At 40.4% G+C, this 70621-nt stretch overlaps 3 protein-coding genes across 3 annotated transcripts; 1 reads left to right on the top strand and 2 right to left on the bottom strand.

The window, feature by feature from the left end:
- Positions 1–33461: 33461 nt before the first annotated feature.
- Positions 33462–37729, bottom strand: LOC109210710 (asparagine synthetase [glutamine-hydrolyzing]-like). The gene is made up of 13 exons (XM_019374164.1): positions 37475–37729; positions 36626–36764; positions 36332–36427; positions 36110–36251; positions 35820–36010; positions 35586–35747; positions 35387–35467; positions 35071–35292; positions 34860–34994; positions 34703–34783; positions 34521–34607; positions 34318–34425; positions 33462–34146 (listed from the first exon to the last, which is right to left on the bottom strand). The coding sequence occupies exons 1-13, from the start codon at positions 37552–37554 to the stop codon at positions 33898–33900; spliced, it is 1773 nt and encodes a 590-aa protein (XP_019229709.1). The 5' UTR covers positions 37555–37729; the 3' UTR covers positions 33462–33897.
- Positions 37730–43294: 5565 nt separating this feature from the next.
- On the top strand, positions 43295–44461 carry LOC109210707 (uncharacterized mitochondrial protein AtMg00810-like). Its single transcript, XM_019374162.1, has 3 exons — positions 43295–43671; positions 43717–44094; positions 44179–44461. Exons 1-3 carry the CDS (start codon positions 43295–43297, stop codon positions 44459–44461), a joined length of 1038 nt encoding a protein of 345 aa, XP_019229707.1.
- An 8964-nt stretch (positions 44462–53425) lies between these two features.
- Positions 53426–57747, bottom strand: LOC109210711 (RNA-directed DNA polymerase homolog). Its single transcript, XM_019374165.1, has 2 exons — positions 57168–57747; positions 53426–55199 (listed from the first exon to the last, which is right to left on the bottom strand). The coding sequence occupies exon 2, from the start codon at positions 54494–54496 to the stop codon at positions 53819–53821; it is 678 nt and encodes a 225-aa protein (XP_019229710.1). The 5' UTR covers positions 54497–55199; positions 57168–57747; the 3' UTR covers positions 53426–53818.
- Between the last annotated feature and the right edge of the window lie 12874 nt (positions 57748–70621).

Below are 70621 nucleotides of genomic sequence, written 5' to 3' on the forward strand. Positions count from 1 at the left end.
AAAATCAGGAGAGTATTGTAGACTTGAGATCAATTCTGGCAGTAGCGTGTATGCTCATATCAAGGACAATTTCAGGCCCAGTAAATATTTGTGGTAGTACAGCACTTTAGTATCTAAAATCAGTAATCTTAGGTGTAGTTACTCAGTACACCTTCGCTACACTAAGTCCTTGAATTTAGCAAGAGTAGTTAGTTCCATGTTAATTCGGTGAATCCTATATGAACACGCAGCAAAGTTTAAAACGTGACTTGAGCATGAAACTGGAGTCTGTTAACCAGTAGTTCGTTGATTTGAATGGGTGTACCTTGTTTCCTTTGTTTTAAAAATCATTGATTACCATTAAAACAATATGAAATAAGTTCAGAAGCTATTAGGATCCTAATGGGTTTTCTATTCTGATTTGGAATCTGTTGATGGATCGAGGCTCAACAGCCTGTGTTGATCGAGTTGGGCCTCAGTTCTGCTAAAGCCCGTCCTAGCTCTAGTCCTAATTCGTTTCTCATTTGGGCCTGTGCAAAGGCCCATAACTGGTCTACAGCCTTTTGAAAGTAAAGCTGGATTTTAACTCCACCTCTCTGGGCTAATATCGAAGCCCAGTGACCTGAATTTTGCAAGTAGGCTAATAACTAATTAAGTAGGGCCTTTCCTTTTATTTTTAGAGACAATACATGATAGAAAATTGTAGATCACTCCAGGTTTGCCTTTAACAAAAAATGAGACGAGCCTCGCCGCACAAAACATATAAAATTGCGGGGCCCTCAATAAATGCTATAAAATACTTAGAATTCGGGTGAACCGTTTAGCGAATTCCACGGTTTTCCCCAAAGATACTAAAAGCGTAGTTGCTTTAGGCGCGTATTTTAATAATATTACCTTCCTTAATGCGGGTGCACATTTATGTGACCCAAATCTAAATCTCAACGAAGTCGAAATGCGTCAAAAGCCACGGGTGCACTGGTGTGACGTGGTTCGAGATATATTTTCACGACGTTGCAATTCTTATTAAAAGACATAAAATAAAAAGCGGTTAAATTAAAAGGCACATAGGTTAGAATATGTTTCGAAATCAGATAAAAGCAAATACAACAGTTGAGCGACCGTGCTAGAACCACGGAATCCGGAAATGCCTAACACCTTCTCCCGGGTTAACAGAATTCCTTACTCGGAGTTCTGGTTCGCGGACTGTTAACAGAGTCACAATTTCCTCGGATCGGGATTTGACCGGTGACTTTGGACACCATTAATCTCCCAAGTGGCGACTCTGAATATTAATAATAAATCCCGTTCCGATTGTCCTTCAATTGGAAAAACTCCTTTGCACCCTCACCGGTGTAGCGAAAAAGGAGGTGTGACAGCTCTGGCGACTCTGCTGGGGATCGAACCCAGAATCTCTAGTTCAGGGTTCAGAATTCGAGCGTAGATATATTGTTGTATTTGGCTTTATCTGATTTTCCTACATGTTTCATGCTAAATGTGCAAAATGTTGCTTTTTACCGCTTTGATATTATCTGAACTGTATATAAACTGTGTCGAAACCCTTCTCTTCTCACCACCGGGGATGTGCTTACTGGTTGAGACTCCCTATTCTGTTAGTGTCAATAACCTGAAATAAGAAAGAGGCCGGACAAGTTACTAAGCCGGATGGCCTTTTGGTTCCCGGTACGTAGCCCCCTCCTCGACTCGAGTTGTCCGCTCGGGTACACAGTCTAGAACACATACCCAGGTTTTGAACCTAGAGGAACTTGACTTCATGCCGGATCCCTAGTAGGAACGCTTAGGGGACTTAGGGGACTCAACACAGGGGTTGGGTCCGTCTAGGACAGGTGTACCCGGAATAATGGACCATCCTGATGCATCCTACTTGTGCCTTTATCTGTCTCGGACTCGCATGCTGAGCGGCTTTGAATATCTGGAAAATTGAAAAACAAAAGAGGGAAAGAGAGAAAATAGCAGTGGAGAGAGTTAATTTCCTATATTAGAAAAACCAATGTCCAAGTAGTGCCGAAATGCTGCCGAATTTTTTGAGAAAATGAAAAAAAAAGGAAGAAAAGTTCTTTTTAGTTTGCCAATGGAAAAGAAAAACAAAAGAGTGTTATTTTCAAATTAGTTTATTTTATTTACCACTGAATAGAAAATATAAGAAAAGATTCTTGCTTTCAGAAATAGTGTATTTGCCAACAAAAAATAAAATAAAAAGAGTCTTGTTTTCAAATAGTTAGATTTATTTGCCCGAACTACGCTGGTTTGATTCTCACCGGATGTGAGATACGTAGGCAACCCTCATCGGGTCCAACCTCCCCTTTTCAAAAATAGCCAAAAAATGCCAAAATTTTTAATTTCATCATGAATAAGTCGGGTGCCGCCATTCTTGTTTAAAATAAGCCGAATGTCCCCAAAAGGGCGCCGCAAGGCTGTTTTTGCAAGAACAGCCACCCCGAGTCATTTTTAACAGTTGGCAGGTACAGCCTTAAAATCTTCTTTATGAAGTGTTGAAAGGTCGTATCCGCAATACTGGCTGGTTGTTTAAATTGGAAATTTGAACATAGATTGTGCCATTTTTCTCTTCTAGGTCAAAATAAGTGATTAAAATCACCTTAATAAATGTGCAGGATGAGCACGACTCAAAATGAATTATCTTCAATCATGCATAAAATCCCTTTGGAGTTAAGTCTGTGGTGGAACGATTTAGGCGGAGAAGGGCGAGATGCAGTCAAGAAACATTTGAAAGGGCTTACCGGTTTGCTCGATATTGTGCCTCGGGGAGATATTATTAGAGCACTGGTTACATGTTGGGACCCAGCACATAATGTGTTCCATTTTTCGGACTTTGAGCTTACCCCGACATTAGAAGAAATAGCTGGCTACATTGGAAAGGGTGAGGTTCCGTTGAGGCACAAATACTTGGTTGCCCCCAGAGTTGTAGTCGTGCACAGATTTCTAGACTCTTTTGAAGATAGTCAGAACCGTCCATAACACCGATCTGGCAAATGGCTTTTGTACTCTGAGCTTCATATATCATCGATATGGCCATATCGGGGGGTTCAACAACCCAGAAAGTAAGATATGTAGCAAAGGAAACCGCCAAAAGTGGGAGGGAGCATCGACGTTTCGCCTTTATGGTAGCTTTCCTGGGGCTTTTAGTATTTCCAAGGAAGGATGGGAACATTGACATAAAAATAGCTGGGGTCGTCAGCACGTTAATTACTCAAACCAAAAGTACACTTGCACCTATGATATTGGCCGACATCTTCCGTGCTCTTACAGCTTGCAAGGCCGGGGAAGCTTTCTTCGAGGGGTGCAGTCTATTGTTACAAATGTGGATGATCGAGCATCTGTGTCATCGTCCTCAGTTTTTGAGCTACGGTTCTCCAGAAAAAACATGCATAGAAGAGTTTTACACAAGGATTAAAGGGGCCGAATTGCCAGAAGGAGTCACGGGTTGGACAACATATTTTCGGTCTCTCATTGCAAGCCAAATAGAGTGGACACTGGGATGGTTACCCATTGATGAAATCGTATACATGCCGGCAGCCCGACCACATTTCCTTCTGATGGGGCTTAGAAGCATTCAGCCTTACGCCCCGTATCGAGTGTTGAGGCAGCTGGGGAGATGCCAAATAGTACCCAAGGATGATGATCTTAGTTTGCAAGTGGTTGAGATTGGCCCTGATGGCCAGTTTCCTGAAGTAATGGTCCGCCAGGTCTGGAGCGAATGTCAGTATTTGACGGCAAACACTTGTGTTCGAGATCGAGCCAAAGGAGAAGTGTCGCCTGATTATCAGGCTTGGTATAGAAGGGACGTTGCATTCGGAAGACCGGCCAAACGACCCCACATCCAGGAATTTGTTGAATCATCACGAGAACAGTGGGCTTGGTTAACTAAAGAAAATGAGTATAGGGCCCGCATAGGAGCATTGGAAAAACAGGTCCAAGACCTCCGATTTGAAAATAGCTTGCAAGCCGCGGCTGATGAAGGTGAGAAAAAACAATTGGCCAAAGAGAATGAAGCCCTGCGAGCCCAAATCCAAAAAATGAAGTTAGAGGCCGATAATCCTATCAGGAGTGCCAAAGATGCAAAGCTTATAGCAAATCTAAGGCAAAAGGTGAACGACTACAGTTTTGACCGCAACAAGGCATAAAAGGAATTAGCGGGGGTCCGGAAACAATTGGCTAAAAATGCAGAAGAACGAGCCCGCATGGTTAAACAGTTAAAAGAAGAATATGATAGTGAGGTCACGGGATTAAAGAAAAAGGTTATTGCCACAGAAAACCGTATGATCAAACAGGCAAAAGAATTCAAAGTCGAAAGAGAACATTGTTATATGGCATTGGCACAGTTAGAAATGGACCTGCAACAACTCCGGGAACAAAGCCAGACGGCTGAGCAGACTTTGGAGGCTAGGGCCCAACAGATAGGGCGGTTGCTTCAAGAGAAAGGAAGAATCCGAGAGAGAATCTTAACCGTTGCTCATTCCATTACTAGGAAATGTCAAATGTGCGAGAACATGACCCGTACCACCTTCTTGGCATCAGTGATGATATTTGTGAAGCAGATAATGAACGACCTGGACAGACTTCAAGGGGAACTTGCATATAAGCCCGCGGCGAGACCAAATGATGTCCCGCAGGCACCAGGAGCTTTAATGTATTCGTATTGTCTTTGAGTCTGCACTCTGTCTTCTACTAAAAAAAACAAAAGTTTGTCGTCCGAGTCCGTATTTCTTTTTGGGATTTAGGTCATTTGGATTTGTATTTCTTTCTACCAGAGTCTGTATCTCCTTTTCGTTAAAAGACAGTCAGTCGATTGAGTCTGTATTTTGTTTGAATATGATGGAGTTTATAGTTCTTAGAGTCTGTTAGTTGTTCTGAATCTTTGTAATAGACAAATTTGCTATCAATAAATTGAAATTGCCAAAAATATCCTGCTCCTACTTTGCATTTATTCTTCACGAACTACGCTTGGTCTGATTCACGCGGGGTCGTGATACGTAGGCAATCTCCATAGGATTCGACCGTAACTAATGCAAAATAAGAAAAACAAGAAAAGAAAAAAAAAGAAGGAAAAATAAGGGAGCAAAGGAAAGAAAAGAGCGGAAACCCAATCTTGAGGCAGGGAGAGAATAGGAACAAGACAAACAAAGGCAAGAGTGAAAAGAAAAAAAAATAGAAAAAGTGAACAATTGGAAGTAAGGAAAAGGCCTGGATGACGCATGCAATCCAAGGAACTGTCAATTGCCTAGGTGCGTTCATTCTCCAAATGTGTGGGTACCAATGTGTTAAATGCCCTAACGTGATGGTTTCATTTCGCCATATCATTTCAGACAGGTGGTTGGTTTGTGGTTTTAAAAGTAACTTTTCCCTGCAACACAAAGGCAAAAGGCAATGGCAGAGAACGACAGAACTGAGTTGCTTGATACCGATGTTCGACAACAGTTGGTGGAACGGGATAATGGGTTGGTTGAAGAGGTGCGGATGCTGAGACAACACATGACAAACATGTATCAAGCCTGGATGACCGGAAAGGCGCCACCCCCGCCACCACCAATTTTCCCGGACGCTACCCAAACTCCCAACACAATGCCGGATGATCCTCCATATTCTCCAGATACACCCCCTTATCACACTCGCCCCAACCGCCCTAGTAGCTCCATCGCTCATCCTTCAATCACTTCTCCCCAATATTGCCCTCCTGCCATATCCGTTACCCAGACAATGAACATCCACCCAACGCACGTAATGCCCGATTTCACCCTTCAGAGGTTGGCCACAAGGTCCTTGATCCATACAAGAAGAGCTCCCAGGATGAGCAAATTCATGGTAGAAATGAAAGGGTTACAGGAAAAACAGGGCGAGAAGAGGTACCCAGGAAATTGACAAGCTCAGAACTGTCCTTAAGGGACAAGCGAAGAGTGGAAGGCCAGGGTAGCATGACTTGCAAAGGATCGATTGTGCCACATGACACCCGCCTGCCCGCAGGATTTAAAGTACCAAACTTTAACTTGTACGATGGGCGTGGAGATCCGGTAGCCCACTTGAGGGTCTATTGCAATGAATTGAGGATTGTTGGAGAGAAAGAAGACGTAATGATGGCATATTTCAACGAAAGCCTAACCGAGGCAGCTTTGGACTGGCATGGTCGTCAAAATGTCGATGAGTGGCTTACATTGGGTGACATGGCTCAAGACTTTGTCCGATACTTCCAATGCGAATCAAGTGTTGCCCCAGACCGCACCTCGCTATATAAGATGGAAAAGAGGCCGGAGGAAAGCTTTAATGAGTTTGGGCTCAGATGGAGGGAGCAAGCTGCTCGAGTCAGTCCCCCGATCAGCGAAGAAGAAATGGTTAAGCTTTTTCTACAGGCCCAAGGACCCACCTACTACAGTCATTTGATACCAGCCATGGGTAAGCCTTTCAATGATGTGTTAAAAATGGGGGAGCTAGTGGAAGAAGGAATCAGGTCAGGCAAAAGCGTGAGACGTTCGGAAGCCATTCAGAACATACCAGTAAGCTTGGTTGGAAGAAAGAGGAACAGAAAAGACGATCCAATAGGTTTAGATGACCCTCCCCGATGCCACTTCTCTCCACAGAAATCCCAAAATCGCATATCATATTCTCAGTACCCAGCTCCTCAAAATGCCCATCTACCCCCGCAAGCTTACCAAAAACACCCCGGATCAGGTTTTCGGCCCAATCCAGTATTTAAGAATGAGAGGTTACGGAAGAAGAAGACCTTCACTCCTTTGGGAGAATCATATGCTAGTCTGTTCCAGAGGCTAAGAACACTGGACATGTTGAAGCCGATTCAGATAAAAGTGCCGAACCCTCCTCCAAAGAAGTTTGATCCTTTTCAACAGTGCGCATATTGCTCAGGTGCCCTGGGGCACGACATAGAGAAATGTTGGAATCTGAAGAATGCAATTCAAAAGCTTATTGATGCAGGCGACATCGTCGTGCAAAGTCCAGATGCAACAAACACTGGCCAAGATCCATCTCCTGTGCACAACGAAACGCATATGGTGGGTATGATTGATTGTGAGAATGAGCCGGCAGAAGAAACCCAGAAGCAGTTTACTCAGAACAACGTGATGAAGTCTTGTGAAAATTCCAGCAATCTTGGTGTGAAATTCAGTGGCTAAGACGCCGTACTTGGTAATTGGGAAGACGCTCCATCTCTTGGAGTTTTGGTGGTTTATTTCGTTGTCATTTTGTTGTCCGGGTTATTTCAGGGTTGTAATCCGGATATTGTCTTGTGACTCAAACCCTTCTATCCTTTCATTTTGTCTTGTTTGTCGCGTCCTAGCAGCTTGTGTAGGGTTGTTTAGGTTTGTTCAAGGGTTGTAACTCTAGTCTAGTTTGCCTGTTTCGTTGTTTAAACCCTTTTACCGTCAGTCTAATGTAATTCTCTATTTCCCGCCATTTCTAGTCATTTTATTTAATTCCTTTCTCCCTCTGAAATTCTTTTCATGCTAGTTCTAGTGACATGACATGCACGCATAATTTTCAGCCTGTTTTAAAAGTCAGTTTAGTAATGAAGCAATGAAACAATGTTGAAGACGTAAGGACATTCAAGGGAAATAAGTAAAGGCATTTTGAGATCACTTCGAGCCCAAGACAAGTGAAACTGGGGGCAGATAGAACATAAAGAAACACTGTTGAGATGCATCATGCCGCATCGGTTCCAAGCCAAAGGCAGGCTTACCCCAGGTCTACAGGGACCGTTCATGGTACCGAGATTGTTGTCCAATGGTGCTAGGTAATTGACAAATACAGAAAGCACATATGTGAACCAATCAAAAGGCGTTATGTGTGTTTCCTCAGCTTGTTTAACTGTGTAGTTGTACTTGGCATGTTTTGGAGATTGGAATGACGAAGGCATTTTATTCTGCTATCCAAACACTTTATCCTTCATCACCCCTTTGAGCCTCGGTTATGTTCTTGCATACCCCTCTTTCGGAATCAACAATAAAACTCGTAAGCCCGAGCAGGGAAAGTAAGTGGAGAAACAAGAGAAAAACAGTGAAAAAGAAAGAGAAAATGAAAAAAAAAGGAGAAAAGAACTGAAAGAAAAGAAAAGAAGAGCAAAGAAAAGAAAAGTAAAAAGAGAAAAGAGAAGAAAAGAAAAGAAAGGAGAAGGAAAACAAAAGAATGAAAAAAAAAGGGAAAAGAAAAGCGGAAGAAAGATCGCAACAATCAAAGTAGTCGCCTGAACTACGTTTGACTTGATTCCGAAAGGATACGTAGGCAGCCTCTCTCTGAGGTTCAGTCACACTAAAACAAAAATTCAAAAGTCCCCAAGAAAGAAACTGGGGCAGAAGTTGTGGTTGTTGTAAGAAATCTGATTCCGAAAGTTGTAATTTTGAATCCATGTTGAATTGTTTTGAGCCTTTGATACCCTTTCTTCCTAACCCTGTCCAAAAGCCTGCATTACGGTCCAAAGAAAGACCTTCTGATCAGTCTTCAAGAAATGCCGAGTCAAGTGAGCAGAGGTGAATCATATCAGGGGCAACACTCCGGTCCAAACGAAGGAAATGAAGAATGAGAAAGTCTTGTTGATGAGAACCCTCACGGGTACCCCCAAGGTGATGAAAGCTGAGAGAGATCAAAATGAGAGAGTCTTATTGGTGAAACCCTTCACGGGCACCATAAGGCGACGGTGAGTTGAGAGAAAAATCAAAATGAGAGAGGCTTGATGGTGAAAACCCTTCGGGCACTACAAGTCGAATAAGGATTGTGAATCGGATCGGGCAAACGGAGCATTGAAGCCCAGTTTCACGGCAAAAGGTACAACAAGAGCTGAACATCAGATCTGCTAAACAGAGTAGGCTGCAGGTGCATGTCAAGGTCGTTAGAGTCGGTATCCACATCTGATGGATTGCTACTCTGTAGGTTTCTTGTTAGGAATCGTCTCTCTCCATTACCCTTTACTCCAATCCTCCCACTTTGTTTTACTCCTTCGTCCTAGGTCGGTTGTTCAAAACAAGTGAGAAATGATATCAAAATCTGCCACCAAGCTTTCCAATTGCACAAAACGGGGTCTGGCTAACACATCAAAATGTCATAAGTCAGGAAAAAACAACAAGCGCATTGAGCTAGTAACAATCAACATGCTTTGGGATCCTTGTGAAATACAAAGGTTTGATACATATCAATTCATGAACAATGCAACAAGATGGAAGGTGCTTGGTGAACGGATCAGAGATATTTTCTGTGGTAAGATTAACAAAAGGTGGTTGAACAGTGACAAGCAGGGTCTTCAAGCGGAAATCAAAGTTATCAGGGCGAGTGAAGGAACAATAGACCTCGAGGCCAAGGCCAGTGATTTAAATCAGGAAAGAACAACATGCGCGATGAGTTGGTAACAATCAATATGCTTTGGAAGTTCATGTGAAACACAAAGGCTTGGTATATGTTAATTCATGAACAATGTAACAGATGAAGGGTTGGGTGAACAGCTCAAAGGTATTTCCTGTGATAAGATTGATAAAAGGGTGTTAAACCAGTGACGAGCAAGACTTTCCAAGCAGAAGTCAAAGTTATCAATGCAAATGAGGGAGCCGTAGACCTTAAGGACAGGACCAGTGGTTTAAGGAAAGAAAGAACAGCATACGCAATGAAGGGGCAACAAGTGTCGTGCTTTGGGGTTCATGTGAGACACAAAGGTTGGTAAATGTCAGTTTAGGAGCAATGCAACAGATAGAAGGTGTTGGGTTTGAGCGAGAAGAGGTATTTTCTGTGTTAAGGTTTACAAAGGAAGTAGTTAGTCAAGGAACAAGCGGGGTCTTCGAATGGAAATCAGTTGTCATGGCAAGTGAAGGAGCAACAGACCTCAAGGCCAAGGCCAGTGGTTTAAGTCAAGAAAGAACAGCATACACACGGAGTGGGGGCAATAGACGTGCTTTGGGGTTCATATGAGACACAAAGGTTGGGGAGGCACCAGTTCATGCAACGCAACAAATAGAAGATATTGGGTCCGAACGGAGAAAAGGAATTTTATGTGATGGGGACGACAGAGAAAAGGGTTAGTCCATAAACAAGCAAGGTCCTCGAGTGGAAGTCAGTCATCATGGGAAGCGAAGGAGCAATCCCTCTCAAAGTCAAGGCCACAAACCAACCACCACATTTTAAACTGACAAGATTTTTCTTTGATTAAAACAGGGGTAGAAATTTCGTTCGTTTCGAAAAACCCACCTCAAGGAAAGGCAGGCACCAGACATGTTTGACGGTAAGTTTTCAGGACCCTCCTGGAAAATGGGACTTAGTTTAAATTTTAAAGCAATCATGAGTAGCATAATTTAGCATAAATGTACCCCAAGGAACATAAGTTGGTTTCAAAGTTGCCATTTTAAGATAGGACTCAATTAGGAGTTGTCAGGACCCTCCTGAATAATGGGACACAGTTTTAAGATCCCCTTTAGATAACAAGATACTGTTGTAGGATAGTATAATTCAGCCGTAGAATTGGCACTCATAAGATAAGACTTGAATTTTGATTTTCAGGTCCCTCCTGGATAATGGGACGTAGTTTTAAGGTCTGCTTAGATAACAAGATATAGATAACAAGGTCTGCTTAGGTTAAAACTGTTTTTTTTAACTAGAAGTTGTCAGGACCCTCCTGGATAATGGGGAGTAGTTAAGACCTATTAGATAACAAATGTAGTAGGGGTAATACCTTTAGAAGATATAACTTAGGTTCGTAACTGTTAGGAGTTGTCAGGACCTCCCTGGATAATAGGACTTAGCTTTCAAATTCTTATAATAGCTGGTAGAATAATTCAGTTCAACACTCACATCTACGCCTAGCCACCAAACTGGGGCAGAAAATGTTTCTTTGTTTTGTCTATTTCTGTTGAAATCAGGCGCCCACCTGGAGAACAAGGGAATACATTTCAAGTTCAGCAATCAGGCGCCCACCTGGAGAACAAGGGAATACATTTCAAGTTCAGCAATCAGGCGCCCACCTGGAGAACAAGGGAATACATTTCAAGTTTAGCAGTCAGGCACCCACTTGGAGAACAAGGGAACACATTTCAAGTTCAGCAATCAGGCGCCCACCTGGAGAACAAGGGAATACATTTCAAATTTCAGCAATCAGGCGCCCACCTGGAGAACAAGGGAATACATTTCAAGATTTAGCAATCAGGCGCCCACCTGGAGAACAAGGGAATACATTTCAAGTTCAGCCGTCAGGCACCCACCTGGAGAACAAGGGAAGTATAATTCAGGTTTTAGCTTTCAAATTTTTAGTAATATTTGGTAACATGATGCGCCCAACCACCAAACTGGGGCAGAAAATGTTTCTTTGTTTTGTCTATTTCTGTTGAAATCAGGCGCCCACCTAGAGAACAAGGGAATACGTTTCAAGTTCAGCAATCAGGCGCCCACCTGGAGAACAAGGGAATACATTTCAAGTTCAGCAATCAAGCGCCCACATGGAGAACAAGGGAATACATTTCAAGTTCAGCAATCAGGCGCCCACCTGGAGAACAAGGGAAGTACAATTCAAGTTTTAGCTTTCAAATTTTTAGTAATATTTGGTAACATNTTTAGTCCAATTTCAACAATTAGGTTTATTCGTCGATTATTTTCTTGTGTCGATTGGTTTTCTTCTTCTGTGATCACTTTCTTGTCCCGTTCTTTGTTTCTGATTAGCCCCAATACTTTTCAATTGTAGTATGACCATAGCTTCATAACTCTGAGTTAGCAATTAGGATAATTTCAGCAAAATCTAGGAGCTTTTAAATTTTCCTTTGCTTCAACATCTTTAATCAATTTAGTCTGGATTTTGTTAGTCACTATCTTAATTTTAATTTGATTTTGTTAAATGGTAGATTAAGTGATAAATTTTCTGGTATTTGATTAAGTTTTAGCAATAATAACAATTTGTTAGATTTCAATTTGATAGTTTAAATTGTGTTTGTCTTGATAAAATAATTTTGTTTTCCCGATTAGAATTATAGGAGTCCATTAATTGTTTTGGTCTTTAGCTAAGTTTGGGGAACTGTTGGGTGTGGGTAGTAATTCCTAGATGTTTTAAGGGTAGTTTGGGTAATGGAAAAGGGTGTATTAATCTGATTTGGTAATTGTGGAATTGAGGTAAGGGTAGAATGGGGATTATAAAGGGTATAGAATCTTCTAGAATAGACTCTAGTATAGATTTTAGATAAATAGGTGCACTTACTTGTAGCACAAGTCATAAAATAAGGGGTCAAAAAGGAATAAGTTAGGGACTAATGTGTAAACATTAAAATCTGAATTTCCCTCCCAATTATATCTATAAATAGGCATTCACTTGCCTTGTATAAGAAGTTTTGGGGGAGCCTCTAAAAATTCCCTCTCATTGATCACAAGTTTCAGATCTGAAAATTGAAATCCAAACTCCAAATTTTTAAAAAAAAATCCAAAAAGAAAACAAGCAAAAACAACAGAACTTCCAGAAAAATACTGTTGCATTGAGTTCCTTAGATCAATTTTGAGTTTGAGCAACTATTTCGAGTCTCTAGCTTAGTTTAAAGAGAAGAATGGCTTGAAATTCCTTGTGTTTTTGCTGCTGAAGTTTCAGAGGGTATTTCTGGGTTTAATTTCGAGTCTGTGTGGTACTATTCAAGTTGTTTGGGTTGTTTGATTGGTTGACTTAGCGTTAAAACGTTTCCTGGTTTTGGAATTGGAATCTGCTGTGGCTTGCTGGTATACTTCTGCTGATTTGCTACTGTAGCTGACTCCTATTTCTCATCATCTTACTCAATTCCAGGTACACGATTGTAACTCTGATAATTGTGAGCTGAAAACGTGAAGCATGAATCTATGTGGAGAATTGAAGCACAAGTGTTGATTTAGTTTATGTCCTGATTCGTGTACTCAGACATTTAGTGCAATAATGTTATTTAAGTCATTGTTTATATTGTACTAATATGGACTGTACTGGACTGTTTAGACTATTAAGCTTGTGATTGTTCATTTAAAATATTAGCCTTGAACTAGCATAGTTTAATTAATTGTGTTAGTTTGACTTTTAAAATCAGGAGAATATTGTAGACTTGAGATCAATTCTGGCATTAGCGTGTATGCTCATATCAAGGACAATTTCAGGCCCAGTAAACATTTGTGGTAGTACAGTACTTTAGTATCTAAAATCAGTAATCGTAGGTGTAGTTACTCAGTACACCTTCGCTACACTAAGTCCTTGAATTTAGCAAGAGTAGTTAGTTCCATGTTAATTCGGTGAATCCTATATGAACACGCAGCAAAGTTTAAAACGTGACTTGAGCATGAAACTGGAGTCTGTTAACCAGTAGTTCGTTGATTTGAATGGGTGTACCTTGTTTCCTTTGTTTTAAAAATCATTGATTACCATTAAAACAATATGAAATAAGTTCAGAAGCTATTAGGATCCCATTGGGTTTTCTATTCTGATTTGGAATCTGTTGATGGATCAAGGCTCAACAGCCTGTGTTGATCGAGTTGGGCCTCAGTTCTGCTAAAGCCCGTCCCAGCTCTAGTCCTAATTCGTTTCTCATTTGGGCCTGTGCAAAGGCCCATAACTGGTCTACAGCCTTTTAAAAATAAAGCTGGATTTTAACTCCACCTCTCTGGGCTAATATCGAAGCCCAGTGACCTGAATTTTGCAAGTAGGCTAATAACTAATTAAGTAGGGCCTTTCCTTTTATTTTTAGAGACAATACATGATAGAAAATTGTAGATCACTCCAGGTTTGCCTTTAACAAAAAATGAGACGAGCCTCGCCGCACAAAACATATAAAATTGCGGGGCCCTCAATAAATGCTATAAAATACTTAGTATTCGGGTGAACCGTTTAGCGAATTCCACGGTTTTTCCCAAAGATACTAAAAGCGTAGTTGCTTTAGGCGCGTATTTTAATAATATTACCTTCCTTAATGCGGGTGCACATTTATGTGACCCAAATCTAAATCTCAACGAAGTCGAAATGCGTCAAAAGCCACGGGTGCACTGGTGTGACGTGGTTCGAGATATATTTTCACGACGTTGCAATTCTTATTAAAGACATAAATAAAAAGCGGTTAAAATAAAAGGCACATAGGTTAGAATATGTTTCGAAATCAGATAAAAGCAAATACAACAGTTGAGCGACCGTGCTAAAACCACGGAATCCGGGAATGCCTAACACCTTCTCCCGGGTTAATAGAATTCCTTACTCGGAGTTCTGGTTCGCGGACTGTTAACAGAGTCACAATTTCCTCGGATCGGGATTTGACCGGTGACTTGGGACACCATTAATCTCCCAAGTGGCGACTCTGAATATTAATAATAAATCCCGTTCCGATTGTCCTTCAATTGGAAAAACTCCTTTGCACCCTCACCGGTGTAGCGAAAAAGGAGGTGTGACATTTGCAACCACTAATTCAACATGGAAACACCCAAATTAGTCCAAATATCAAACACCCATAAACATTCAAGCCTTAAAACTCAAGACCCATCAAATACCCACACTAGGGTTGAGCCACAACCCTAGCTAATGGGTCTAGCTACTCATAATAATGGAAGAAAACAAAGAAATAGATGAATAATAACCCATATGATTTTATTACAAACTAATACTTGAAGATTCAATGATAAAACCACTATAAAATTACTCAAAATAGTCTAATACAACCGTTCACGTGCTCTGGTCTTTCGCAGATTACAAAAGTTAACCTAAAAATGGGAAAATAAAGTATTTATACTAGGCCAAATTTTCTGGACAAAAATACCTTTGCGGGGGTACTGCGGACCGCAAGAAATGGAGTGCGGCCGCAGTGAGGCTTTTTGGCTTCAAGTCTCTGCTCTCTGAACTTTGCCACCGCGGGCCGCATAAAATGCACCGCGGCCGTGGTGGCTTCATTTGCGGTCCGCACAAAAAAGGACCGCGGGCCGCATTGGCATTTAATCTCCAAATTCCCAACTCTCTGAACCCCATCTTTGCGGACCGCACAAACTAGATTGCGGCCGCGGTGAGGCCATTGCGGTCCGCACAAAATGCTTTGCAGCAGCAGTGCTTGAGTTTCCAAAATATGCACCTCTCTGAATCTCCTCCACTAAATGGAATGCGGCCGCAGTGGATCTATTGCACTGTGCTGGGACTTGTTCTTGGTACTTGTGCATGTTTCACTCCTTTTTGAGCTGGTTTTGACTAATTGTCACCTTTTTGACCAAACCCTGCAAACAAGTACAACATGTAAGCCTTTGGGACTATTTTGTATACATTTTTAATCAAAACTCAAGTAAGAAGGAGTGTAAAATGAACCATAATCCCTAGTTATCAAGAGCCGACGAGGACGGTCTTAACGGCCTGACCTAACGACTGACATCAGTTCAAACAGAGTTGAGAAAAGATCATCGTAACGACGGTCAAAGAGATCAGTCAGGCCCCCGTCTCAACCGAGAAAGACATCAGCCCTACGTTAGAAGAGCCGTCCCACCGTCTCCTCGATATGCGGAAGGGCCGCCCAAGCCGCACACAGGGACTCAGCGAAACGAAAGAGGTATGCCTCCACTCTTATACGCTCATAATTTCTGTGTTTCCCCTTTAAAAATAGTGTACGCACTAGAGAAGCTTGGCACGAAGGTGAAATGGCCACAAAAGATGAAGTCCGACCCAAGTACTCGAAAGTCGAACGTCCTCTATGAATTTCACCAGGAGCGGGGTCACAAAAATGAGGACTGCATAGCTCTGCGGCAAGAGGTAGTAAACCTGTTGTACCAAGGACACCTAAGGGAACTAATGAGCGACCATGGACGAGCCAACTTCGGCCGCGTACGTGAACAACACTATTGGACCTCCAAAGACACCCTCCCCCCACGCACTATCTAAATGATCATCAACGGAGGCGATGAAGCAGTGATCAACCATGTGAACTTCACCACCATACACAAACTGAAGTGGTCAATCACTCACGAACGGTACGACGACCTCAGAGACAGTATCATCTTTGATAAGTCATATACCGATATTTTGACTTTCCCTCATTTCGATGCTCTTGTTATTACTTTACGTATTTCAGATACTAATGTGAAAAGAATAATGGTAGACGATGGAAGCGGTGTGTGTATTATCCACCCTTGAGTCCTCACACAAATGAGACTCGAAGACAAGATAGTACCGCGTTGCATAACACTAACAGGTTTTAACAATGCAGTTGTGCGAACCTCTGGGGAGACAACGCACAGACTCTCGTCACCTCGTACGTACGTAGCCCTCACAAATAGGAGGAAATATTAATTATTCACCTATGGGGTTAATTATCTCTTACAAGGTTAAAAACGAGACTTACCTTGTCTCAAGCCTACTTTCCGGTCCAAGATTTGTGCTCAAACCCTCAATTCGGTGCCGAACAATCCAAAACTAATCAATACATGTTCAAAAGATCATATTCAGACTATTAAAGTGATTACCCAACCCTAACTGTAAGATTCCTAAAATTCACCCCCGGACCCACATGCCCGGATTCCGTAAATTTTCGAAGAAAGTTGTTACCCATAACCTCATGAACTCAAATATATGATTTTTACTAAATTCTATAACATATTTTGTGGTTAAATTCGATTTTTATCAAAATTCTAGGTTTTCCATCTAACCCATAAATTTCACAAATTTACATGTTAAAAACTACCCATAATCTATGTATTAAACTCACATTACGTAGAAATTACTTACCCTCAATAGCTACGTTGAAATCCCCTTTTTTGAAGCTCCTAAATCACCCAAGTGAGTGAAAAATGAGAGAAAAGGGTCTAAATCTCGTATTTAAAACAAGGTTTCAGCCTAGTTGAACGACCTTCTTAGCGAATGCGGAAGAAGCCTCACGTTCCCAAAGGTCTAAGTTGACTGGGCATCGTGAACGCGATAGCTCTTTCGCGAACGCGATAGCTCTTTCGCGATTGCGAAGAGCAAAGTCAACTGGCCCTCCTCGGCCCCATTTCCCCTACGCAAACGCGAGTGGGGTTCGCGAACGCGAAGGCCTAGGCTCACAAGGCTTCGCGAACGCATAAGCCTGACCACGAACGCGAAGGGAAATTTTCCCACTGCCCTAAATCTTCCTCCGCGAACGCGAAGGTCCTCCCGCATTCGCGAAGAAGGAAACTAGAACTGGAAAATCTAGTTTCCTAGATTTAGCTCCGGCCGGTCTGAAACACACCCCGAGCCCTTGGGACCTTGTCCAACTACACCAACAAGTCTGTAATCATTACACGGACCTGCTCAAGTTATCGAAATGCGTAAAACAACAACAAAACCAAGAATGTACCCCAAAACCAAATTGAATCAAAATATGAACTTCAAGTTTCCAAATTGCTCCGAACGCGCCGAATCATACTTAGACTACTCGGAATGACACCAAATTTTGCGTGAAAGTCTTAAATGACATTATGGAAATATTCCCGGTCTCAGAATTCCATTTGAACCTCAATATCACCAAAACATACTCCAAACCAAATTTAAAGAACTTCAAAACCTCCAAAGAATCAATTTTCACTATTAGGCGCCAAAACGCTCGGGTTATCCAAAACTCGATCCGAACATACGCCCAAGTCCAAAATCATCATACAAACCTATTGGAACCATCAAATCCTAATTCCGAGGTCGTTTGCTCAAAATGTTGACCGAAGTCAAACTTAGCCTTTTTAGCTAACCTTAAGGAACCAAGTGTTCCGATTTCAACCTGAACCCTTCCAAATCCGAACTAACCATTCTCGCAAGTCATAAAACAGTAAAAGCACATACGGGAAGTCTTATTTAGGGGAACGAGGTTCTAGAAAGCAAAACAACTGGTTGGGTCGTTACACCTTCTATATGTGTTGTATGGTTGATATCGATCTCGAACTAGTCATGGATCTTAATCAATGGATCTCTTATATCTATCATTGGCCTTGACGAGGTAAAGAGATCTATAAGGGGCCCCGAGTTGATTGTCCTCGACCCTGATCTTCGACTGATACCTGTTGTGGACGTCGACCCAAGTTACCGTCGGGTACTCCACCAAATTTTATTTTAGATGTTGAGAGGCCGGGGAACTTTGAGGGTTAATCCCCTGAGTGAATGCCTAAATGGCCTAATCGTCTACAACCGATAGTAGGTCTATTTGTTCCATCTGTAATCTTGAAACAAACTCCTGAGCATCTCGTTATCCCTTTGTTTGACCTTGAAAAGATTTGACTTTCGAGTCTCGACCTTCATGGCCCCGGCATGGGTCTTTACGAAAGTATGTGAAAGCATAGCAAACTAGTCAATGGAATTTGGGGGCAAGTTGGGTACCATATCATCGCTCCGGACAAAGTTTCCCCAAATTTTTTCAGCAACACCGACTCGATCTCATTTTCTTCCAAATTGTTCCCTTTGATTGCGCATGCATAGGAGGTCACATGATCATTTGGATCTATGGTCCCATTATATTTGGGGATGTCGGGCATATAAAACATCTTTGGGATCGGCTTTGGTTCCGCGCTCGGGGTAAAAGGGCTTCTGGTTAAATTTTTTGGAGTCTGTTCCCTTCAATATCAAGGGTGCTCCCAGGATATGATCGACCCTGGAGTTGTATGTTTCTACCTTCTTGTCATTAGCCTCAATATTTTTCTCGCTTGAATCTACCCATTTCGTTAACTCTTCGAGCATCTTCATTACCTAGGAATTTACCCCGGGCTCGGCTTCACCCGGTCTCTCGATAATCTGTTTGTCTCTTTGAGTGCTTTTGTGGGATTGTTCTGGCTTGACCTTGTTGGGGCGTGATTTTGATTCTACAGCTGTGCTATTGCCGGTTTCTGAGCCTGTAACATTTCAAAAATCAGCCATAAGATCACCCTATCACCTTCACCTTCTAACACTTCTCGAGCTGTTGGTCGGGGTCCCCCACAGACACTGTTTTTTGGATCATTTGGCAAATTGATGTTTATGGACACCTACGATTAAGCATCGACTGGGTCGGAGGCTGGGACACCGTTGGGATCGGCATGAAGCATATCGTTATTGGGAATCAGACTATTATTCTCGCCGTGATGGCCTGATTCAGCATCAATGTTCAAGTAAGTAGACTGAGAGTTTGACATTTTTAGGTTGATCTGAAATTAAGATTTTAAAGAACAAGGCATCCAATAGGGTGTGCTATGGAGACTCATACCAAATCACCACTATTATCCTTAGCCCCACGGTGGGCGCCAAACTATTGACCCCAAAATTGAGTAACAATTAAATTTGTAAGCAGTTTTGAGGATGTGTGGCTTAATTCAGCACGAATGATCTAGAATAACATATAAATGAATTAAATATGAAATAAACGACCAAACTAGTACCAATGTCATAACTAAGCCTGATTTTAGATTGAATAGTGACCTCGTCCTCGATTTGACCCCCGGTTTAGGCCTAGTCGCGCATGAAGAACAAAACAAATAAATAATGCCTTTGACAGTAGCTAGCAAACAAAAATGAATCTTTATTGCTTTGAATTGTGCATTACAATGTGTTAGATTAAAGAAAAAAATTTCCGTAGTAGGAGAATTTCAGTCCTAGTATAAGTCTAAAATAGGTAAAATTCTTCTTCTCCCGGTAATTGTTGATCCATAATCGATTCTGAACGAGATTCGCGACGTAATATCCGGTTGTGATGACCCAAAAGTTCATCACTTGTTTTTAAAATGAATTCTATGTTTCGAGGCCTTAAAAACCACTTTTAGCATCACCTCGATTTGCGTGCACAATCCGGGCGCATATTCGGAAAGCCTATATGTGAAAATCTGTGAAAAATGATAAATTTTGACTATAGAATGAATTAATTGACTTCGGTCAACATTTTGGGTAAACGGACCTGGATCCCTAATTTGACGGCCCGGAGGGTCCGTAGGAAAATATGAGACTTGGGTGTATGCCCGGAATCGAATTTCGAGGTCCCAAGCCCGAGAAATGAATTTTTGAAAGAAATTGTTTTCTGAAAAATATAAAGGTTTTTAAAAGTGAAATGTTATGTGAAACCTGTGGTATCGGGACCGTATTATGGTTTCGGAGCCCGGTACAGGTTCAATATGATTTATATGTGTTGTCGGTAAAGTTTTGTAAGAAACGGAATCCATTTGACATGATTCGGACCTTAAATGCAAATTTTGATGTTTAAGAAGTTTTGAGAAATTTCGTTGATCTTGAGGTTTAATTCGATGTTCATGACATTATTTTGGTGATTTGATTACACGAATAAGTCCGTAGGATGTTTTTGAGGTTGTGTGTATGTTTGGTTTGGAGCCCCGAGGGCTCGGGTGAGTTTTGGATACGCCACAGAGTGTATTTTTGACTTAGAAAATTGCAGATTTTTCAGCTGTGCATAGCAGGCCTGCAGGCTTCGCATTTGCGAAGCCTGGCTCGCAAATGCGATATTGCAAATGCGAGCGGTTTATCGCAATTGCGAAGGAAGCCCAGGCCAGCTCCATCTCGCAAATGCGAGGAAACCCATCGCAAATGCGATGCCCCTTTTCCCAGCCTATAATCGCAAATGCGACGCCCCTCTCGCAATTCCCAACTCGCAAATGCGAGAGTCCGTTCGCAATTCCCTAGATAGCAGAGGTCGGGGTTCGCAATTGCGAACCCATGTTCGCATTTCCCACATCTGCAACCTGCAACTTTTATACTTAGACGAATTTTAACCCATTTTCACATCTTTTCAAAACACAAACTCCATAGGGCGATTTTTCAAGAACAACTCTTCTTCCAAATCGATTGTATGTTAATTTTAACTCATTTCCTTCAATCATTAACATCTTTTAACATGATTTCAACTCAGAATCAATGATTTTCATGGAGGAAATTGGGTGTTTTGGGTAGAACCTAGGTTTTTCAAAAATTGGGGATTTGGACCTCGATTTGAGGTCCAATTTCAAAACATATTATATATTTGGGTTCGTAGGGGGATGGGTAATCGAGTATTGGTTCGAACCTCGGTTTTTGACCATGCGGGCCCGGGGGCGATTTTTGACTTTTTGGATAAAACTTTAGGAAACTCATTTTCATGCATTAGAATTGATTCATTTAGCGTTTATTGATGCAATTAAGTAACTTGTGGCTAGATACGAGTGGATTGGTGGTGGAATCAAGGGGTAATGCGATAATTGAGACGTGAATTGTGTTCGTGGCATCGAGGTAAGTGTTTGGTCCAACCTTAGCTTGAAGGATTAGGAGTTGAGTCCTATTTGCTATGTGATAATTGTTGAGTACGACGTATAGGCATGGTGACGAGTATCTATACGTTGGTGTCAAGCATGCCCGTGAGTCTTATATTGTGGTTATCATGACCTCGTTGTATTATTCATGCTTTGGTGATGATTTTCTATTTGTTGTGAAAAGTTTGTGGAAGGGATTGTGACCCTTGAACATTGAGGAGCGTTGGCTCGAGTCGTATAACGAATTGTGAAAGTATAAGAGGTAATTGAACCCTTTGGAGCATTGGCTCAAGTGGTAAAGTGAGTTGTGAAGTAAAAGTGGAAAAAGAGAAAAGAATCACTATATTGCCTCCCTTGCCGGGAATATTGTTGTTGTTTTGATATTGTCCCTTGTCGGGACTTGTTGTTGAAAATATTGTTCCCTTGCCGGGATTCTTGTTGTAATTTTGTTTATTTCCTTGCCCTATTTTTTGTGATTGTTGTTTGGGAGAGGAAGAGAGTTAAAGCACGAAGGGTGATACCGTGCATTGTTTTTGTGAGGAAAGAGTGTAAAGCACGAAGGGTGATGCCGTGTATGATTGTGAGGAAAGAGTGTAAAGCACGAAGGGGTATGCCGTGCCGCACGATGTACCATTCTGTGCCGATTATATTGATTATATGGTGAGGAAAGAGAGTAAAATCACGAAGGGTGATGCCGTGTACATATTTATTTTATGATTGCTTTGGTGAGGACGCGAGTAAAAGCACGAAGGGTGATGACGTGCATTTGTTGATTGCTGGTTCTTTGTTGACATCCGAGATATATTGGTTCTTTCATTTACTTGTTGTCTTTCTATTTGGAATTGATATCTCCCCCGTAGCATGCTACCCCTCCCATACTTGACTGTTTATTATTGTTCTTCTTTTCTGATGTATATAGTTGAATTGCACAGGTTTATTGGTAGTCTGGTCCTAGCCTCGTCACTACTTCGCCGAGGTTAGGCTAGGTACTTACCAGCATATGGGGTCGGTTGTGCTGATACTACACTCTACACTCTTTTGTGCAGATACCAGTGCTGTAGACTTTGGACCGTTGATTGGGTGGATACCTTCAGTCCACGCGGAGATCCAAGGTAGACCTGCAAGCGTCCACAGGCCCTGGCGTCTCCTTTATCACTTATTTCTTGTTTCATCTCTTTGATTCTGAGACAGTATATCTTTTATTTTCAGGCTTTGTATTTAAAACTCTTAGATCGTCTGTGACACTGTGACACCAGTTCTGGGTGGTTAAGGCATAATTGGTTGTAATAGTTACATGTTCAGATATTTTATTGCTTTCTTCTGCTTATTCCAAATTTTTCGCGGTTTACACATTATTGCTTTATAATTGTTAAAAGGAAATAATTGGATAATGAAGTAATTAGTGCAAAGGATTGGCTTGCCTAGCTCACATTAGTAGGCGCCATGACGACTCCCGAGGGTGGGAAATCAGGGTCGTGACAAGTTGGTATCAGAGCTCTAGGTTACATGGGTCTCACAGTTCACAGACAAGCTTAGTAGAGTCTGAGGGATCGGTACGGAGATGCCTGTATTTATCCCCTAGAGGCTACAGAGTTAGGAAAGACTTCACATTCATTCTTCCCTGTCGTGCGGTTTGGTTTCTCAATGCTAATTGTATTTCTACTCTGTTCTCTCGCAGATGGCGAGAACACGCGCTTCCTCATCTACTGACCAGCAACCCGAGCCCCCAGCAGCAGCTCCCACGAGGGGCAGAGGGCGAGGCTGAGGCCGTGCCAGAGGCTGAGGTAGGGGCAGAGCTCAGTCCAGGGCAGCAGCACCAACAGCGGAGCCTCTAGTTGACTTTGATGATGAGGTTCCGGACCCAGCAGTTCAGGTAGGCCCAGCTCAGGTTCCAGAGGAGTTTATTGCTACCCCAGTACTCCAGGATGCTCTGGTCCGTTTAGTGGGCCTTATGGAGAGTGTCACTCGGGCAGGCTTGCTTACTGTAGCACCAGCCGTCTCCCAGGCTGGAGGAGGAGCCCTGACTCCTGCTACTCGTACTCTGGAGCAGGTAGCTCCCCAGTTTCAGACTCCAGCAGTTCAGCTAGTTGGAGCAGTTCAGGCGGGTGTGGTAGCTCAGACCGGTGATGGAGCAGCTATGTCTGCCGATGCTTTGTAGAGGTTGGATAGGTTCACCAAGCTTTTCACTACTACTTTCAGCGGTGCATCTTCTGAGGATCCCCATGATAATCTAGACAGTTGTCATGAGGTTCTCAGGAACATGGGGATAGTTGAGACCAATGGGGTCGATTTTGCCCCTTTTCGCTTGTTTGGATCCGCCAAGACTTGGTGGAGAGATTACTACTTGGCTAGACCAGCCGGATCACCAGCTTTGACTTAGGAGCAGTTTACGCAGCTATTTCTGGAGAAGTTTCTCCCTATCACTCAGAGAGAGGCCTATCGGAGGCAGTTTGAGCATCTCCAGAAGGGTTCTATGATTGTTACACAGTATGAGACCAGATTCATCGACTTGGCTCGTCATGCTCTTATCATACTTCCCATCGAGAGAGAGAGGGTGAGGAGGTTCATTGATGGACTTATTCAGCTGATTCGTCTTCAGATGGCTAGGGAGACTGGGAGTGAGATATCTTTCCAGGAGGCAGCCAATGTGGCTCGGAGAGTTGAGATGGTTCTATCGTAGGGAGGTGGTCATGGGTCCGACAAGAGGCCTCGTTATTCAGGCCGATTCAGTGGTACCTCGTTTGGAGGTAGGGATTCGTATGGTAGAGGCCATCCTCCTAGGCCTTTTTTGTCAGCACTTCAGGTTTCTCACGTGGTTCTCATATGAAGTATTCTGATCAGCAGTCCTACAGTACACCACCAGCTCCTATCAGTGCACCGCCGCTTCAGAGTTTTCGGGGTGGTCACTCAGGTCGTCAGGGTCAGTAGTTTCAGCAGCCGAGGGCTTATTACACTTGTGGTGATATGGGTCACATTGCTAGGTTTTTCCCTCGAGCCCTGAGTAGCTCTCAGCATCAGGGTTCCCGTGCCATGGTTCAGGCACCGAGTGTTCCACAGCTTGCCCAGCCAGCTAGAGGTAGGGGTAGAGGAGCTAGGGGTGGAGGTAGAGGTATTAGAGGTAGAGCTCAGGCCGCTAGAGGTGGAGGCCAGCCAGCAGCAGGCCGTCCCAGGGATATAGTTCAGGGTGGTGGGGCCTAGCCCCGATGTTATGCTCTTCCAGCCAGGCTCGAGGCTGAGGCTTCCGATGCAGTTATTACAGGTACTGTTCTGGTTTGTGATAGAGATGCTTGAGTGTTATTTGATCCGGGGTCTACTTAATCATATGTGTCATCTTATTTTGCACCGTATCTGGTCATAATTAGTGATTCTTTGAGTGCCCCTGTCTATGTGTCTATACCGGTGGGTGATTCTATTGTGGTAGATCGAGTCCATCGTTCATGTATAGTTGTGATTGGAGGTTTTGAGACTCGTGTAGATTTGCTTCTTCTGGATATGGTTGATTTCGATGTCATATTAGGGATGGACTGGTTATCACCTTACCACACTATCTTGGACTGTCATGCCAAGACTATGACCTTAGCCTTACCAGGTTTACCTTGTTTAGAGTGGAGAGGGACTCCTGGTCATTCTACCCGTAGTGTTATCTCTTATGTGAAGGCTCGGCGTATGGTCGAGAAAGGGTGTTTGGCCTATTTGGCATATGTTCGTGATTCTAGTGCCGAGGTTCATTCTATTGATTTTGTGCTTGTTGTTCGTGAGTTCCCTGGGGTATTTCTTGCAGACCTGCCGGGTATGCCGCCTGACAGGGATATTGACTTTTGCATTGATTTGGCTCCAGGCACTCAGCCCATTTCTATCCCGTCGTATCGTATGGCCCCGCCTGAGTTGAAAGAGTTGAAGGAGCAGTTGCAAGACTTGCTTGAAAAGGGTTTCATTTGACCCATCGTGTCGCTTTGGGGTGCGCCGATATTGTTTGTTAAGAAGAACGATGGATCGATGAGAATGTGTATTGATTAGCGGCAGTTGAACAAGGTTACAATCAAGAATAAGTATCCATTGCCAAGGACTGATGATTTGTTTGATCAGCTTCAGGGTGCCAAGGTCTGGCTACCATCAGTTGAGGATTAGGGCATCCGATGTCCCTAAGACAGCTTTCCGCACTCGGTATGGGCATTATGAATTCTTGGTGATGTCATTTGGGTTGACAAATGCCCCAATAGCTTTTATGGATTTGATGAACCGAGTGTTCAGGCCTTACTTGGATTTGTTCGTGATAGTCTTCATTGACGATATTTTGATCTATTCCCACAGCCGGGAGGAGCAAGAGCAGCATCTTAGAGTGGTTCTTCAGACTTTGAGGGATAGTCAATTATATGCTAAGTTTTCGAAGTGTGAGTTCTGGCTGAGTTCAGTTGCATTCCTGGTCATGTTGTGTCAGCAGAAGGTATTCAGGTTGATCCGAAGACGACTGAGGCAGTCAAGGACTGGCCTAGACTAGCATCAGCTACAGAGATCCGGAGTTTCTTGGGATTGGCACGCTACTATCGTCGGTTCATAGAGGAGTTTTCATCTATCGCAGCCCGATGACCAGGTTGACACAGAAGGGTGCCCAATTCAGATGGTCGGACGAGTGTGAGGCGAGCTTTCAGAGGCTCAAGAGAGCTCTGACTACGGCACCGGTGTTGGTTTTGCCCACAGGTTCAGGGCCTTATACAGTTTATTGTGATGCATCTCGTATTGGGCTTGGTGCGGTGCTGATGCAGGATGGCAAGGTCATTGCCTATGCTTCGCGGCAGTTGAAGATTCATGAAAAGAACTATCCGGTTCATTATTTGGAGTTGGCAGCCATTGTTCACGCATTGAAGATCTGGAGGCATTATTTGTATGGCGTGGCATGCGAGGTGTTCACAGACCACAAGAGTTTGCAGTATTTGTTCATGCAAAAGGAGTTGAATTTTAGGCAGAGAAGATTGTTGGGGCTGTTGAAAGACTATGATATCACCATCTTATATCATTCGGGAAAGGACAATTTAGTGGCCGATGCCCTGAGTAGGAAGTCAGCCAGTATGGACAGTCTAGCTTATACTTCGGTCGGTGAGAGACCGCTTTCTTTGGATGTTCAGGCTTTGGCCAATCAGTTCGTGAGGTTGGATGTTTCTGAGCCCAGCCGTATGTTAGCTTGCACAGTCGCTAGTTCTTCATTATTGGAGCGCATCCGAGATCGGTAGTATGATGATCCTCATTTGTGTGTCCTTAGAGACACGGTGCAGCGCGGAGGTGTCAAGCAGGTTACCTTAGGTGATGATGGAGTTTTGAGATTGCAGGGTCGAGTTTGTATGCCTAATATGGATGGGCTTCGAGAGCTGATATTAGAGGAGGCCCATAGCTCCTGGTACTCCATTCATCCGGGCGCCGCAAAGATGTATGAGGATTTGCGGCAGCATTATTGGTGGCGAAGAATGAAGAAGGATATCGTTGCATATATGGCTCGGCGTTTGAATTGTCAGCAGGTTAAGTATGAGCATCAGAGGCCTAGTGGTTTGTTACAGAAGATTGAGATTCCTGAGTGGAAGTGGGAGCGGATCACTATGGACTTCGTTGTTGGACTCCTACGAACTCAGAGAAAGTTCGATGCAGTATGGGTTATTGTTGATAGGCTGACTAAGTCAGCGCATTTCATTCAAGTGGCAGTCTCCTATTCTTCCGAGAGGTTAGCTGAGATCTATATTCAGGAGATTGTTCGTCTTCACGGTGTGCCCGTGTCTATTATTTCAAACTGAGGTACGTAGTTTACCTCAAATTTCTGGAGAGGAGTTCAGCGAGAGTTGGGCACACGGGTTGAGTTGAGCACAGCATTTCATCCTCAGACGGACGGGCAGTTCGAGCGAACCATTCAGATTTTGGAGGATATGCTCCGAGCTTGTGTCATTGACTTTGGAGGCTCGTGGGATCAGTTTTTGCCTTTAGCAGAGTTTGCCTACAACAACAGCTTTCAGCCGAGTATCCAGATGGCTCCTTATGAGGCCTTGTATGGTAGACGGTGTCGGTCGCCGGTTGGATGGTTTGAGCCGGGAGAGGCTCGGTTGTTGAGTAGGGATCTAGTGAAGGATGCCTTGGACAAGGTCAGGATTATTCAGGATAGGCTTCGTACAGCTCAGTCCAGGCAAAAGAGTTATGTTGACCGCAAGGTTCGTGATTTGGCATTCATGGTAGGTGAGCGGGTATTGCTTCGAGTGTCGCCTATGAAGGGCGTGATGAGATTTGGGAAGAAGGGCAAGCTTAGCCCTAGGTTCATTGGCCCGTTTGAGATTCTTGATCGAGTGGGAGAAGTGGCTTATACACTTGCGTTGCCGCTGAGCTTATCAGCCGTGCATCCAGTGTTACATGTGTCCATGCTTCGGAAGTATCACGGCAATCCATCCCACGTGTTAGATTTCAGCACTGTCCAGTTGGACAAGGACTTGTCTTATGAGGAGGAGCCGGTAGCTATTCTAGACCGACAGGTTCGGCAGTTGAGATCGAAGAGTTTTCCTTCTGCTCGTGTTCAGTGGAGAGGTTAGCCTGCTGAGGCATCGACCTGGGAGTCCGAGTCCGAAATACGGAGCCGTTATCCCCATCTATTCCCCGGCTCAGGTACTTCCTTCTTCTGTCTGTTCGAGGACGAACGGTTGTTTTAGAGGTGGAGAATGTGATGACCCAAAAGGTTATCACTTGTTTTTAAAATGAATTCTGCGTTCCAAGGCCTTAAAAACCTCTTTTAGCATCACCTCGATTTGCGTGTGCAGTCCGAGCGCGTAGCCGGAAAGCCTATATGTGAAAATTTGTGAAAAATGATAAATTTTGACTATAAAATAAATTAATTTGACTTCGGTCAATGTTTTGGGTAAACGAGCCCGGACCCGTGATTTGACGGTCCCGGAGGGTCCGTAGGAAAATATGGGACTTGGGCGTATGCCCGGAATCGAATTCCGAGGTCCCAAGCCCGAGAAATGAATTTTTGAAAGAAATTGTTTTCTGAAAAATATAAAGGTTTTTGAAAGTGAAATGTTATGTGAAACCTGTGGTATCGGGCCCGTATTATGGTTCCGGAGCCCGGTACAGGTTCAATACAATTTATATGTGTTGTCGGTAAAGTTTGGTAAGAAACGGAATCCATTTGACGTGATTCGGACCTTAAACGCGAAATTTGATGTTTAAGAAGTTTTGAGAAATTCCATTGATCTTGAGGTTTAATTCGATGTTCATGACGTTATTTTGGTGATTTGATTACACGAATAAGTCCGTAGGATGTTTTTGAGGTTGTGTGTATGTTTGGTTTGGAGCCCCGAGGGCTCGGGTGAGTTTTGGATAGGCCACGGAGTGTATTTTGGACTTAGAAAATTGCAGATTTTTCAGCTGTGCATAGCAGGCCTGCAAGCTTCGCATTTGCGAAGCCTGGCTCGCAAATGCGATATCGCAAATGCGAGCGGCTTATCGCAATTGCGAAGGAAGCCAAGGCCAGCTCCATCTCGCAAATGCGAGGAAACCCATCGCAAATGCGATGCCCCTTTTCCCAGCCTGTAGTGGCAAATGCGACGCCCCTCTCGCAATTCCCAACTCGTAAATGCGAGAGTCCTTTCGCAATTCCCAAGCTAGCAGAGGTCGGGGTTCGGAATTGCGAACCCCTGTTCGCATTTCCCACATCTGGAACCTGCAACTTTTATACTTAGACGAATTTTAACCCATTTTCACATCTTTTCAAAACACAAACTCCCTAGGGCAATTTTTCAAGAACAACTCCTCTTCCAAATCGATTGTAAGTTAATTTTAACTCATTTACTTCAATCATTAACTTCTTTTAACATGATTTCAACTCAAAATCAATGATTTTCATGGGGGAAATTGGGTGTTTTGGGTAGAACCTAGGTTTTTCAAAAATTGGGGATTTGGACCTCGATTTGAGGTCCGATTTCAAAACAAATTATATATTTGGGTTCGTGGGGGGATGGGTAATCGAGTATTGGTTCGAACCTCGGTTTTTGACCATGCGGGCCCGGGGGCGATTTTTGACTTTTTGGGTAAAACTTTAGGAAACTCATTTTCATGCATTAGAATTGATTCATTTAGCGTTTATTGATGTAATTAAGTAACTTGTAGCTAGATACGAGCGGATTGGTGGTGGAATCAAGGGGTGAAGCGATAATTGAGACGTGAATTGTGTTCGTGGCATCGAGGTAAGTTTTTGGTCTAACCTTAGCTTGAGAGATTAGGAATTGAGTCCTATTTGCTATGTGATAATTATTGAGTACGACGTATAGGCATGGTGACGAGTATCTATACGTTGGTGTCAAGCATGCCCGTGAGTCTTATATTGTGGTTATCATGACCTCGTTATATTATTCATGCTTTGGTGATGATTTTCTATTTGTTGTGAAAAGTTTGTGGAAGGGATTGTGACCCTTGAACTTTGAGGAGCGTTGGCTCGAGTTTTATAACGAATTGTGAAAGTATAAGAGGTAATTGAACCCTTTGGAGCATTGGCTCAAGTGGTAAAGTGAGTTGTGAAGTAAAAGTAAAAAAAAAAAAAAAAGAATCACTATATTTCCTCCCTTGCCGGGATATTGTTGTTGTTTTGATATTGTCCCTTGCCGGGACTTGTTGTTGAAATATTGTTCCCTTGCCGGGATTCTTGTTGTAATTTCATTTATTTCCTTACCCTATTGTTTGTGATTGTTGTTTGGGTGAGGAAGAGAGTTAAAGCACGAAGGGTGATGCCGTGCATTGTTTTTGTGAGAAAATAGTGTAAAACACGAAGGGTGATGCCATGCATGATTGTGAGGAAAGAGTGTAAAGCACGAAGGGTGATGTCGTGCCGCACGATGTACCATTCCGTGCCGATTATATTGATTATATGACGAGGAAAGAGAGTAAAAGCACAAAGGGTGATGACGTGTACATTTTTATTACATGATTGCTTTGGTGAGGACGAGAGTAAAAGCACGAAGGGTGATGCCGTGCATTTGTTGATTTCTGGTTCTTTGTTGACATTCGAGATATATTGGTTCTTTCATTTACTTGTTGTCTTTCTATTTGGAATTGATATCTCCCCCGTAGCATGCTACCCCTCCCATACTTGACTGTTTATTATTGTTATTCTTTTCCGCTGTATATAGTTGAATTGCACAAGTTAATTGGTAGTCTAGTCCTAGCCTCGTCACTACTTCGCCGAGGTTAGGCTAGGCACTTACCAGCACACGGGGTCGGTTGTGCGGATACTACACTCTACACTTTTTTGTGCAGATCTCAGTGCTGTAGACTTCGGACCGTAGATTGGGTGGCTACCTTCAGTCCACGCGGAGATCCAAGGTAGACCAGCAGGCATCCGCAGGCCCTGGCGTCTCCTCTATCACTTATTTCCTGTTTCTTCTCTTTGATTCTGAGACAGTATATCTTTTTTTTTCCAGACTTTGTATTTAGCACTCTTAGATCGTCTGTGACACTATGACACCAGTTCTGGGTGGTTAAGGCTTAATCGTTTGTAATAGTTACATGTTCAGATATTTTATTGCTTTCTTCCGCTTATTCTAAATTTTTCGCAGTTTACACGTTATTGCTTTATAATTGTTAAAAGAAAATAATTGGATAATGAAGTAATTAGTTCAAAGGATTGGCTTTCCTAGCTCACATTAGTAGGCGCCATCACGACTCCCAAGGGTGGGAAATCAGGGTCGTGACAAGTTGTATTAAAGCTCTAGGTTACATGGGTCTCACAGTTCACAGAAAAGCTTAGTAGAGTATGAGGGATCGGTACAGAGACATCTGTATTTATCCCCCGGAGGCTACAGAGTTAGGAAAAACTTCACATTCATTCTTCCCTGTCGTGCGGTTTGGTTTCTTAATGCTAATTGTATTTCTACACTGTTCTCTCGCAGATGGCGAGAACACGCGCTTCCTCATCCACTGACCAGCAGCCCGAGCCCCCAGGAACAGCTCCCACGAGGGGAAGAGGGCGAGGCCGAGACCGTGCTAGAGGCCGAGGTAGGGGCAGAGCTCAGCCCAGGGCAGCAGCACTAGCAGCGGAGCCTCGGGTTGACTTTTGAGGTTCCGGCCCCAGCAGTTCCGGTGGGCCAAGCTCAGCTCCCGGAGGGGTTTATTGCTACCCCAGTACTCCAGGATGCTCTGGTCCGTCTAGTGGGCCTTATGGAGAGTGTCACCCGGGCAGGCTTGCTTCCTGTAGCACCAGCCGTCTCCCAGGCTGGAGGAGGAGCCCAGACTCCTGCTACTCGCACTCCGGAGCAAGTAGCTCCCCAGTTTCAGACTCCAGCAGTTCAGCCAGTTGGAGCAGTTCAGCCGGGTGTGGTAGCTCAGACCGGTGATGGAGCAGCTATGTCTGTCGATGCTTTGTGGAGGTTGGATAGGTTCACCAAGCTCTTCACTACTACTTTCAGCGGTGCATCTTCTGAGGATCCCCAGTATTATCTAGACAGTTGTCATGAGGTTCTTAGGAACATGGGGATAGTTGAGACCAATGGGGTCGATTTTGCCACTTTTCGCATGTTTGGATCCGCCAAGACTTGGTGGAGAGATTACTGCTTGGCTAGACCAGCCGGATCACCAGCTTTGACTTGGGATCAGTTTACGTAGCTATTTATGGAGAAGTTTCTCCCTATCACTCAACGAGAGGCCTATCGGAGGCAGTTTGAGCATCTCCAGCAGGGTTCTATGACTGTTACCCAGTATGAGACCAGATTCATCGACTTGGCTCGTCATGCTCTTATCATACTTCCCACCGAGAGAGAGAGGGTGAGGAGGTTCATTGATGGACTTATTCAGCCGATTCGTCTTCAGAAGGCTAGGGAGACTGGGAGTGAGATATCTTTCCAGGAGGCGGCCAATGTGGCCCAGAGAGTTGAGATGGTTCTATCGCAGGGAGGTGGTCATGGGTCCGACAAGAGGCCTCGTCATTCAGGCCGATTCAGTGGTACCTCGTCTGGAGGTAGGGATTCGTATGGTAGAAGCCATCCTCCTAGGCCTTTTCAGTCAGCACTTCAGGTTTCTCACGGTGTTTCAGGTGGTCGTGGTTCACATATGCAGTATTCTGATCAGCAGTCCTACAGTGCACCACCAGCTCCTATCAGTGCATCGCCGCTTCAGAGTTTTCGGGGTGGTCACTCAGGTCGTCAGGGTCAGCCACTATTTTGCTGCAACATGAAAAGTTCCAACATAATATACTGGAGATCGGTGCACCTGTGTATGAACTTCCAGCATATTATGTTGGAACTCCAACACTCGAAAAGTTCCAGTATATTATGCTAGACGGGTATATTATACTGGAACTCCAGTATAATATACCGGAGTTCAAGTATACTTACGCAGGAACGCCAGTATAATATACTGGAACTTATATTGCAGTATTTTTCCGAATTCTGAACAATGTTTTCGTTCAGATTTATCTTTACATGAAAAATGGCTAAATTTCGATTACTTTTGAAACTGTGGCTATTTTTGAATGACCACTTGTAAATCTGGCTATTTTTTAATTTCTCCCCTTTTTATCGCTACTAGGCGAGGGGTTTTAATACAAAGGACAATATAGTTCGGGAGGGTTTTGGAGACTCCGAATAGTTTAAGTGAGAAACTAACAAATGTAATAGTTTAAGGGAGGTTTTAAGGGCTTGATATGCTGTAAATCAAAATATCAGGCCCAAGTAGCAGAAGCAGAATAAAAGTCATTACATGTTACCAACTTGGCTTCTTCCCGTTTGAGAACTAACAATCATTTAATTAGTTTTGGATGAGACTTTTTCACTTTTTGTTAACTATGAAGATGTTTGCTCTTAACAAGAATATGTAAGGATGTAATTGAGGTTTTGACAGTTGAAGTATGTTCACAGCCAAAACTCTTCAGTGAATGAGAGAACTTTGTAAGGGATTTAGCGTAAGAGGCTTTGTACGGAATCTCGCAGAATGTATCGAAAAGGAATGACTGAGAAGTGAAAAGTAAAATCGGATCAAATTTAATTTTACGTATTTGATAAGATATTTAATGTACATAATTTGGTTAATTAATAAAGATACTAGTATTAACCTTACAATTTGTCCGTCGACCATATGATATACCTTCCTAACTAAGCGTTGCATTTCCGATTGAAAAACATTTCAGCTAGTTACATTTTCGAGTTGTCTGAAAAGAAATACTGGTTCTTGAAAATTCATATCTGATCTGTATTCATTTATTAGAGATTCTGCCATCCAATATTAGGATCCTTCCTTTGTTGAAGTGCCCTATTAGAAGAGTTGCCTTTGTAATGGACATGACTTTATCCTTAACAATGGAAGATGAAATATATAACTCAAATTAAATGAAGCAAATTGAAAATGGTAATTAGGTAGATACAAAGTCCAGGTTCATGTATAGTCTGATTCACCAAAATGATGATCAACTATACTGCACCTTATGTAAAGGACAAATGAGACAGGATAGAGGGAGAAAAAGGCCTAGAGAAATAGAAATGACTAAAATTACAATAATGGAGGCAACTGAAAAGCTCCTAACACCTGCTAATCGAACAATAGTATTAAATATTGTTCGGATTAAACCACCCCCATCTGGTCGTTATTCTATATAATACATGACCTGATGCTTTTTAATGCAGCATAAGAGCTAAAAGACATGCTGCCTCTTCCCTTAATAATGACAATAAACTAAAACTTATAATAATTGTAATAATAATAATATATGAGCAAGAAGTCATGGACAACAGACTGCTGCTAACTCCTTATTGTGAGCTCGGGAGCAGCACCAACTTCTACCATAGACGGCACACGGCCAATGATTTTTTTGGCCAAATTCCCATTAGCCATAGCAGGTACATGATTCTCATAAGCCGAGTTATGTACGCCAATAGCAGCCCTGCCTGAAGGATCAAGGTTCTTTGACCAAGAAGCATCCCACACTACAGCTTTAGCTGTGCTACACGCCACACTCGCTCCTCCAGGAACAGTTAGCCCAGCTGAATTCTGCAGAACCAAAAATAGTTGAGGAACATGATTAAAAGTAAATCTCGAATTTGAACCAAAAAAACTCCAGACAATGTGACTTATCGGAAGGTTGCAAGGTTGAAAACCAGCGAAAATTAGCCAATTTATCGTGAATCTCTCACAATACAGAATATTATCTAAACAAAGTACCTGTGGGAAAAAGCGCTCGAAAATCATCCTATAGTAGTATGCTTCCTTTGTAATCGGTGTGTTATGAGGGAATATATGTGAAGCATTAAGCATCATCCTATTGGTCACCTATCAAAGGAAGAAATCAATCAGCTTTAAAACAAACAATCATTGGAAGATAAATAGGAGCAGTAGAAAGTGATTGATTAGTCATTGAAACACACATGTTTTTCAGCATGTGCTTTGAGACCATCTATCCAACTATAGCCCACACCATCACTGAATTGTTCTTTCTGCCTGTAGAGGATGTGCTGCAAGAAATGTAATGAGTAAATTGTTAGTTTGATTAACAATATAACATTCAAAATCACTTGCAAATCAGTTTGAAAATGGCAATTTAGTACACCTTCGGGAGATAGGGATGCTCCTCATCATCAAAGGCCCTCCTTAGAGCCCACTTTTCAATCCTCCTTTGCTCTGGTTTAATCTGAATTGGATAAGATACAAGGTTTTACGGACAGTTGATCGTTTATTCTATCAACAATTGGGGGTAAACTACTTACCAACTTCCATTCTGGATCAATACTCATGGCAACATTGATGAACTCCTTATCTAGGAAAGGGACTCTAGCTTCTAAGCCCCATGCAGATGTTGACTTATTTGCTCTTAAGCAGTCATATTGGTGAAGCGCTTTAATCTGCATAGGGAAAAAATCAACATTTTCTCAACTCCTTGTCCTATTTAAACAAGGAACTGGAAGCACTTTCTTATACCTTGCGACATGTTTCCTTGTGGAACTCTTCCTTGTTGGGAGCCTTGTGAAAGTACAAGTAACCACCAAACACTTCATCAGAGCCTTCCCCAGATATGACCATCTTCACTCCTAGTGACTTAATTTTACGCGACATAAGGAACATAGGAGTGCTTGCTCTGATTGTCGTTACATCGTATGTCTCGATATGGTAAATAACATCTTCAATTGCATCGATTCCATCCTGAACATACGACACATGTCATTTGCCATTAGGTAAACAAAAGGGAACGCAGAGGATGATAGATCAAGTGAAAATAGAGTTGCTCCATCAAAACCTGAACGGTGAAATGAAACTCGTGGTGAACGGTTCCCAAGTAGTCAGCAACTTCTCTTGCAGCCTTGAGATCCGGTGATCCCTGTTCGGTGAAAGCAAGCAAATCGGTATCAGATTTCATATAGCTGACCTTACTAGCTTGTGAATGAGGTGTTGTCGTTATTAATGTTGTAATCACATAAGTCTCAAGATTATCTGACCTCAAGGCCAACACAGAAGGAATGAAGCTGTGCTCCCCACTGCTTGGCAGCCTTTGTGCCAGCCAAGTATCGAGCAGTAATCGAAGCAACCAAGGATGAATCGAGTCCCCCGGAAAGGAGAACACCAAAGGGGACGTCAGTCATCAACCTTTTGATAACAGCCTGCAAAATGATATACAGCCTTAGAACCAACATGTTGGATCCATTTCAACAACAACAACAATAATAACTCACATTTTCAAAGGCGCGCCTGAGAACTAAGGGATCATAAGGAGTGGAAGGAATGGCCTCAGAGAACCAAGGAGGATTGTACCACCTCCTAAAGCCGCCATTCTTGCTAGAGTACAAGTGTCCTGGTTGGAAAACTTCAAAATGTTCGCAGTCATCATTCAAGCCCTTAAGCTCAGATGATATCCACACAGACCCTGAGAAGGAACAGAATTACAACAATTACTACATATAAGGATTCAACATATTCATTTGCAATAAGAAAATCTAAGTGAGAAAATCATATGGAATCTTACCATCAAGTCCCCAACCAATATAAAGGGAAGTAACTCCAATGGCATCACGAGCAACAAGAAAGCTGTTATCTCGAGTATCCAGTAACACAAAAGCGAAGATTCCATCCAGCATGTCCACAAAATCTTCTCCATGTTCTTCATACTGATTAATGTACATAATATAATCAGGGGATAATTTTACATATACATACATGTTTCCTAAGTTGGAAGATGAGTACTCACTAGGTGTGCAATGACATCACAGTCACTTCCAGTCCGGAAGTTATGATTAGGCATTTGCTTGCGAAGTTGCTCGTGATTGTAGATCTCTCCATTTACCTGAAATTTTTGGCATGAAATTAATCATCAACTATTTGAATAAAAAGGAACACGAATAGAGGAAAGGATATAATGAATCATATAGTCAACCCCTACTTGTATGTGATTGATAGTGATTGTCAGTTATCAGCATTAGTTTCATTTTCATCAGTAAACTGAGCAAGAAATGAGAGTAAACATGAAATTAAAAGCACCCACCGTAACAACAATCGTCTTATCTTCGTTAAAGAGAGGTTGATCACCGGAAGCAGGATCAACAATAGCTAGACGCTGATGTGCCAAGTAACAGTCCCCATGTTGATACAGCCCACTCCAATCTGGTCCACGATGCTTCAACCTGTTTCATCAACCGATCAGTTAGCAAGTTCAGTACCTACTAATAGATTTCACATCATGTGTGACAGTGATGAGGCATGACTTTTCCATTCCATGCATTTGCAAACAGTGGCGGATGCCACATATATTGATTCAACTGAACACAGTACATGCGACACGATAACAACAACAACAGCAAACCAAAGTGAAATCTCACAAGTGGGGCCTAGGGAGATGAATGTGTACGCAGACCTTAGCCTACCTTATTGTGTGGGTAGAGAGAGGCTATATGCGACACGATATACATGTAATTAAAAAAACCCTTTAAAATTTTAACAAATATTAAATTGCGCACTTATTATTTCAAAAGTACAATGTGTTCAATACTCTTAAGTATAGATCTGTCTCTAGCAGTGACAAGAACACAAGGAGGAGAAAGATAATTAATTGTAACATGGAAATGAATTACTAAATCACAGCTTTTCATATACAAGTCATGCTAAAACAGTTGGTCCGAGAAAATTATATTACGAATCTAAGATATAGGTCCACGTCAAGAATATCTAAATATATAATCCATCTTAAGTTTACTCTTGTTTTATTCTAAAATGCAAACAATCAGTTGCAGCTCCAAACGTTCAGGAAACTATACGTTCTCATAAAAAGAATCAATAAAATAACGCAATTCAACAATAACATTAACAATACAGAAAAGAAAGGAATATAATTTACCTTCGAGAAAGCTCGAGAACACGAACCCTTTTGGCCTGAGAATCATCAGAACAACCCAAAACAGCCAAGATCCCGCACATGATTGTTACTTTTATCTTAGTACAAAAACACTAGGTTTTTTTTTAAGATGATTGGATAATAAAGATGATAGTATATAAAAAAAAAAAAAAGAGAAAGAGAAGGCTATGCAGGATTTTTGGAGAGATGGCCACGTACTAAAACACAATGGACTACGTTTCCTAAGTTAATGTATTGCTTAGTGGCGAACAGGCCTTTCTATTTATAGGCGTTCCAAGTGTGGTCCAATGAGCACATCAACAACTACCCTTTCAAGCGGCGACGTTTCTTCGGTTCGATTTCTTTCCTTTTCTCCTTTTCTTAGAGGGTTGTTTGGTCGCCGCATCTTAAGTCTAATCTTGATATTAAAATTCCAGTAAATGATGTGACGTTCGTTTAATAATGTAATCTCTTGTGTTAAGATAACTAATATGGCATTCAAGTTTTAGCATAGAACTCTTCATAATCCATTCTACGTTTTGTTTTTAGAAATTATGTTTACACAAGTCAAGTAATTTAATTTTAGCTGGTAAAAATAAAAGTGTAAAGACTATCTTACATATATTTGTTGATATAAATATGGGGTGCGGAAAAAAGTTACTATATTATTCCTTTAATCGGACTATTCAATTGTAACAATTCTTTGTATTATTGATCACCTACAACAATTTTTACTATATTATTGACGACATAATCAAGTTATAGCTCAATTCACCAAATAACAATTTTTAAATGACAATTTCTTAAGAGCTAGTCATCGACTAGGATATGACAGCTCCTTCTATTCCTTTGTATTTGGCGCTTTTCCTTGTTCATAGACCAAAACAAATGACAAATTTTTATATATAAAAGCAATTTAATTTTAAAAAATTCATTAAGTATAATATACTCCTCCATTCCAATTTATGTGAACCTATTTCCTTTTTGGTCCGTTCAAAAAAGAATGACCCCTTTCTAAATTTGGAAACAATTTAGCTTAAACTTACAACTCTACCCTTAATGAGAAGCTTTTATAATCACGCAAATACTCTAGGCCCCTTTTTGCCTTGTTTAGGACCACAAATTCCAAAAGTCTTTATTTTTTCTTAAATTTCGTGCCCAGTCAAACAGGTTCACATAAATTGGAACAGAGGGAGTAGTATATTTAGATTTACAAGTTCTAAGCTAGCGTTTGGCCATAGATCCCACATTTTTTTTGAAAAATCTGATTTGGGTGAAGTTTGGTTTGAAGATTAAAATGTGTTTGGACATACATTTTCAAAACATATTTTCAACCTTTATTTTGGAAAAACATGTATATAATTCCCAAGTTTTGAGATTTTGGCCTAAAATCAGCTCATTTGGGATTTGGCCAAAATGTGGACCAAATTTATGGCCAAACATAAGTTTTAAAAATAAATCTCAAATTTATTTTGGCAAAACTGAGGGCCATGCGGGGCCAAATATACTACTTTCTTTCTTAACCCTTATATAAATTTAAACGGTGGATATTAAATAGATGGAGGATATTCGATCTTAGCATGTTTGAGCACTCCATCTCCATGTGGAATATACTGGGACAAACCAATTGTCGTGGACACGTGGTAACTCTTTGTTTGAGATGTTTATTTGACACGTCAGTGTTTATCCATTTTAGATTGGTACGAGATGAGTCAGCAAAGGCACTATTTTCTCGTGGAGTTACTAAAGTCAAAAATTGTGTACTGTGCATTCAGCTGTTAACGTGTTTACAAATAGGAGACTTTACTCTTTGAAACTAAAAACAAGCCATTAGTTCTCATTAGTTCCAACTTCCTAATTAATCATGTTGAATATGGATTAGGATTAGTGGTTGATTTAAGATAGATAAGTAATCTATATTATCTTAATTAATATTAATATTAATTAAAATACTAAAAACACGAAGATCCTTAGCGAAATATCGTTCGCTTTTTTTTTACGGGCGTCTTATTATCTTCAAAATGAGTTAATTAAATACGTAAAGAAAAATTTTGAATGTAAAACTAAGGAAAGATTTTAAATATGGAATAGCTAAAAAAAATCGCTAGTTGAAGGCAGCAATAGTCTGCTTTCTCCACAAATTCGTTCAGTCTGATTTTGTTGGTCTTTGCAACAAATTATTTGTGATACAAAAATAAATTACAATCACAATATAAATATGAAGAAACATAGTTTTAATGATAAAAAGATGCGGGTACAATTCTGTTTATCCCCTTGATTCTTCTCTTCTGATTATTTTCGTGATCAAAGAGAAGCTTTTTCTTATACTATAGTGGCAAGTCTATTGTTGTGTTTCGGAATTAGGGGAAACAAAGCTTCAACAAGTAGAAGCTTCCTGGCAAAGCTTCAAACAAAGAGGTTGGGTTGTTCACTTCATTGATGTGACTTCACTTTACTTAAGATTAAAGACAGGGGCGGGGCAGGTAGTGAAGGCTCATTTAGTAGACAGCGAGCGAGCTGCAAGCACCTACTCCTATTCGAGGGCTAGAACAGCGTGTTTCTCGAACGTAGGATGGTGCGGGCTTTCATGGATTTATTTGATATCCATGAAGTATGTTGTGGATCTTCTTGAAGTATTTGATTATCAAGAATTATCCGGCCACTTCTTGATGCCTTTGTGAATATCCCGTGAGTTTATGGGATTTTCGAGATGATCTCCATTTTTGAAATGCCTTTTTAAGAGAATGCGTAACCCTTTTTATAGAAATAACCTAGGGTTAGGATAGAGTAGCCTCCAATGCTGGGTTTTGTTAGAGTAGCCTCCAAGCAACACTAATAGACTCCTAAAATTTTAAGAGGTCTTGTAGTATCTTGAATTTAGGATTTAGCTTGATCCATTAAAATTTAGATGTCTACGATTGGTTTTGAACGAATCAATTAAATAATATGGAGCAACTAAATATTTTAATAGTTCTTTTGTAAGTGGTAGATGAATTACTTGTGAGTTATATTGTTTCTGTTGTTCTTCGTCTGTTTGGGTGCCATAGTTATTTATTAAAATAGAAGAGCTCTTTATTTTGCAAGTAATGAAACTTAATCATTTTTCTTCCTCTTTTTTAATTTAATTAATAAATTCTTTAGGACGAAGAGTCCTATAAAAAATGCAAACTTAGCAAATTGGTTATGCTCTTTCCTACAGCTTCTAGGAATTAAGTTAGCTATTACAAGTTGAATACAGACATTAATATCATTATTAGATGCGCTATTGTTCTAACAATAGTCTTATATAAGCATAAATTATTGAGAAGTTTTTATAAGATTTATCTACTGAATTATGCCTTAGTCTCTATGATTTAAGGAGCATTCTGTTTACGGAAAAAGGGTTCAAAATGGTCCTAAACTATTGAAAAAGGTTTTAAAATACCCTTCATCCACCTATTGGGTTTAAAATAGCCCTCCATCCACTTTTTTAGTTCACTTATGCCCTTTGACCGTTAGGTCAATGCTAAATTAAAAATAATTATTATTCTTTTTGTAAAGCTTAAAAAAATATTTTGAAAAATATTTTCGTTTTTTTAAACTAATGCACCAATAGCCCACTAATTTAGTAAAGTTTTCTTATTTTTTTTCAGTTTTTACAAAAATATATATAATTTTTTTTAGTTTTTCAGTTTTTTTAAAGCATTTTTTTTTTTGTAAAAATTGAAAAAAAAATTGTAAAAACAGAAAAAAAATATTTTTAATAAAATATTATCGTTTTTTATAAACTGAAAAAAATATTTTCAACAAAATATGGATCGGGCTGCACGCCACAGCGATACTTATATGGATCGGGCTACACGCCGCAGCGATACTTACATGGATCGGGCTGCATGCCGCAACGATATGTATTGGATTGGGGTGCACGCCGGAGCGGTATGACGCTTGGGCTGTAGGAGCCCCTCCGGAGTCTGTACACCCCCAGTGAGCGTAGCCGACTATATATATTGGGATCAGGCTGCACGCCGCAGCGATTATTATTATTATTATTTTTACTATGAGCTAATTACTGAGCCGGAGTGCTGTCGCGAGATCATGCACCTCTCTTTCCTAGTTATAACGGAAAAGGGTACAGCTGGGTGGTCCAGCCTATTCTTGAAATAAACAACTGAGTGGGTACTGTGAGACGAGAGCTGAGTCACGAGTGACTGAGAGGCTATACTTATGAGTGATATCTTGCCCGAGGAGCCTGTTTATGATATTTACTATTTTCACTCATCTTTTATATCGAGCCTCTATTGAAAATGTTGAATAAATGATTTCAAAGACTTTGATTCAAACTGGAGATTTTACGAGTAAATTGACTATTGAACTGCAGATCTTTGTCTTGATATTTCTGTTAAGATTTCCTGATATATGATTTTTAAATGCTCGTCACTGCACTCAGACTTTATATACTTTAATTACTTACTGAGTTGGCGTACTCACGTTACTCCCTACACCTTGTGTGCAGATCCAGGGGCTCGTGCATCAGAGTGAGAGCTTCCAGCACTCTCAGAGTATTTCCGGAGATCGCAAGGTAGCTGCACGGCGTTCGCAACCCTGTTTTCCTCCTTCTTATCTTAGTATTTCTGTTATTTCAGACTTATGATGTATTATTCAGTCACTTATGGGTTATATTTTGAGGCTCTTGACCAGTGACACCGGATTGTTGGGTTGTGTTGGTATTTTGTATTGGTTTTCCGCATATTCTATTTTATTTATCTATTTCATATGACGAATTTGAGACTTATTCGATATTAGAAAAATGATTTTTATAAAAGATTTCGTTGTGGTAAATGTTTAGTTGGCTTGCCTAGTACTGTGATAGGTGCCATCACGACCGGGGTATTTGAGATCGTGACAGTAGGATATCCCGTTGGGACAAAAGGTTACAAGGTGCTAAGCCTGGCCACCAAGAGAATTCACATCTCCAGAGATGTAATCTTTCATGAAAATGTTTTCCCATTATCCTTAAGTTCTAATAATACTTCATTTCCTGATGTTCTTAAAACAATGTCATTTCCCAGCTATTCTGAGGACAGCAGTCAGGTTTCCCCTATGAACATTGGACAAAGTTCTGATAGTGTCACATCTCCAGACACAAAACACCACTCTGAAACACTCACCAATGATACACCATATTCAAACACCTCTGATTCTCCATCTTCAAATGATAACAATTCACAGAATTCATCTACACATGTACAATCAGAAACACCAATTCTAAGGAAATCAAATAGAACTCATCAGGCTCCTGTCTACTTAAAAGATTATGTTTGCCAATTACATAGTAGTGCCACTCAACTGTCCACTACACCTCACCGCACCCTTTCACTAAATGCCCTGTTTTCTAATCATCATCACAATCACTTCTGATGCTCTATTTTCTGAAAGTCAGCACTTGATGCTAAGTGTTTGCCATGATAGTGAGCCATCTTCATATGAAGAGGCATCCCTCAATCCTGCTTTGCAAGCAGCCATGACACAGGAATTTGAGGCACTCCATGCCAACCATACTTGGGACTTGGTCCCCTTACCATCTGGAAAGCAAGCAATAGGTTGTAAGTGGGCATACAAGATCAAACATAAAGCAGATGGAAATATTGAAAGATTCAAAGCTAGGTTGGTAGTAAAGGGTTATACTCAGCAGGCTGGGATTGATTATACAGACACCTTCTCCCCTGTTGTGAAAATGACAACGGTTAGAGTCCTAGTTATAGTGGCCGTTGAGAAGGGCTGAGATATATTCCAATTGGATGTGAACAATGCCTTCCTCCATGGAGACCTACATGAGGAGTATGCATGGAGGCTCCACCTGGACTTGTAGTTAATCAATGCAGTCCAAGTAGAATGGTGTGCAAGCTAAACAAGTCACTATATGGACTGAAGCAAGCCAGTAGACAATGGTATGCAAAGTTAACTGAAGCATTGTCTTCAAAGGGGTACCAACATTCTGAAAATGATCACTCCCTTTTCTGCAAGAAAACTTCCACATCCATCATCTTTGTAGCTGTATATGTTGATGATGTTATCATCACTGGAATTGACTCAGAGGAGATTGCAAGTTTGAAGGCCTTCTTTGATCAAAAGTTTAGAATAAAGGATTTGGGCAGACTTCACTATTTCTTGGGTCTAGAGGTCCTATACAAACCTGATGGTATCCTTATATCTCAAAGGAAGTTTGCTTTGGATTTACTGAAAGAATACTAGTGCTTTGACTACAGCAATGTCTCCTCACCTCTTGGTCCTACTGTCAAGCTAAAAGCACAAGAGGGTAATCTCCTACCAGATCCCACATACTACAGAAAATTAGTGGGAAAGCTCAACTTTCTCACCAATACCAGGCTGGATATAGCATATAGGGTGCAACTCTTAAGTCAGTTTATGCAAGCTCCAAGGGACACTCATTTGACTACAGCATTTCACCTCCTTAGGTATCTCAAAAAGGATCCTAGCTTGGGTGTATTCTTCTCCAACAGTCCTGACTGTTCAATCAAGGCCTATTTTGACTCAGACTGGGCAGCTTGCCCAGACTCTAGGAGGTCTGTTACTGGGTACATTGTTTTAGTAGGAGACAGCCCTATTAGCTGGAAGTCCAAGAAGTAGGAGACTGTTTCCTTGTCCTCAGCTAAAGCAGAGTACAGATCCCTCAGGAAAGTAGTTGGGGAGTTGGTGTGGTTGAGCAGGCTATTTGCAGAGCTTACTGTTGCCCAACCAAGTCCTATTCAGGTGTTTTGTGATAGCCAATCTGCCATACTTATTGCCCATAATCCAGTATTTTATGAAAGGACCAAGCACATTGAAGTCGACTGCCATTTTGTGAGGAACAAGCTACAAGAAGGCCTCATCTCTCTTCATCGTGTGAATACTCACAATCAGTTGGCTGATATTCTCACCAAAGCCCTCACAGGGGTCAAACATTCAGCTGTCCTAGGCAAGTTGGCTGTGAAGACCTCACTTCCAACTTGAGGGGGGGTATTGAGTATAGTTATTATTCATACATTCATTATTGTATTGTATACTTAGTTAGTGGTTAGCTAGCTTAGTTAAAAATTAGCTTGGTCAAATAGTCAACATGTATATATGCTTGTACAGTTAAAAGCATTTGAGGGTTCTCATTTTACAGAAAACATATCGATCTATCTGCTCTCTCTATCCCTATCTCCTATTCCCTTTTCTTCTCCTCTCTCAGAACCTTCCAAAAGACTCCATGGCAGCTCTGTAGATCTGAGCTTGCATGTGTAATTTGTTAGGGTGCCATAGTTATTTATTAAAATAGGAGAGCTCTTTTATTTTGCAAGTGACATTATGAAACTTACTAATTTTTTTCCTCTTTTTAAATTTAATTAATAAATTCTTTAGGACGAAGAGTCCTATAAAAAATGCAAACTTAGCAAATTGGTTATGCCTTAGTGTCTATGATTTAAGGAGCATCCTTTTTATATTATTACTGAAAATTAAAATGTATGCACAGAAATGGTAAAAAAAAAAAAACACTCAATATTAAATTCTAAAAATACTTTCGTAAGGCCACTTAACAATTGAACGTCAAGAATACATTTAATAATATTTATATAACTTTTTAAATTTATATTTTAATCTGAGGTACACGCGCAAAGCGCGTATCTTAGAACTAATTTTCTGAATAGTTAGAAGCATCAAACAAATCGTATTAAGATTGGAATTTTACATGATCCATGCAGCAAGTATTCAAGTTTGGCAGCAAAATGCTTGACGTATAGTCTCGCCTATTATTTAAGGAATTGAGAATATCTAGAATACAATATAATAAAGGTACCTAAACATGTTATCTTGCTCCCTTTCCTCCCACAATGCAAACAAATCATTAGCAAAATACAGGAGCAAAAGCAAGGAGGGATAAAGAAAAGAAAATAGCTAGATGATGCCTAGGGACTAGCGACATGCCTGTTTTATGTGCACTCGAGAGATTCTACCATTATGGCATCTAAATATTTTATTAGCCATATGGAATTGATAGTTTATTATGGGCGAAGTTTTAGTTTTAACTTTTTTCATTATATTATAAAATTCTTAAGACTCGTAATGTATATGAGATTCTTCTATTAATTAATCAAATTATGCCTAGGGACTAGCGACATGGATGTTTTATGTGGTTTTCCAAATTGATAGAAAGGATTTAACTTAATTATATTGTTAATATGTTACAATTTTTATACTGTTAGAGTATTTTATTCTGTCGTGGTAGGTTACAATCCCTATTTTTTAGTTAGTAATCTCACATATTATGAATAAATAAATACATATAATTTGAGTATCTTTTAAATGACCTGATGTATAGTCAATGCATATGAGCTAATTAAACCCAAGAAAGAAACGCAGTCTTGGAATTTGTTTTAAAAAAAAAAATCATGTGTTCGATCCAGTTATCGTATCATGTGCGTTCTCTTGATGGAATTAATTTGCACCATGTGATGTCTCTGTATATCCTCGTCAATCTCCATATCCACAGGACTTATCTAGTTTTTGGTCAAAGAACTTATCCCAAGTTCAAAATCGAAAAAAGATAACTAGACAACTAAGAAGACAATAATAATGTCTACGTCAAGAGGGAAATTTAATTATCGAGTTACCAATATTGCAAGACGAAATTATTGAGGAGATGATAATTCATGTGCATTGTAGTGTAGACAAAGGAGTACGATATATAGCTGATGCTTATGTGTCAGTGTGTACCATGTATTATGATACCCATAAAACAGTAATGGAGACACATATAATATGTCTAGATTCATCCAAACCCAATTCTTAAACTTTGGTTGGGGGGGGGGGGGGGGGGGATGTGTATATGTTATATTTAGATATATATACATAATAAGAATTGTATATTACATATTGAATATGCACATCATCTCATAGTTGAAACAGTTCAACGGAAGCAAAACATGGTTACGTTAGGTTAAATTTACTCACTTGGGGTGTTTATACCAAATCAATGGATGCACAACATGTGCTTGTATGTAGATTTCTTTCACTTGATCGTGATTAATTAAACATATTTTTACCAAATAAAATCATTCATTATTTTAAATTGGTATAATTTGGCGTAAACATAAGGTTCGATTACTATTATTGCTGTAAACTAAGTAATGATCGACGGGGTATCTATGAGATGATGTGTTACTCCATTTATTAGTCTAATATCTAATCATGAATCAAGATGAATAACTATTTATTCATTAGAGTGTGCCAAGTAGAAGTAGTTATTATTTGTTTAGAGACAACCCAATAAGAGTCCATGATCTGTACGTAGACCCAAAAAAAAAAAAAGATAAATTTCTGAATTAGATATCTAAATAAATTTGACTATGAGTTGCTTGACTTGTGCAAATTTTAAGAAGTGTGTAATTATCCTCACCTAACGTTTATCCCTACTTTTTCGTTGTCTTTCTTCATCTCTTTACTAAAAAAAAATCTTCATTTTTTCTATCTGCTTTTCTTTCTCCTTATTTATCTTGTTTGACCAAAAGGTATTAAAACCTGACAGATGAAGAGGTAAATCTCAGCCAAGTATAATAAAATCTAGATTAAATGATGTAAGAGAAAGACAAGATGATCGATGCTTCCTTGTATGTCGGAATCAAATGATTACCCATAAATATGATAACTTCAAATGCGGAAAAATGTTGTAATGAATGCGATTGACCAAAATAAGATGATGTAAGGATTTTAGATCTGTATTCAGTAAGCAAAGTTGTCTTTTTTGTATCCCCCCTTTTACAGAGCGTTTTTCTCCTATTTATAAGGGACAATCCCTTTCAAACCCTAAAACGGTACAACACAAAGAATATTCGAAAAGCATATTCCTACTGTCTCCTACTATGCTAACACTATTACAGACGTCGTGCGTTCGCTTTAACCACTGTTGGTCGTCACCTTTTATAACGACAAAGAACGCTATATCGTAAGAACCTCGTTCCTCGCCGCACTCAGCAACGGTCGTGGTCATCCAATTCGGACCTATACAGTTAGTCTCTTCGCTTGTCGAGGTTGCAGCCCGACGCGTCCTCGATAAGCGGACATCGTCTACACCTGCGGAGAAATTTGGTTTGCGAATCATAACGGTTTGACCAATGACGGAAGCGCAGTGCGCTTCACGGTATCCTGGGTTGTGTGTCCTATCGGGAAATGACGTCACTTTCACGTGCGTCATCATTACGCATTTTCCCGAGACAGAGACTGAGGGTCTGTCGCTTCGGTTTTGGTGCCATGGGCAGCCTTTCGCTTCGATTCCGGCACCACCCAACCCTATAAATAGGTAAAGGGTTTGTTTTTTCAAAAACTCTGGGTCATTTCTCCTCTGGCCATTCCTTCTCGTGTCTTTAGCTTTGTTTTTGCGATTTCTTAACTTCCTCTCTTCCGTTCATTGTTCTTGGTTTCTTTTGTCTCGTTAATACATTTTCCGCCGTAAATATGCCTAGAACACACCGGTCACATCAAGGGATTTCTGACGCCACCCCGTTATCCATGGCGCTTCCTTCTGGTGGTGAGGACACGATAGCGGGGGAGGGGGACAGCTTTCCCACCGTATATGAGTTGTTACCGAGACACCCTATGTCTCGAAGTGACTTTCTTAAAGATCCTGCTCCTACTCCCGTTCCGGTAGTGTCTGAAATCGAGCAGACCCATATAGATGCACTCCGTACTAAGTATAGCATTCCTCCTCATGTCGAGATGATTCCGACGGGGAGGGACTTCGTGGAGGTCCATAGACCGAGGTATTGTGCTTTTTACGAATACCCCTTTGTAATTGGTCATTCCTTCCCCCTTATCCCGTTAGCAGAAGAATTCTATCGATTTTATCAGGTTTGCCTGGCACAGCTTTCTCCGTACACGTATAAAATATTTTTGGTGCTGACAAAATACGCGGAGTTGGCGGGGTGCGACGTTGACATCCATCACCTCTTGCACTTGTTTTCCCCTAGTTTTCACAGGGGTACTATGGTACATTTGAGGCACCGTTGGACCAAAGGGCTGGTGGTCGAAACTGACGACCGGGCGAGCCGTAAGTTTTGGCACAAGTATTTCTTCGTCAGAACTAAACACATTATGTCGGACCCCGCTGGATTCCCGGAGCGGTGGAATGATAATCGTAGGTGTCGCAACTTGTTTACTCTCTCTTTTTTCTTTGTTGTGTTCAACTTAGTATTTATCTGCGGCTTTCTTTTGCAACTATGGGGCGTGCACCCCGTCCCATTGCCGGTATAAGGGACTAGGTAGCCCGTTTACTGCTTCACGCAATGGAGACCCGAGACTGGCCTGCTTTTGTGAAACGTTTTGGGCCGAAGGTCTCATCCGGTAAGTGTTTTCCTCTGTGCCACTCTTCGGCTATTTTCCATTATCTATTGATACGACTCCTCGTGATGCAAGGTCGCGGAGCTTCCAGGCGGAGGGCCCCAGTCCCTGCATTTTGCCAGGCCATCTCCTCGGCGGGAATGCAATTTACTTTGGAGGAATCCGTTCGAGAGGGTCGTGCTCAGCCGGTGTAGGCGGGAGACTCCTCTCATGATATGGTTGTGAGGGAAGAGACCTCCTCTTTACCGGTCTATAACCTCGTGGATGAGTCCTCTTATGGGGACGAACCTCCGTTGAGAAAAAAGAGGAGGGTAGAGCTCGGGAAAGAGGTGGCTGCTGATCTGGTAAGAGCGGGACGGGTGCGTCGGAAACTGCACCTGTGCCCGCATTTATGGCGGACGTTATTTTGGTGGGGAGGTCTCCCCGGGTAGGAGGAGTATACCAAGGAGGGGGACCTGTGCGTTCTGCTGAGGGTGGCGCTTCATCTACTGTCGGAGGTGGCTTACGCACCGAGGGCGACGGCTCGGGTTCGAACGTCGACCCAGGGGATGTTCGAGAATTTTTGGAGCGTCACACTCGCGTGGAGGTTAGAACTGAGGGTTCTGATCGACACATAGTCGTCCCCGGGGACTACGACTTGCTATCGAACTATGACCAGGTGGCGTCCGTCTTTGCCCCATTATGTGTTGCTCCTGAGAGTAAGGCACTCAGAGCGATGAGTGATGTAGAGTTGTCACGGAGCGTTTCCGGCATGGCTCTACGGGCAAATGCCTCTCTTTTCTTTTCGTTGTTGGATCTGTTTTACTATTCTTGGCCTATTCTTTTGTTCTAACTTTGTTTTTCACATTAGACTCTCATCATGGAGATTGAGCGCGAGCGTCGGGAAAGGAGGAATACGACCATCTATGGGAAGATGTCCTCTAAGTATCAAGAATATCGCACCAAGCATCGTGTGATGGCTGATATGTTCACTCAGGATCGCGACTTTCAGTTGTTCTGCGATGGGCTTAAGCAGAGAGAGGATCAACTGGCGCGTAAGGTCGAAGAGTTGAAAGAGCGAGATGAGGACCTTATGAAGGCCATCGCCCGTTGTAGTGAGCTTGAGGCGGCCCTTAAGGTCAAGAAAGATGAGCATGAGCTAAAAAAGGAGTGATGGCTGAAAACGCCAACCTCCAAGCAAAGGTGGCCTATTTAACTGCCGAACTGGACACGAAGGCAGCGAAGGTCGTTGACCTTAAGAGTGAATTGAGCGCAAATGCTGATGGATTGGCCCACGCCGAAAGGGATAGGGCCACTGCCGTCTCTGAGGCAGCGACTTTAGAAGACGCCCTCCGTGTTTGTAAATTGGAGCAGGACAAGGAGGTAAAGGCATCTGCACTTAAGGTAGCGGGACTTGAGGGGCGTATTCAAGATTTGGAGGCAGAATTGTCCGCATTAAATGAACAGGTGGCTTCTTTGAGAACGGAGAACGTGCGACGTCAGTCGCAGCCCTCTACATCCCATGCATCGGCTGATCATGTCGTGCCTCGCCATTTGTATGAACTGTTGGTTCACGCTGAAGCCCGGCTTGATGTGTATAAGGCTCTCCATGCTGACGGGAGGGCGTCCGAGGCAAAGCTTCGGGATGTGCATGCCAAGGCCCGTGCAGCTCGTGAGGCATGCGGGTATGACCCCATCACGCCTGGCGGGGATGATATTAATTCTGACGATGCGGACAAACTTGCCTCCGATTCTTGGTACGAGGAGGTGTATGCCACAGGAAATGCTGTGGCGTAGTATTCAGTTGTATTTACTTTTGCTTCGCCATTTTTGTGAGGGCATCTTTGAGCCCGTTGTAAAAAGAAACAAGCACTTTGTAATATATTTGCTGTAATGAAAATTATTTTGGTCGTGTACCTCTGAGTTGTTTCCTTTTTTTGATTTATTCGACGATGACCTTTGCCGTAGTCATGTTATTCCGAATCTTTGTTGAAATGTTAACCCCATTGTGTTGTGAGTTTAATTTGAACTTTTTTCGTTAGCAACGGCCTTGGTCATAGGGAGGTTACTTTCAAGCTGATGCCGAAGTAGTATCCCGTCGTAGTTTGAGAATGTTGAACTCTTTTCTTAGACGATGGCCTTAGCCATTGGGATGTTACTTTCGAGTTGGTGCCGAACTAGTATCCCGTCGTGGTTCGAGTGAAGTCGAACCCTTTTCTAGCGATGGCCTTAGCCATGGGGAATTATTTCGACTGTGTCGAAATGTTAACCCGTCGTGGTTCGACTGTAGTCGAACTCTTTCGTGGCGATGGCCTTAGCCATGGTGTTATTTCGACTGTGTCGAAATGTTAACCCGTCGTGGTTCGAGTGAAGTCGAACTCTTTCGTGGCGATGGCCTTAGCCATGGGTGTTATTTCGACTGTGTCAAAATATTAACCCGTCGTGGTTCGAGGGAAGTCGAACTCTTTCGTGGCGATGGCCTTTGCCATGGGTGTTATTTCGACTGTTTCATTCATACATTGGAGATACTTGTCGATTTCATACATTTATTGGAGTAATTTCATTCGTATATTAGAGATACATAGAGATTTCGTACATTCAACGGAGTATACATTCAACGGACTAATATTCGTGTATCTAGTCCCTTCATTGCTCGGCCTGGAGATGCTATCGGCAGGCTGGGCGATGAATTATACTTTGAACATTAAGACATCTCCCTTGTCGCCTCGTTAAAAACCTCCCTGAGAAAACCCGATTGGGACAAAACTCGAGTGAGGGAAAAAGAGTACGACCTGGATGGCGTCATTTCTTAGAAGTGGAAATATTTGAGGTGGGCGACATTCCAGTTGTTTTGTAGTTGTTTTCCCTCCATTGTTTCCAACTGGAACGCTCCTTTGCTTGCTGCTGCTGTGATTTTGCATGGCCCGTCCCAATTTGTTCCCAATTTTTCCTTCGTTCGGGTCTTTTGTTGCCTGTGTTCTGGCTTTGAGGACGTAGTCCCCGACTCTAAGTGGTCGTACTTTGGCCTTCTTGTTGTAATACCTTTCTGCTTGTTGTTTTTTGGCTATCGTTCTTATGTGAGCCATGTCCCTTCGTTCTTCAACATCGTCCAGGTCTTGTACTCTGTTTTCGTCGTTGCTCGGCCCACTCTCATTGGAGTACCTCAGGCTGGGTTCACGGACCTCGACGGGTATGACTGCGTTAGTACCGTAAACCAGTGAATACGGTATCTCACCCGTGCTGGTCTTTGGCATTGTGCGGTAGGCCCATAACAGTTCTGGTAGCAGTTTCGTCCATAGCCCTTTGGCGTCCTCGAGCTTTTTCTTTAATATGTTTAATATTGTCTTGTTGGAGGATTCTGCTTGACCGTTTCCGGTGGGGTGATATGGTGTGGAGAGTATCCGCTTGATATGCCATTTTTCGAAGAATTCAGTCGTCTTTTTCCCGGTGAACTGAGGTCCGTTGTCGCAACTAATTTCTTTGGGAATGCCAAATCGGCATATGATGTTTTTCCAGATGAACGCGATGACTTCCTGTTCGCGTATTTGAGCGAACGCACCTGTTTCCACCCATTTGAAAAAGTAATCAGTTAAAACGAAAAGGAAGCGTATCTTACCTCGGCCTGCTGGGAGGGGTCCGACAATATCCGTCCCCCATTTTATGAACGACCATGGAGATGTGACGGAGTGCAGTAGTTCGCCCGCCTGGTGTATCGTAGGGGCGTATTTTTGGCATTGCTCACATTTTTTGACGTAGTATGTGGCCTCTTTTCTCATAGTGAGTCAGTAGTATCCTGCACGAATAAGACATCTGACGAGGGCTCGGTTACCCGTATGGGCGCCGCAGTGGCCCTCATGTACCTTTTCGAGCACTTGTCTTGTTTGATTATGTCCGAGGCATTTGGCCAAGGGACCGTCGAACGTCCTTTTGTAAAGGTCGTGGTTTATGAGGCTGTACCTGGCTGCTTGTATTCGAAGATTCTTGGCTTCCTTTTTATCTTGTGGGAGTGTTCCCTCCTACAAATATGATATAATGCGGTTGCGCCAGTCCCAAGTTAAATTTATAGAATGTACCTCGACTTGGTCTATTGATGAGTGGAGGAGGGTGACCACGTTCTCCTTGGTGATGTTTTTAGTTGATGCTGCCAGCTTGGCGAGACCGTCTGTTTCGATATTTTACGCTCGTGGTATTTGGTCGAATCGGCATTCATCGAATTCTGGTAGCAGCTTGTAGATTTCGGTCTGGTATTTCTTTAGCCTCTGCTCCTTGATCTGGAAAGTCCCAGTAACTTGGTTTACGACAAGTTGAGAGTCATAGTGGAGGACGACTCGTCGTGCGCCATATTTGAGGGCCAATTTCAGTCCTGCAATTACGGCCTCATATTAGTCATTTCAGGGCACCGTATAGATTGGCGAATCACTTCGCCCGGTCGGACTTTGAGTACGAGTCCCAGCCTAGATCCCGACGCATTGGATGCGCCGTCGGTGTAGAGGACCCAAAGGTTGGGTTGCCCAAGAGAAGCACGAAAGTGCTTCTTGTTCGACCTCAGACAGTATTTCCGCACTGAAGTCAGCGACGAAGTCGGCGAGTACTTGTGATTTTATTGCAGTTCGCAATTGATATGTTATATCATGTTCGCTCAATTCTATGGCCCATTTGGCCAATCGACCCGACAGCTCGGGTCTATGCAGGATGCTCCTGAGGGGAAAAAGACGTTACCACTTTTATGGGGTGACACTGAAAATATGGTCTGAGCTTTCGTGAAGCTACGACCAATGCCAGAGCCAATTTTTCGAGGTGGGGATACCTCGTTTCGGCGTCAACCAAAGTTTTGCTGATATAGTAAATTGGAGATTGCGTACCTTTACTCTCAAGGACCAAAACCGCGCTTACCACGACTTCGGAGACGGCTAGATAGACAAGGAGGCATTCGCCTTGTTCTGCCTTGGCGAGTAACGGTGGTGAGGACAAGTAGGTTTTCAGATTTCTCAGGGCATCGACACACTCCGAATTCTACTGGAGCCCGTTGTCTTTCTTCAGCACACTGAAAAACTTATGACACCTATATGACGATCGTGAGATGAATCTTGACAGGGCGGTTATCCGACCTGTCAGTTTTTGTACCTGTTTTTTGCTGGTTAACATTTCTGGTATTCCTTTGATGGCCTTAATCTGATCTGGGTTGACCGCGATGCCTCTTTGCGATACCAGGAAACCGAGGAACCTGCCTGAGGTTACGCCGAAAGCGCATTTTTCGGGGTTTAGTTTCATGTCGTACTGCCTTAATATGTCGAAGGCTTCCTTCAGATGATCGATATGATCTTCTTTCCTCTTGGACTTAACCAGCATGTCATCGATGTAGACTTCCATTGTTTTGCCGAGTTGGTCTTTGAACATCTTGGTGACCAATCTCTGATACGTCGCTCCTGCATTTTTTAGTCTGAACGGCATGACCTTATAGCAGTACGTTCCTTTGTGAGTGATGAAAGTAGTTTTCTCCTGGTCTTCTTCCTCCATGAGGGTCTGGTTGTAACTCGAGTAGGCATCCAAGAAGCTTAGCAACTCGTGTCCTGCTACTGCGTCGATGAGCTGGCCGATGTGTGGCAATGGAAAGGAATCTTTTGGGCGGGCCTTGTTTAGATGTGTGAAATCTACACACATCCGCCACTTTCCGTTTTTCTTCTTTACCATGACCTCATTGGCGACCCACTGGGGATATTTTGACTCTCGGATGGAGCCGTTTGTGAGCAACTTGTCGACTTCTTCGCTGACGGCTTCCTTGATTGCAGTGTTGAACTTCCTCCTTATTTGCCGACTGGCGGGTAGAGGGGATCGACATTCAGTTTGTGCGTGGCGATGTCTTTCGGGATACCTGGCATATCTGCATGGGAGAAGGCAAACAGATCGTCATTGTCAGTTAAGAATTTGTGAAACTTATCTGGTTCTAAGAGGTTGTGGCCGATATAAGCCTTTTTCGTGTTGTCGTTGCCGTCAAGTAGGATGGGATCGAGATCCTCTATTATCGACTCGGATGCTTCCATGATGTCGGGATCCTTGATAACGTCTGTTCGTTCGTGAAGCTTGATTCCCGACATCGCTGATTGCTAGGCTTCCGCACTTGCCCCATTTAGTTGTTGGGTATGGGTGCAATCTTGGGCGATGCGATAGCATTCCTGTGCGGTGCGTTGTTCGCCCCGGATGCTGAATACTCCCCATGGAGTAGGAAACTTGATTACTTGAGAGAGACTGGACGGGACTGCTCGCATGGCGTGTATCCACAGGCGCCCTATGATGGCGTTGTTGGCTGTATCTTGGTCCATGACATGAAACGTTGTTTTCAGGGTGACTCCTCCAGCTAGGATGGGTAGCACTATCTCTCCAGAAGTCCGCTCGACTGCATTATTAAAACCTGTTAGTGTTATACAACACGGTATTATTTTATCTTCGAGTCTCATCTGTATGAGGACTCGAGGATGGATAATACACGTGCCGCTCCCATCATCTACCTGTTATTCCCCATTTTAAACCGATTAAGGTAGAGTATAACATATAGGCAAATACGAGTTTGATTAAAGTTAAAGAGTCTCCACCTAATTATTCTAAGGTGAAGTAGGACACCTAAAGTTGATTAAAGTAATGTAATAAAGCATACCTCTGTTAATGATCTACTTAACATAAAGATTCTAGGTAAAGGTTCAATTAATTCAAAGGGAAGATTAATGTTATGTGTAAAGAAATCCACAAGTCTAGATGTGTAAGAAAGAGTATATTAACTTAGTATATAAGAGTTGGTTAATCCCACGTTTTTTCCCATTTGCAAAGCTTAAAAATTAAATCCAAAAGTTCAAATAAGAAAATCATAGTTGAAAACCAATGTTATTGCCTAAAGAAGAAACGAGAGTCACTATCTTAAGCACACTCAGTTTTCAATTCTAATACCTCGAATCTAAATCAAGTTAACCAAATTCTTAATATCTCTATGTCTAGATTTTATACTATTATATGATAAAGGAGTATACTAAATTCCTAAATGATAATGAGGGCTAGTTACTAACCAATATATTGCCACTAGGTTTAATATATTGACTGCACAACCACAAATAAAATAATTATACAACTAAACTCAGAAGATATTCACACACAGGTAAAATTTTAGTCACTAATCATAAAGCAAAGAATAAGGCAAAACAGCTATGTTCCGCTCTCAAACAGGAGAATGAATAATTTTATGTTTCTAGCAGTGTAGAAGCTAGACGTGCTTGCGGATATACGGCAGCCGCGTTGTTGAGTCTCAAAGTGGAACTCTTCGGCTCCGGTGTTCATGTGAAACAAAGTAGAAAAGGAAGAATGAGTTAGAAAGGACCATATGCTTCTTAATAGACGTAACAATCAGAGAAGAAGCACACAGATTGCAAACTCATACTTAAACAAATATTTTACATACTGCAAACTTATACTTAAAAAAATGTCTACATATGGTGGTAACCAGAAATATAAAGAAATCTAACTAATACCAACAGAAATTTCTCAAACAATGTTTCACTTTAGGAAAAAAATAAAATTACCTTCCTTATTTGAATAACATCCCAAAATATAATTTACACTAACTCAATGGCAGACAAGAAAATGTTGTAAACTCTTTTAAAGTTACTTTAGATATAAAAAATACAGTTAAACATGATCTTAGAAAGAGAACGAAGGCACATATGGTACAAGAAATTACTTTGCAAATTCTGACAGTGTAGTACGTAACCTTAAATTTAAGAAGAAAGTAAAGAACTAGCAAAGATACATGCTGACACCCTTAAGACTACTGTTAGATTAACAGAAATGCTGAAGTTTAATCATGTATAAAATTATGGAGATATAATATTCATAAGGAAAACATAGATTCTCAGTTAGCTAAAGTATATTTTGAACAAGCTTTTAGAACATATGAGCACGATACCTAAGCTTTGGAATAACTTAAAGCCATATTTTCATTTTAGCATCCAAAACAGAAAATAGACACATTAAATATTCTACAGGAGGCACTTTCTTTTTGTTTAAGACATAAATTAGTAAAATAGTGATTAGTCCTAAAATCATGTTTCTAACAGTTAAAATCTAAACCAAAAGCATAATAATACACTAAAGAAACACAAAAAATATACATGATATAGGATTATAAAATGCAAGAAACGGTTCTAAACTTAAACATGATATACTCTTTCAAGTAGTTAAACCAAACGTCAGATAGAATATCTAAACACGGAATCTTTCCAAGGACGTGATATCAAAATTCTACTAACATATTTCAGCATAACTGAAGAAGGGAAACCTAAGAGTGAAAAAATTGAAATCAGAAAGGATCAGATTTTACCTTTTTGTGAGCAGTGAACGGGGCGTCGCCTTCGAATCTACTCTCTCGTTATGAACAGATCCGAACCCCGAGCCAATAAATTCAAACACCTCTATCCCGGCTAAAGTACACCGGGACAGAAGATAAAAGTTTGAAAGTACTTTCTTAGAGTTTCTAAGGGACAAGAACAATGGTAAGAGTAAGAAATATAGTAGTGTTTCAATGGCGGCTCCCAAACATGATCCTTTGACAGAAGGTAAAAAGAGTATTTATATAAAAAAATTAGGGTTCTCCCAACGGTGAATTTGGACAGGATTTGAGAGGCAAAACCAAAAGCTGTTCGAATTTTGAAGGTTGGTGATGGCAGAGGTCTCAGAAACAAGGACGAAGAAAAGCTTCACCCTTTTTAATTCCATTTGTACTCATATGTGATCTTTAAAGATTTAGCCAAAACTTTTGGGATTCCTTAGTGATTTGATTCAGAACTTAGCTCAAAATGGCCATGCACCTTCTGATTGTGAAGGATGAAGCTTTAAGGACTATTCTAGTTATGGAGATGGAGCCAAAAGTGGCTTTGACATCGAAGAGAAAGGCAAATGGGTGAAAAGCAGCGTTTTTTGGAGAAGACGACAAACTACCTAGCTGATGTAGTCTTTGTGAAATAAGTCTTGGGCTAAAAAATAATTGGGCTGTATTTAATGGGCTGATTGCATGTTGGTGGTGAATTGGGCTATATGAGGAATAGCATAGAGCAAAAAACAGAAGTAGGCAAAAAAATAGGAAAATTTCCACTGATGTAGCACCATTAGGCATTTTACACATAAGGCCACAAAATAATTATATTCCTAGCCAAAATCCTTTAAACCCTATACCTCAATTCACGCATCCAAGTAAACGGACTTTCAATTACACTGCTTAACATCCTTAGCGTTAATTAAGATGACTAACCTCCTTAGCGTCAGGCAACTGATATTTGTAACAGCCGTAATCCTTTTTGCAGTTTGAGTGGCATGAGCTGCCAAGTAAACAGACTTTCAGTTACACTGGACTTGGTGGTAATCAATGTTATTTTTTCTCTGTCTTATGATATATATTGGTTGCATATTTAGATGTGTTTTTTTTGTATCAAGTATCTTTCAACGTAATCAGGTTTATACTGCATATAATTTACAATTATACCATATATTTTGCATTTCGGGTGTTTGACATATGCAGATCAATGATATATTCCTAGTATAAGTTTACGTCAGGTATAAACAAATGGAACCTAATTGCTGACATGCTTATCATTTAAATTAGTATTTCAGTGATTTGCCCACTTTTTTTACTACTATACATTATTGGTATAATAATTTAATATATCTTGATATACGCAAAGTATATCAAGATGCTGATGTTGGCACTGCAGATTCAGTAAAAGATCCCATGGAAGAATATTATATTGACGTCCCCGAATCCCAAATCGTTAAATATACAAACCCTGCAATAGCTAGTAAGTATGCTTGATAAATTCTATCATTTCAGTAAATATGTCATAGATATCCCCATGTTTTATTCCTTAAATCTTTCCATATATGTAGTATTACTTGGGTATATTTTTATACCCCCATGTATAATTTTGTCTACACATTATATTCATGTTATATTTATTTTTTATGAGTACGCATTTTTCACTTTTCATGTTATGTAAAACTTATTATACACATTCTACATGTATTAATTTTCTCTGGAATGTGTATTATGTTTATAAAGTTAATCAATATGCTAATGTTGTGCTTGATATTTAGCCAAAGATCCCTCGGAGGACAATTATATTGACGTCCCCGAATTCCATTTCATATGTTTCGAATATTGTGGAATGATTGAGCGAAATCTCAGTAACTGTAATGGAATCCCGCTGCTAGATGGAGTGATCGGAGAAAATAAGACAAGAGATTGAGAAAATAGAAGAGAGAGGAGAAACTCTGGGTTCTTTTGAAAAAGACCATGTGAGAGAGAGTGCTTTGCAACTATCCCATGATTTGTGCCTTTTTCTCTGTTCATTAATTATTTGCTTATTTTTACAATATGCCATTAGTGTAAAAAAACTTCCCTATATGTAATAAATAAAGATTGCTAATATTTTTTAAGAAGTGCTCTGTCATGTAGATTTCTCAATAGCATACAAGCTCCCTTTGAGCTTCTGTCGCTCAAAAAGGAAGACAGCCCACTTCCCTTCTTATACATTATTTGGACTTCAACACTCCTAGAATCGTGGTGTTGATGTTATTTAAAAATATAAACTGTCAATAAATTAAACGCTTAGTATATGATTAAGTTAAAGCAAAATTGTAACTATAAAATTATATCATGTAGCTTATCGAGAGTTCAACTTATAAGATGATTAAAAATAGAATTTATAAAGTAATTGTACTTTTTGAAAAGTAACAAATGAGTGTAAAATACAAATAACCTTGATTATATTAGTACAAGTAAAGTAGTATAACAAATATTTAACAAAATGGAAAAATATAATTTAAATCAAAATTCCAAAAGATTTGATAACGTAAATAGTAGTAATGTTTAAAATACTTGGTAAACATGGTAGTTTCTCACATAATAAGATAAGGTAATATTTATATGATTATGAAGTCAAAGAAAGATAATTTGAAAGAGGATGGCCAAAATTGGATGTCAACACTACCATTATTATTTTTACATCAGTATCTGCAATACGTAAAGTGATAACAAGAGCATCGTAATGAGGGAAAGACAAACCATCGGTATCTGACTTATCGAAGACGATACTATCTTCGAGGTCATCATACCGTTATGAGTAATCGACCGTTTGAGTTTATGTGTGGTGGTGAAATTTACATGATTGATTGCTGTGTCGTCGCCCCCGCCGATGATCATCTGTATAGTACGAGCGGGAGAAGGCGGTTTAGGAGGTCCCTGGGGTTGTTCACGTCCGCGGGCAAAGTTAGCCCGTCCTCGATCGCTCAGCAATTCTTTCAGGTGTCCCTAATTCAGCATTCTCACTACCTCCTGCCGTAGTCCTATGCAATCTTCGGTTTAGTGACCCCTTTCCTGGTGGAATTTGCAGAGGGCGTTCGATTTCCGAGTGCTTGGGTCGGACTTCCTCTTTTGCGGCCATTGTACCTTGGTACCGAGTTTCTCCAGTGCGTACACTATTTCTGAAGGAGAGACACAAAAATTATGAGCAGATAGGAGCGGAGGCATACTTTTTCGTGTCGATGTGGCGCTGCATGTCGAGAAGGAGCATCTGTGTGCCGTGGAGGAGGTGGGATAGATGTCCTGATATAGGGCTGATGCCTTTCTCGGCCGAGACGGGGTCCTCTCTTCGACCGTCGTTGCGATGATCTCTCCTTGCTTCGATTTGAACTGACGTCAACCGTTGGATCGGACCGTTGAGGTCGTCCTCATCGGCTCTTACTTCAGAGCAGTATGCGTTGTGAATTTCTTCCCAAGTGGTTGGAGTGTATTTCATGAGCCTGCTTAATAATTTTCTAGTCGCTCTCGACCCGTTCCTATTTAGTCCGTTCTGGAAGGCTGCTTTCGCCATTCCCTCTGACACATTTGGCAAGCTCATTCTTACCCTGTTGAACCGAGCTAAGAAGTCCCTGAGTCCTTCGCCGTGCAACTGCCTAACGGCAAATATGTCGTTTACTCTGGCTTCTGCCTTTTTGGCCCCTGCATGGGCGGTGACAAACTTGTCTGCCATTTCTTCAAACGTTGCTATCGATCGCGCCGGTAGTTGGGAGTACCAGGTCAGGGCTCCCCCTGTTAGTGTTTCGTCGAACTTTTTTAGTAGCACCGATGGTACCTGTTCTTTCGAAAGATCGTTACCTTTTACGGCTGTAACGTAGTGGATGATATGATCTTCTGGATCGGTGGTACCGTCGTATATCTTTAGGTAAGGTGGCATTTTGAAGGTCTTTGGAATGGCGTAGGGGGGCGCTTTTTCATTGTATGGTTGCTCGATGAATCGACCAACGTCCCATTTTGGCAACAACTTTGGGGCGCCCGGTATTTTTTCAACCCTCTCTTGGTGCTCCTTCATCTGGTCACGGAGCGCCCTGTTCTCATTTTCCATCTCTTCCATTTTCTTTAAAACGGCTGCGAGCGTGTCATTACCTGCATCATCAACAATATGAGTGTTACCTGTACGGGGGATACCTTGCTCATCAGCGATCGTCGTGATATCTACATGCGCAATTATTTCTGTTATCCCTCTGGGCGGGTTTATCAAGTATGTTGTTCAGAGTGGTTGTTAGCCATTCTTCCAGCAGTCTTCTCACTGCCGGCGGTGCCTCTCCTGTTATAGATGTGGAGGCTTCCTTCTCGCGTGAAACAGTTACACTTTCGTGCGGGGGAGGTGAAGCGTCTCCCTTGGGTGTGGTGTTTGGGGTCCCGTTTTCGTTATTTTCCCTGTTGTCTTCATTGATGGTGTTCAGGAGGTTTGTTGTGACACCTACTATTGCTTTTTGCCTTGCATCTTCTTTCCCTGCCATTGTTAATTTGTGCAAAGCTAGGAAGAGGTGACTATCCCTTTTTAAGATCTAGATGAAACTAAGATCTTGGCTGAAGAAATCCCCACAGACGGCGCCAAATTGTTTGACCAAAAAATATTGAAACCTTTTTGGTTTAGATCAATCAATGAAGATGAAGAGGTAAATCTCAGCCAAGTATAATAAAATCTAGATTAAATGATGTAAGAGAAAGACAAGATGATCGATGTTTCCTTGTATGTCGGAACCAAATGATTACTCATAAATATGATAACTTCAAATGCGGAAAAATGTTGTAATGAATGCGATTGACCAAAATAAGATGATGTAAGGATTTCAGATCTGTATTCAGTAAGCAAAGTTGTCTTTTTGGTATCCCCCCTTTTACAGAGCATTTTCCTCCTATTTATAAGGGACAATCCCCTTTCAAACCCTAAAAAGGTACAACACAAAGAATATTCGAAAAGCATATTCCTACTGTCTCCTACTACGCTAACACTACTGCAGACGTCGTGCGTTCGCTTTAACCACTGTTGGTCATCACCCTTTATAACAACAAAGGGCGCTATATCGTAAGGACCTCGTTCCTCGCCGCACTCAGCAATGGTCGTGGTCGTCCAAATTTGGACCTATACATATCTCTCTCAACCCCATTGTACGATTAAATATACTCGTAGTTGATATACAAAAAAAAGAGATTTAGAAATTCTATGAACTATGAGAATAGAGATAAAGGCCTTTTTGCTAAGGTTTTTTATTTCTTTCGACATTTCCATATACTAGTTTTAAGGTACGCGTTTTGCGCGTGTACCCGTAGCAATAAATACATAATTTTTTAAAAATTACGTAATTATTAGATAATTTATTTGAGTTATAGAAAATTATAAAATAAAAGTTAAAACAAATGAAAATAATAAATATTATTCTTGTTTAGCTAGCTAAATAAATAAAGATATCACATACTACAAAAAGTTTTTAGATTCCTTATTTCTTTTTTAAAGAGGACTTACACTGGATTTTCAAAATTAAAAATTGAATATTTTGGTCTTCTAAAAATTTAGGATGAAAAAATTGGCACCATACCTCCTAAAAATTGATAGCGACATTATAAAGTTTAAAGAATAATATATTTTGATTAATATATTACAACCATAACTTAATATATAAAACAATATAGCTAAACATTATCACATGTTGGACTGAATGCAAGAAAGAAAGAAAAATCAAATGGTAACTCATTTTTAATACATTTTGTCTTCTACTATTTCATTCTTATTGGTTCAAATTCGCATTATTATCAATTAGACTCTTAATTTTATATTATAATTAATTTTTGTAATTATTTTCACCGTTAATGCTCTTCGTAGCAAAATTAATTTATGTACCTTAAGAGTTTTATCAACTTGACCAAAAAATTACTTATATGATGAATTTGAAAAATAATTATTGATTTTTTTTTTTTTGCTAATGAGTATATTCAAAGACTTTAATTATTTGTTCTCAATCTTTAAAAAAAAAACTTACTTTTTGTTAATTCAGATTCTTAGTATTAGCTTATCCCAATTTTCAAATATTGACTATAATTATAACTTTATTCAATAGAAGTTCTACTTTAAATAGTTAAAAGAATCATTACTATGTCTATTTTGTATCATTGTGCTTCCGGAATCATTGTGCTTTTGACTGCTAGAAAATTTGCTAACGCATAATTTCTAAAGTTTCTAATAAAAAGAAAATAATATAGTTTAAGCTGGCTTTAATATCAACGACTTCAAACAAGGAAATTCATATATGTTAAAAAGTTTAACAATCGTATAGTGCTAAATATGAGGATTTTCTACCTATTAATAAGGAAAATTTAGTAAATAAAAGTTTACTTAATTTTAAAGTCCTGAAATTTAGAAAAATAACAAAATTACAAATTTATCTAACGTGGAATCTATTTTTATAAGGTAAAAAGACACACGATATTTCAATAAGGGGCTTTTGCGTTGTGCATGTATCCCATATCAATTAGTATAAAATTTTAGTAATCGTATAACTATTATTAAACTACATACATTTGACGTGCAATTGTTAAGTATCATTTTAAAAATATTTTAAGAATTTTATATTGTATTAAATAGTATGATAATTGTGGATATTAAAATAATTTATATCTAATCATAATATTTATTAGAATGTGTATTTAAATTTTAGTACATAAAACTTATAGATTTGATTAAATGGCAACGTACATGCTATTATGTAACCTAAGGATCAATATACTTTTCCATAAAAAGTCTTTTTTTTATTTTCTTTTTTCTTTTTACTAAGATAATTAAATTATATAAAATTAATTGGTTTTAATTCTAGTGCCGATTATAAATTTTTAATTAAGAAAGAGTGCAGGAGAATTACCGACTTTGGTTTTAGTTTCTACTTAGTCTTTCTTTATAATTTTTTTTACTAAGATCATTAAATTATATAGAATTAAGATATTAGTCCATTCAGTATTTAAAAATTAATTTTCATATCCTAATATTAATGGAAATTGTCATATATCTAATATATTTGTTTCTTACAATTGTTTAGATATTTACCACTAATAAATTTATTCTAATCTAATTTAGTCTAACATAATTAATTAAAACTAACGGGAAAAAAAAGGAAATAGACAAAACCTAACGTGTGTATGGAGAAAACATTTAAAAAAGAGAGGCTATATTATCACTAAATTCATACAATGCGCCATAAAGTGACCATAAACTAGTATAGTAACATTCTCTTATTAATTGAAAAGATTATGTTTAGGATTTCGTACTTAGTTGAAATAAGGAATAATTTCATAAGCAAATTTTAGTTGATTTTGAAGTACTAAATATTAAGAAAATTAACTTAGATGATAATTTTTTTCCAATATGAAATTTTACACAAGGAATCCCAATAAACATCTAGAAGCTCGATACTTAACAGACGAATGAATTTAGACATATACAGAGGCTGAAAATAAACAGAGTTTAACAACATATTATGATAGATGACAATAGATCCATGTAAACAAATCTATATTATATTAAAAGGAGAGCAGTTTGCAATGTGGTTAAGCCAAGTGGCAAGCTAAAATGAAGCCACTTGGCAATTTTAAGACAACATAAAAAATTTGGATTATAAATGAAAAAATATTTAACGAAAATAGTAGTCCAAGATTTTCTATAGGTATCTTTAATTAAATTTGTCTATAATTCAGTTATGGTAGGTATCCTTTTTTGAGCAAGAATCAGTTAAAATTTCGTTGAAAATCTTATACACTAATTTTAAGTTGAAATAATAATTTTTTATTCTGTACAAGTTTTGTATCTAACCTTATTTGTGAACAATATACATTATTAGAGGTATCTTTAATTAAATTTTGTTTATAATTCAGTTATGGTAGATATTCTTTTTTAAGAAAAAATATTTAAATAAACATTTTGTATCTTACAAAATCAATAGTTCATATCTAACGATCCTTGACAATTGAAAAAATATTTATTATAAATTTTACTTTAGAGCTGAAAATATTTTTTTTAGAAACATGTGATGTAATTAAATTATTGAATTCCAAAAGTTTGTTAATGCAGACTTTATATGATGAGGTTTAAATTTATTGAAATGAATCTTGCAAATGTTTTGAAAAATAATTTTTAAGAAAAAAAGACTCCTAAACTCCCATATCTCTTACATATCTTTTAGACTATTATCCTTAACGAAAAATAGAGTTAAATAAATCACTTAGATAATTAATTAAGAATAACAAGATAATCAACCATGTCAAGTGGTGTGATAAGAAAAGGTTAAAATAAAAGTTAATAAACATTATAGTAAAAATATTGAATTTAGATTAAAACATATTTAAATTGAGATAAAGAAAATTTAAATTGAACGATAAAAGTTTTTGAATTGAAATCTTAAATCTTGAATTGAAAGATAGTCTTTTTTTTTTTTGAATTGAGATTCAAAAATCAAGTTTGATTGAAAGAAGCATTATGATACTATTAAAACAGATCTTATTGGTTTTTCTTCGTGCTTCATTGTTGTTGGATTTTTTTTTATAAATTAAGGTCTGCAAATGTGTAAATATAGTATTTATATATTGTGTATCTATATTTGTTAGAGATGTGATACTATATGATATATTATAGTCAGAGGTCGCGTAGGTCCATTTTTGGAGCAAATTTGGCTAAAAGATAGAAGGTTTGAAAGGGGTTTTTGAGAAGTTTGGACCGAGTCGACTTTTTGATATCGGGGTCGGAAATCCATTACGGAAGTGGAGTAGGTCCGAATGTCAAATATGACTTGTGTGCAAAATTGGGGTCAATCGGACATGATTTGATAGGTTTAAACATCGGAATTAAGAAAGTTTGCGAATTCTAAAAGTTCATAAAGATTGAATTGAGGTGTTTTAATTTCGTGATTTTTCGTGTTGTTTGAGATGATTTTGAAGCCTCGAGCAAGTCCGAGTAATGTATTTTGGGACTGCTTCGTTGGTGTGATTGGTTGGAGGTCCCGGGGCCTCGGGTGGATTCCGGTGTTAACGGAATCGAAATGGAATTTTTTGGAAATAGCGAGTTGCTGGTTGCTGGTTGTTTCCGCTTCTTCGGAGGATGGGGACCGCAGAAACGGTCCCCGAGAAGCGGAAAAAAGCCGCAGAAGCGGCTCGAAAGCGTGAGGGCACCGGGACCACAGAAGCGGCCCTTGATCGCTGATGCGGAACCGCAGAAGCGGCTACGGCTTGACCGCAAAAGCGAAAATGGCTGGAGCCCCTTGTCCTCAAAAGCGTGACCGCGGAAGCGTAATAAGTTCCGCAGAAGCGGAAATAGACTGGGGGGCAGAAGCATTGTTTTTTAAAGCGGATGGTTTGGCCATTTCTTCTTCATTTTCTTCACTTCATTGGGCGATTCTTTGGAAGCTTCAAGGAAGATTTCATCATCAAATGTTAAGGTAAAGCTACTCCTCTTATTTCCAAGTTAAATACAAGCTATACCATGGAATTAGACATGAAAAACTAGAGTATAAAAATTGGAGGTTTTGGTTGAAAAACCTAGAAAATATATTCTTGGAATATTAGCCACGATTTTGGGCAGAATTTGAGAAAATTATATATTGAGGTTCCTAAGGTCCATGGGTAACTTTATCTTCGAGGGAAATTTTGATTCCGGGCACGTCGGCCCGAGGGCATTTGGTCATTCACTAGAGGATGTGGGGAATTTGTATAATCTGAATTTTAACAAAGTATTTGGCTAGGCATGTTCTCATTAGTTTGTCGTTTAATTGGCTAGTTTTGGTGCATTGTGCGTCGGTTCAAGCCTCGGAAGAATGTTAGAATACCGGCTATGAGTCTTCGCGAGCGAGGTGAGTCTGCCTTTTCTAATCTTGTGAGGGGAATTTACCCCATAGGTGAGTTAAAATGTATGTGCTCCTATTTGCCTGGGGGTTACGTACGCACGACGGTGACGAGAGTCCTGCGTAGCTACTTTATGCTATTGTCCGGGTAGTCTAGGACCAAAGCATGCTATACTTTGGATAGTTGAAATCTTATTGACATTTGAATTGTTAAAATCAAGTTGAACTAGTAAATGAACTTCAAAAGGATTAAACTTCATTTTCTTGAATTGTTAAAAGAGGATTTGGTTTTCTATTTGATAAAAATAGCTCCGATAAATTCTTTATTTGACTACTTTGAGCATTTTTATTTTATGTCACCTGCGTCGCAATGCATGATTCGCGAGAGGTATGTGTTTATTTATGGAACTGGCCGAACGCCCGCAATTAAAATGATGCATTCTATTGGTTCGGGCCCTTCGACCCTAGGCAGTGCACAGTTTACCATTCCTGTTGGAGCGGCGGCCGGGGTCAGCCTTTGGTGTGATTGCGCAATGTTTATTCTGTTGCTTAGAATTTTAAATGTGGGATTGGCCTTCGTGGGCTTGATATAAACTGACTAAGATAATGAAAGAATAAACCTTGGAAGCCCTTGATTATTAATTTGAAGGAGTTTACCTGTTTCCCGGCCTCACAATTAGAAACTTCGTATAGTATATAAAAAATCATGATTATCCTCGGCACTTTATTAGAATATTGTAATTGACCTCTAGTGAGTGTCGGAAGTTGGTCATCTCGGTCTCTACTCCTCGGGATTAGGCGGGAACTCAGCTGAGTACACGTTTGATTACTACTATACTACACTTTCTGTGCATTTTTGTTGCACAAGGTGATAAATTACATTTTGATAGCCAGCACGGACGATTCGGGACTCAGGTGAGTTGCAGTATGCAGGGCGGCCCGCAGCTTTTTAAAGTTCCCTTTCTAAAATTGTATTTCCCTTTCTGTCCATTGTATTCCGAACGATGTTGTATTGTATTTTTATGAGTTGCGTGTGATCAGTAGATGCTATGCACTTTGTGACACTGGGGTTCTTGGGGATGGTTTTCGAAAGATGTGTACTAATTGTTATTATTTAAATTTGAACTCAATATGTGATCTTTTATTTTATTGAAAAATGGGAAGAAAAAAAACATGAGATTTTTTAAAGTATTAAAAGAGGATTTAACTTTGTAATTTTAGTTAGGCTGGGCCTGACAGAGGTGTTCCGGCGCCACCACGACCCTTAAGTGGATTTTGGAGTCGTGACAACATTGTATCAGAGCACTTAGGTTCCCGTCGGGTCTCACGAAGTCATGAGCAAGTCTAGTAGAGTCTCGCGGATCGGACGGAGACGTCTGTACTTTACCTCGGGAGGCTGCAGGACTGTTAGAGTACTTCCCTTCTTGATTTCCTTATCGTGCGGGTCGTTTCCTTTGAGGCCTTATGCCTTTGATTCCGTTTCACTCAATCTTACGGGACGCGAGCGCTTGTTATAAATCGAAAATTGAAGGATTGCAATGCACTACAAATGTGGTGCGGGACGATCTCCCGTTATAGTTGGTTGGACTATTATAGTCGCATTATGGAAGGATATTCTATTGTTTCTGCCTCAGTAACCAGAACTTCTAAGAGCCTTGAGGCTAGGCACAGGTTTTGCCATAGTGCTATGAGCGATTATTCGCAGTTTGTGTGATGGTAAGGTGTTTGCCACGTGTCGGTGGGCAGTGAATGGAAATTGAAAGGAAGTTTACTCAGTGTGTAATCAAGGATTCCGCATTTTTTCACTTCCCGGCCAGGGGATAGCCAATCGAACTAAGGATGGTCAGATGTGGGACTGGTGGAAGTAATGAATCGTTAATTCAAGTTGGCGGAGTTCTCCTCTACATGGGGGTGTCGTTCCTATTGAACGCTTTAAAGTTTGTCGGTGTTATAATCTGCTACAATTCGCCTTATGGCGGGGATATTTGTGAAATACTATTGAAGATGCAACCGTCAGATTATCGTCATAGTGCGCGGTGGTTTAGGTTTATTGAAACCAGTTATTTTAAATGTTGGCGGTTCGAGAAGATGACCTTCGGGAGGGGTTTTAAGTCAGTAGCGGATCTGTGGATTCAAAGTTCTATGAAGAAGAATTTTATGTAAGGCAACAACTGAGCAGCAAGAGATGAGAAAGCATATTGGAAAGTGTCAGGCGAGTTTTAAACACTTCTAACCGGGTCAGGCTTGGGGAGCCACAGTCCGAGCAGTTGATTAAAGAAGTGAGTTTGCCAAAGTGGTGAAGAGCAGCGGAGTCTGCCGTAGGGGCTTGGTAATGAGAAAAACTATGCACCTTAAGGGAGTCTGGAACTGACTTGAGAATATTGTGCTGGGTTATTGGCGTCTTTCGCATCTAATTTGAAGTAGGTATTCTTGCTGCGCCGGGATTAATATAACGGAAAGAGCCGCTTAAATAAAGGGGGATGTTAGCATGACTTTGAAGTGGAAGATGTTTGTCGCACACATAATGAATGTCCACGAGGGGTAAGTGAACTGGTACAGCTAAGAGTGGCTTGTGGACTCAGGAGAGTTATTCCTGTGAGCGTTTTGGCGGTTCGCGTGGTTGGCGAGGCTTCTGCGAAGAGTTCTTACTAATTAAATTAAAAGAATGTGTAGTAAAAAAAATCTGAATAATTGTATTCCTGGCATACCATACAAATAACATCCTTCTATTATTTGCAAAAGCAAAAGAGAAGTGCATAAAAAGGTTTGAAAATAAGATCATATGAGAATTAGTCACAGTAAAGGACGAAGTACAATTAATTCGACTTCATTTCTAGAACATATATACCATTTCAAATCATTTCTTTCAATGCATACACTAATGAGAAAATAACTCCGGAGCATAAACAAATCAATCTCATATTACGAAAGAAGCTGTTCTCAATTCCTTTGGTGCTCTTTTTAAAAAAACAATGCATCAAATGGATCCAATTAATTGAAGATAATTACCATACAAAGAACAGGTTCACTTAAAATTTAATAGTCTGTATGCTATACTTTTTTTTTTTTTTAGATATTCTAAGAGAGTATTTTCTATGTTCTTAAACGCAAAAGGAAGCCTGTTGAAATCAAATAAGTCAAAATAAATTGAAAATGATATTATTAAAATATTTGGACTGGAAAATTAAATACAATAATTATCTGTAAATTACATATAGCGCATACACATTATCCCAATTATGAAACAACGCAGAATGCTTCATTTATAATCAACTTGATGAACCTTATAATATTCAAATTCACCAGAAAATTATACTAATTACTTTTAAGAAATTATGATATACTTCTAAAAAAATGAATGAATTTAAACATTAAGAACAATATCATATCATGGTATAGAATTTTTTCAAAGCTTCAAAATAAGAGAAAGAAAAAGGAGAATTCACCATACTACCACAAATTCAATGGGAAAAAATAATACATTAGAGATTGCACAAAACTTTTAGATGATCGGACTTGCTTTCTCCGAGGAAGAAGAGTATATATACATGAGTTTAAGGCTCATACTCCCTAAAATCTCTTCCTAAGAATATTCTAATG

The sequence above is a fragment of the Nicotiana attenuata genome, unplaced genomic scaffold (assembly GCF_001879085.1).
Source record: "Nicotiana attenuata strain UT unplaced genomic scaffold, NIATTr2, whole genome shotgun sequence".
NCBI classification, from domain to species: domain Eukaryota; kingdom Viridiplantae; phylum Streptophyta; class Magnoliopsida; order Solanales; family Solanaceae; genus Nicotiana; species Nicotiana attenuata.

Coding starts and splice junctions, on each gene's coding strand:
- LOC109210710 (XM_019374164.1), bottom strand. CDS start 37,554: ATGTGCGGGATCTTGGCTGTTTTGGGTTGTTCTGATGATTCTCAGGCC. Junction 36,765..37,474: donor GTTCTCGAGCTTTCTCGAAG/GTAAATTATATT, acceptor TTGATGAAACAG/GTTGAAGCATCGTGGACCAG. Junction 34,784..34,859: donor TTGATCCAGAATGGAAGTTG/GTAAGTAGTTTA, acceptor TATCCAATTCAG/ATTAAACCAGAGCAAAGGAG.
- LOC109210707 (XM_019374162.1), top strand. CDS start 43,295: ATGGAGGCTCCACCTGGACTTGTAGTTAATCAATGCAGTCCAAGTAGA. Junction 43,672..43,716: donor ATCCTTATATCTCAAAGGAA/GTTTGCTTTGGA, acceptor CTTTGACTACAG/CAATGTCTCCTCACCTCTTG. Junction 44,095..44,178: donor ATTAGCTGGAAGTCCAAGAA/GTAGGAGACTGT, acceptor GTGGTTGAGCAG/GCTATTTGCAGAGCTTACTG.
- LOC109210711 (XM_019374165.1), bottom strand. CDS start 54,496: ATGGTAAAGAAGAAAAACGGAAAGTGGCGGATGTGTGTAGATTTCACA.